Source organism: Carlito syrichta, unplaced genomic scaffold, assembly GCF_000164805.1.
Source record: "Carlito syrichta isolate Samal-C Ts95f unplaced genomic scaffold, Tarsius_syrichta-2.0.1 Scaffold314363, whole genome shotgun sequence".
In the NCBI taxonomy this organism is placed as follows: Eukaryota; Metazoa; Chordata; class Mammalia; order Primates; family Tarsiidae; genus Carlito; species Carlito syrichta.
Window position 1 is genome coordinate 325,715 of NW_007258459.1, and position 72,089 is coordinate 397,803.

General features: G+C 37.8%; 2 pseudogenes; one reads left to right on the top strand and one right to left on the bottom strand.

Annotated features, from left to right (window-relative positions):
* The first annotated feature begins 10,562 nt into the window (after positions 1 to 10,562).
* On the top strand, positions 10,563 to 11,490 carry LOC103274054 (annotated as a pseudogene).
* A 17,826-nt stretch (positions 11,491 to 29,316) lies between these two features.
* Positions 29,317 to 50,532, bottom strand: LOC103274058 (annotated as a pseudogene).
* Positions 50,533 to 72,089: the final 21,557 nt, after the last annotated feature.

Here is a 72,089-nt window from a genome sequence, read left to right on the forward strand (position 1 = left end):
ACAGATAACATTTTGAAGAACCGGAAAGAAAACAGATTTAAAAATATTTATCTGTCTTCTCCTTTCAGTAACAGAGATGGCTATGTTTCATAATAGACTTCTGTAAATCAATTTACTGCAACCTTAACTTACTAGAATCACTGGCATATACAACCACTCCTTTTTTTTTTTGTGGTGAGGGTGGTATGTGCAAGTGGATAGACTAGGGGCTTAATACTGTGATAACAGCTCTGTAACTCTGGGTGTGGCCTATTCAGAAAGCCCATAGTAAACACAATCCCAGGTCCAAAAATGTCTCAGAAAATGTGACTCAAAGGCCTAAATCTATGCTGTCCAATATGGTAGCTGTTAACCACAAGTAGGTATGCATATTAAAATTAAAAATATTCCTTAGCCATATTAACCACATTTCCCATGTTCAATAGCCACATGTGGCTTCATAGCTACTATGTTGGACAGCATAGATAGAGTTCTGTTGGATAGTGCTAGCCTAGAATAACATTTCCTAACCTGTAACCTTGATGAGGGTTTAAATCAAGACCAACCAATGGATTTTGGCTCATATGACAACATGGTCAGTTTGAATTGCCATCCCAAAAGTACAGTGCTTGAAAGAGTGACATCTCTTGTGTACACAGACTTGAGGAGTAGGTGCCCACATATGCCAAATATGGTTCATATGACCTATTAACATCGGTATAAAACTATCAAATACCTAAAACACAACAAGAGTACCACATTTCAAAAATGACACGACTTTCCATGTGGCATTTCTAGATAAGCCATGAAAGAAGTGTTTTCCCCCAGGCACTCCGAGCAAATAAAGTCCTTAATAGCATCCCTAATCCCAGTCTAGGTTTAGTTCAAGACAGACCAGACAGACTTCTTATTAATTAAACTAGAAAATATTCTACAAATTGGTAATACAGATACTACAGATAAAATTGTTTAAATGATCTGTTTTATCTACATGTGAACCTTACTCTCTGAAAATCACTTTTTTTCTTTTTTGTTAAGTAGATAACTGTGCCACTGTTAAAAGCTCCTATCTAGAGTCTACACTCTTCCCCTATAGAATCCAATAATCTAATCAAAGGATTTCCCCCCACTTAGAAATCATTTTTTGATTACTCCAACTCCAACAGGCCTTTCATAAACTAAACAGAACTGCACATAACATATCTAATGCAGCATCTGGCCTAGCCTGAATTTCTAAATGACAAGCACATCAAGCACAACATGCATTTGGAATGAGGCAGAGAATGGGAAATCAGGCCTCTGGTGATCATTAGCAATCATCTTCCCCAGACACTGCTGCCACTTCCTACTCTACCACCTTTACCTTCCAGAGACCTCTTGCTGATGTCATGATTAGCTTGTCAAATCAAATACAGCAGTACACAAGCAATTATAACAACATTTCTCCTTTTGCATTTTTATTCACCAGGACAAAATGAACTCCACTTAGTAGGTAGATTATCCATTATCTACTGTAATTCTAAACCAACTGAGTTACATTACTAAAATGAATTGGCACTGAAAACAGTGGTAGAAATGTTTAGTGATAGAAACGTAAGCAGGGAAATAGGGGTCTCTTTTGTTCTTAATTTCCGGTGAATTCCTAGAGCAGCAATGAGGTCAAAGTGAGCCAGTTTATTTCATTTGTGACCACTGGGTGAGATCTTATCTTATAAGGGCCTTAATGCTTTGCCAGTCATAGTTGTGATGATGATGATTATGATAATAATAATGATAATAAATCATTGGAAACTTTATTTAGATAGTCTCATATACCTAGTGGTTCATAAACAAGGGTTAATTTTGCCCACCTCCCCTCAAGAAATGAGAAAATATTAATGTCTACTAACATTTTTGGTTTTTATAATTGGGGAGGAGGGTGCTACTGGCATCTAGTGGGTAGAGTTCAGGGTGTTGCTAAATATACTTCAAGGCACAAGAAAAAACTCCAAATAACAAAGAATTATCCAGCCCAAAATGTCAATAGAGTCAAGGTTGAAAAACCATGCCTTAAAGCTATGTATAATCACTTACTTGATTATTCACAGACTTAAAATTTTCATGGACATGAGCTACTCAAAAAAGAAAAAAAGAAAGAAAGAAAAAGAAAGAAAGAAAGAAAGAAAGAAAGAAAGAAAGAAAGAAAGAAAGAAAGAAAGAAAAAGAAAAGAGAAAATTCCTTCTGTCCTTTCACAAATTTCAAGCTTAACAAAGTCAATGTTACCATTTAGACGGTGAAGAAGTACATCTATTAATATTAATATTTTTCAAGATACAATGTTTTGGTATTTGTTCAATCTTGTTCAATCCTTATTCATCCAGTCTAATGAGTAACCTAATTTTTAACCTACCATCAGTATTAAAACATTTTTGGATCAAGTTCTCACTGCCAAAAAGACATATTGATTACAAAAAAAAAAAACCCAAAATGTGACCATCTTTAAAGTACTGTCATTTCTGGAAAACCCTTACATCAAAAATTGGTCTAAAATGTTGGAGATAGTTGGTCTTGTTGTTGTTGTTGTTTAAATAAGCACTGTTACTGATCTAATAATAACACCCATAAAATCTTAAATATAATGTTTACAACAGAGATGATATCACAAAGCATAAGTGACATTAAAGTAGCCTAACTGTTACTAATATTCCTTGCCTTTGTGAGAATCCAGTTATACAGTTTAAGAGTTTGGTATCCTTTAAACAGTTATGAGTCAAGGTTATACATTTTTCTTTTTCTCATACACACTACAGGAAAGGAACAGCAAACATACAGCAGTTAACCCCTGATAGTTTATTAGTCACATCCTTGCTTTGTCACCATATTGCCATGTACTGATCAGTCACGGGCATACTTTCACTCCCATAAAAGTTGCCAAGGGCTGGGCTCGGTGGCTCAGCCTATAATCCCGCGCCTTTGGGAGGCTGAGGTGAGTGGATTGCCTGAGCCCGCGGGTTCGAGAACCGCCTGGGCAGGCGAGACCTCATCTCTACAATAAATCAAAAAATCAGCCGGGCATGGTAGCGCATGCCTGTAATTCCAGCTACTAGGAAGGCTGAGGCGGAAGGATCGCCGGAGCCCAGCAGGTCGAGGCTGCGGTGGCCGGGAGCGGCCACTGCACTCCAGTCTGGGCAACAGAGACTCCAACACACACACACACACACACACACACAAAGTTGCCAAGGGCCAGTCCCATACTGAATCACTATAGAACATATTTTTTTTTTAAAAAAGCAACTTAGGTATTCCTTCAACAGATAAACAATTGTGTCAAAAAGTGACAAACTCGATATTCATTTCCCAAGTGTTACACAGTTTAATGCCTGTGTGACATAGCTGAATTTCTACCTGGTACTAACACTGCTTGTCTATAAGAAGCCGAAAGGCCAGCAGATAGAAGTTCCCCTCTTGACCAAACCAGTTACACTGGTAGAATCCAAGATGGTAGACCATTTGACCTCTGAAGAACCCTTAACCTCATTATAATATGCTTTCCATACTAAATGACACACCCCTCAGCAGCCACAACAGGAAGCATGGGACCATAAAAGGAGAGAAAAAGGGTCAGAATTCTGGGAACTCTCTGCCCATTCCCAGAAAAGACATGAATATTCTTCCCATTCATTAAACAAACCTCCCCTCATCTCCAACCTGGAGAGAAGCTGATTTGTGAACTATATTCCTGCTTCTCCATGGTCGTAAAGTTAAGACCTGCCCTATTTGACACCCACTTCTGGTTTTGTTTATTGGCTTCGTGACACTGGGACAGGAAAGAATCCATTTTGGGTGCAAAGCTGACTTTGCACATATAAAGCTTTAGCAGAAACATTATCTATGTGAGATGAACAAAGAAAAGAGGTATTTTTGCAGTAGCCAATAATAAAATAAAAATAAAACTCCCCCAAAATTATTGAAATGAAAACCTATTGTGAGAAATCTAATTTTATGTTCGGTGTCTTCCCTGCCTTTTACTCTACACAGTTTTAAAATATGTTCAACTTGCTCTAATCACACAGTAATGGACACTGCCTTCTAAACAAAAAGCTATTATTACAGCAAAGAAAAAGAATAAATATGTTGCTAACACAACAGACTCTTAGCACAGTTAAGAAAGGGAAAAAGTACATGCAAAATAGCACTTGCTGTTCACCCATAACCTTGCCTATTCTTGGTGTCCTACCCTGAGCTCTACTTGATTCAGCAACCTAAGAGCAGATGAAAATGAGAAATATCTACTCCAGCAGATTAAAATACAAAGCAATAGTAAGTTTTGTGACTACCAGACAACTCCTCATGGTAAAGAGGCATTCACTGTGGATTAAGTTCTCAAATGCTCAATAACTTAAATCACCTACACTTTGTGTATACAACTCTTAAGTGTGTAACTCTATACACAGTCAAGTACAGGAAATAAAAAGCAGCCTTTGTGAAAACTTAATTTTACAGTGTTAATTATTATAAATTTGAGATAAAGACGTAGAAAAGAGAATTAAAAAAAAGAAAAAAAGCAACTCTGAAGTCATATAAATTATTATATATAACGCAAGTGGCCAGGTGCAGTGGCTCATGCCTGTAATCCTAGCACTTTGGGAGGCGGAGGAGAAAGGTTTGCCTGAACTCAGGGGTTCGAGACCAGCCTGAGCAACATGGTGAGACCTAGTCTCTACAATAAATAAAAAAAATTAGGTGGGCATGGGGGCGCATGCCTGTGGTTCCAGCTACTTGGAAGGCTGAGGCCGAAGGATCATCTGAGCCCAGCAGGTCACTCCAGCCTGGGTGACAGAGTGAGACTCTGACTCAAAAAAAAAAAAAGTTAGGGGTCTTTACAGCATGTATACTTTAATTCTTCTGAGTTAGTCACATGATATGATTTTACAGTGGTCCTCTAAGAGACCTTGCACTTCTCCAATGCCCAGGGGAATTACTGTCAAAAATTAGGAATATCCTTTCCATCTGAAATAAGGGAAATAATAACTAGTCTTTTAGTGCTATGTAGCAGGTGTTGTTCTGAGTGCTATACACATATTAATTCATCCGCAGACTATATAAGAGGAAACTGAAGCATAGATCAAGTAACAGCCAGAACCACAGGAAGAGCACATGGTAGAGCCAAGTTTTGGGCTCAAGTAGCATGGATCCAGAGCCCTTACTCACTGGTCTCTTCTGACTCTGGAAGAATCCCTTCTTCTTCATCTTCTCGCTCCTCCTCCCACCCCCCAACAACCATAGTACAGTAAGGATCTTAAGTCAGAGACCTACAGCCATCTTGTGTAAGTTGCACATTTTTGAAGAATTACCTTTCTGGCAGCACATTCAAAGGATTCAAGGACTTAGAACAACATGAAACAATTCAGCAATAATGGCAAGGCAACGACTACTGAAGTGCAGCCTCACCTCACAGTGTCTATAAAAGCATCCATAGTTATTACACCATGCACTTGTTCCTCTTCCTGCACTCTGTCATTGTTTCAGTAGAAACCGCTGACTGCCCTGACCGCTCTCATACACCCAGAGGACAAGGTTTGCACATGTTCTGGTAAACAGCAATCTTTCTTCACACTAGCATGACCTCACACTTCACTTCTCACCTCCTCTCTAAGCAATGTCTTCTGTTCTATGTGCTGCTATAATCACCGTACACATGGCTGAAAACCACTTGCCTAATCCCAGTACTCTACTTGCACAAGAGCAGTGTCTAACAAGCCAGCCAACCTACACTCCCATTTGTGAAGGCTCTGCTATGAATTTCAGGAAATATGTGGCATGTACTAATCACTTTACAGGCACCGACAGTCATTTAACACAGACCTGTCTTCCTTATCATAAATACACTGAGGGCTCAGGGAGGATGAGCAACTTGACCAAGATCTCATGGCTACTTGGGGTTAAAGCCAGGATTCTAACCAGGTCTGCTCTTGAAAGTCCCTACTTGGCCAGGAGCAGTGGCTCATGCCTGTAATCCCAGCATTGTGGGAAGTGGAGATGAGAGGACTGTCTGAGCCCAGAGGTTTGAGACCAGCCTGGACAACTTGGCGAGACCTTGTCTCTATAATAAATCAAAAAATTAGCCAGGTGTGGTGGCACACGCATATGGTTCTAGCTAGTTGGAAGGCTGAGGCAGAAGAATCACTTGAGCCCAACAGGTAAAGGCTGCAGTGGCCATGAGCATGCTACTGCACTCTAGCCTGGGCAACAGAGTGAGACAATGACTCAAAAAATAAAAAATAAAAAAGTCCCTACTTAGTAATAGTTTTCTTTCTCCTTTTTCACCTAAGGAAATTCCATTTATTCTTAAATTTCTCTCTCACTAGTCTGCATTCTCCCTGCAGGCAGGGACCATACTTTGTCCACTTCCATTTCTATTACACTTTCGATGAACAGGCACTCAGAACTTTCTGAACTAATCAAAATAAAGAGGACAGCACTTAGCATCTAATAGGCTCCTTAGTGGTTATGGTAGTAGTGGATGCATCCAAGTTATGGTCACTACAATTCTAAGTCTGATTTAATTTAAGTCAAAAACATTTTGAAACAATAACACTGAGTTCCCAATTCTCTGCCTCTCACCTTTCTCTGTCTCTGCTCCATTCCTTCTTCTCCATCTGTCTCCGTTCCTCTACTCTCTCCATTTCTATCTCTGTACCTCTCACACACTATCACCATCACCACCAGCCTCTGAAGCTACTACACCCACTAACATACCATACACATCATCAACAATCTCATCTGAAATATTCCTGCTATGACTTGGATATGGTTTGTTTGGCTCCATCAAATCTCATGTTGAAATTTGATCCCTAGTGTTGGAGATAGGACCTGGTGGGAGGGGTTGGGCCACTGGACCGGCTCTCTTGTGAATGGCTTGGTGCCATTTTAACAGGAGTGAGCTCTCAATCTTAGTTCCCATGAGAACCAATTGTTGTGTGGTACCTACCACCAACACTAAGACAATTCCTAACAGCATCTGAGATAAAACTAAACCCCTAAAGCACACTAATGCTATTGATATGACAAAGAGCTTACCTCAACTGTACCTCAGGTAGCCTTTGGCACAAGACAACTCTCCTGAATTACCAAGGCTTAAACCTGACATCCAGATCTGAGAAGACAGATGATACCTTCAAACCTATCCCACACCTGTACATTTATATGTCATTTCTGACTCTCCTTCTGTGTATTATTGATATCTTCATGTAATAGTATGGCTCTTGGTACAGCTCTCTTGTGCTCAATATTTTCATGCATCACCTTATGAAATTCTCCCAACAAATGGTGTAGGGACTATTGTCATCTGTATTTGACAGATGAGCAGGCTATGGTACAGGAACTTGCCTAAAGTCACAAAGTTATCAAGTGGAGGAGGCAGGATACAATTCAGACATCCATTCCTAGCATGCCCATTCTCTGAACACAAAGCCTCACTTTCCCCCCCAACACATCTTGTTGTCTGCTTTCGATCAGCCTGGCATTCATTGTTTGGCAGTAAGTTCCTGAGAATTTACCTAATTTCTACCATACTAAGTGATATGCTCTTTACAAAGGTGCTCAATTTAGCAATGCATTTACACTCCCTAATTATTTTTCCACATAAGTGGTTCACAAAGTATGGTCTATTAGCATCATTGGAGAGTGTGCTGGAAATGCATATTCTCAGGCCTTATCCAAGACCTGTTAAATTTGCAAATCTGGGTCTGGGTCCAACTTCCAATAATTTAATAAGCCCTCCAAATAATTCTGATTCTGATGCATGTTCAAGTTTGAGAATCACTATTCTACATATTTACTGAACGTTTAGGGTAATGGTCCCTTTGAAGGATCACTGTCAGAAATTGAATATAGAAAATATGTGGCAAGGCATCTTGCTTCAGTAAACCCGGGGGTACATTTTGTCTACAATTCCTCACTCTGTCATCTGTCCCCACACATAGGCTTTCTGAGAATACACTCCAAATTGCAACTACCTAACAGCTTCTAAAATGAGTGTCTTGCTTGGAAGATTTTAAATGCTAGGAGAGTACGTCTGTTTCAGGATTGGACTTGTATAAGTAAGAAAGTGAGGCAGGGCCACAGGTGACCCATCACTTCACCTGTGAGAGCAAATTAATTACCCTTCAACATAAGTATTGTATTTATGTGCCAAGTATGGTCTATAATGAAGTCTTTACTATGCACCCATATTTCAAGCAAATGTTCACTTAAGTAAACACATTTTAATTACTGTCACTTCATTCATTATTTATTCTCTACCCTACAATACACCTGTCAGCAGAAACAGTTCTTGTTTGACTGACTGTCATCTCTTCCATCTTCCCTGGGTCATCGTGTATAAAACCACTCCCACCAGCTCCACATTGTTTTCCTTAACTAAAGTGAAGCACTGTACACATACACAGGGACTTGGAGACAAGTGTGAGGGCCAGCCAACCCCAACAGCTGTGAAACTTTTCATCTGCTCCTCTAAGAACACTTTTCACACATTCTTACTGTATATCTCTCTGCTGCAATTAGGGTGTTGCAAAGCTATTGTTGATGAAGTGACATTTGTCTAAACACTGTCACTTTGAAGAATGCTCAAGAAGGAAAATGAAAATCAATATAATTGCAAGTTATCAATCTCAAATTTTATTCACTTACTTGTTTTAAATTAGATGAAAATAATTTCAATTTACCTGAGTAAAAATATATGTGTTACATTTTTTAAGGCTTAATTTCAATTTTGTATTTTGAATACTGAAAAGAAGAAAAGTACTGAGTCCAATTTTCCCTAGCTAGAGAACGCTAACTGGTCATGTGCTGCATAACAACATTTCAGGCAAAGAGAAAGCATGTATGTGACAGTGGTCCCTTAAGATTATAATGGAGCAAAAAGTCTTCTATTGTCTAGTATTTACTATACTATACTTTTTTATCATTACTTTACAGTGAACTCCTTCTACTACTAAAAATATATAATAAAAGTTAACTGTAAAAAACCTTAGGCAGATCCTTCAGGAGGTATTTTAGAAAAAAGCATCATTATCCTAGTAGGTGGCAGCTGCATGCATGTTATTTCCTCTAAAAACCTTCCAATGAGACAAGATTAGAGGTAGAAGACAGCAATATTGATAATCCTGACCCTGTGTAGGCCTAGGGTAATGTGTGCATTTATATTTTAGTTTTTAACCAAAATGTTTAAAAATTTTTTAATTTAAAAATAGAAAGAGCACATAGAATAAGGATATAAAGAAAATACATAGCTGTACATAGTTTTTTAAGCTAAGTGTGGCTACAAAAGTGTTAAAAAGTTGATAAAGTAAAAAACTACAATAAGCTAAGATGAATTTATTGAAGAGAGATAATTTCTTTTTCTAAATTCAGTGTAGCCTAAGTGCATAATGTTTATAAAGTCTGCAGTCATGTCCTAGGTCTTCACGTTCACTCACCACTCACTCATTGACTCATCCAGAGCAACTTCCGGTCCCACAAGTTCCATTCATGCTAAGTACCCTGTATAGCTGTACCATCTTTATCTTTTATACTATATTTTGACTGTACCTTTTCTATACAAAATGCCATTATGTTACACTTGCCTACAGGATTCAGTACTGTATCATACTAGTTGAGTTGCAGCCTAGGAGCAATGGGTCATACTATACAGCCTAGGAGGCTCCTTCATCTGGGTTTGTGTAAGGATACTCCATGATGGTCTCACAATGATGAAATCGCCTAAGGACACATTTCTCAGCACATCTCTCCATCACTGAGGGAAACATGGCTGGATCCACAAAACACTTGGGATTGATCTGTTGCCTGATAATTCATTATAATATATATTACATTGTGTGTTTTAAGCCAAAATTTTTAAGCTCTTGGCTGCTGCCTTTCTTAGGTTGGTGTTTTTATTTTTTAAAAAATCTGGATTTTGTTAAGAGATGACTGAGATGTTGGGGCTGCATCGCCAACCTCGAGCAGCATCGGCTTCTCCACCTGAAGAAGAATCTGGGAGTCGGAGACTCAAAATCTTTTTTCCCTCTTCCCCCCTGATTACAAAACACTTGAAATACATAAATTTGTGGAATTTTGCTTGAGGGCAACAAGGCGAACCCATCCCTACTCACTGAAGCTCAGCTTTGATTTTTTTTTTTTTTCCTGAGTTGGAGTCTCACTCTGTTGCCCAGGCTGGAGTGTAGTGGCACTCTCATGGCCACCCCAGTGTCAACCTGCTGGGCTCTGGCTATCCTTTGGTCTCAGTCTTCCAAGTAGCTGGAACTACAGATGTGTACTACTGTACCCGGCTAATTTTATTATTATTATTTATTGTAGAGATGAGGTCTCGCCAAGTTGCCAGGGCTGGTCTCGAACCCATGGGCTCAGGCAATCCACTCACCTCAGTCTCCCAAAGTGCTGGGATTACAGACTGAGCCAGCCAGTCTGACCAGTTTTGATTTTTAACCTCCCTTCCCCATTCTTCTGGAACATACACATTCCCATTCCAAAACTGATTTTGTAAAGACATTTTAAACATAATGATGCAACTTGATGTACACTACAGCAATGTACAGTGAGATTTTTTTGATCTTCAGCTACATTTTTCAGCTTCGTGAGGAACCTCATCATCAAACACAATGACTAACAACGTTACCAACAAGAAAGGTCCTCGCTCCATGAACTCCCATGTATTCATTGGGAATCTTAACACTCTTGCGGTCAAGAAGTCTCATATAGAGGAAATTTTTTCAAAGTACTGCAAAATTGTGGGTTGCTCTGTTCATAAGGGCTTTGCCTTCATTCAATATGTTGAGAGGAATGCCTGGGCCGCTGTAGCAGGAGAGGATGGCAGAATGATTGTTGGTTAGGTTTTACATATTAGTCTGGCTGCAGAGCCAAAAGTGATCCAAGGAAAAGCAGGTGTGAAACGATCTGCAGCGGAGATGTAAGGCTCCTCTTTTGACTTGGACTACGACTTTCAGTGGGATTATTAAGACAGGACGTACAGTTACCAGCACGTGTTCCTCCTCCTCCTATTGCTCAGGCTGTAGTGTCCTCAGAATGCCAGTGTGCATCAGGAAACACCTCACAAAGGGGCAAAAGTGGCTTCAATTCTAAGAGTGGTCAGCGAGGATCTTCTTTCAAGTCTGGAATGGTCTTAATGACCTTCAGGTCATTAAGAAGGAATTGTCTCAGATAAAACAAAAAGTGAATTCTCTACCGGAAAACCTGGAAAAATTGAAAAGGAACAGAGCAAACAAGCAATAGAGATGAAGAATGATAAGACAGAAGAGGAGCAAACTACCATTTCCATGAAGAAAGATGAAACTAAGGTGAAGATGGAGTCTGAGGGGGGTGCAAATGGCTCTGCTGAGGAGGGGACCTACTGGATGATGATGGTAATGAAGATGGGGGGTGACGAGCTGGAGTTGATCAAGGGTGATGAAAAAGAGGCTGAGGAAGGAGAGGATGACAGAGACAGTGCCAGTGGCAAGGTTGACTCTTAAGCACATAGAGGGATTTAGAGATCTTATCCCATTATTTCTTTACGTAGGCGCTTGTCTAAGATCAAAATTTTCACCAGATCCTCTCCCCTAGTATCTTCAGCACATGCTCACTGTTCTCCCCATCTTTGTTCTTCCTGTGTTCATTAATTCATATTGCCCTGCGCCCAGTCCCATTCTCACTTCCTTTGACACTCCTAGCAGTTTTGTTGTCTCACTCCATAATTTTTGCTTTTAATTTTGATACCTCTTTATGACTTAACAATAAAAAGGATGTATGGTTTTTATCAACTGTCTCCAAAATAATCTCTTGTTATACTGGGAGTACAGTTCTTTTCATTCATACGTGAGTTCAGCAGTTGTTTCTATAACTGCAAAGGCATCTGTCTCATGTAGTTGAGTAGCACTTGAGAGCAGCTTTGAGTTAGAAGTCTGTGTGTTATACCCCCACATAAATGTGCTATGTGGAGCAGTTCAACACAAATGCAACAATGTATTTCTGTGAATGAGAGTTGGCATGTCAAATGCATCCTCTAGAAAAATAATCAATGTAATAGTCTTCATTTTCCAAAATTGATACTGTGTGATATTTTTGTGAACAGCCTGATGTTTGGCACCTTTTTTCCTCAAAATAAACAAGTCCTAATTAAACCAGGAATTTGGAGGGAAACAAGATCCGATTACTCTTTGGGAAGAAGGTGGCTCGAAAACAAGGTGTCATTTATGACCATCTCAATATAAAGAATACTTTGATTACCTGATATTTATTATAATTCTATGAGAGGACTTCAGAGAGTTTATGGGGGGGAAGTGTATTATGAGAAAACTAATAATGGATTTCAAAATTTTCCCACCAAAATAAACTTGTACTAACTTATATTAACATGTCTGAACAGAATCTAGTTTGAGGCTGGTCTCAAACTCCTGGGCTCAAGCTATCTTCCTGGAAAATACATCAGTTTGAAAAAAGCCCCATCAGAGCAATATGAAGTCTGCTAAAATTAAAATAAGACTAAACATCAAATGTACTGTAGACAGTGCAGATTACTTTATACTACTGTAGACTTTATAAACATTGTAAATTTAGGCTAAATGAAATTTATTTTAAAAATTATTTCTTCAATACAAAATTAATCTTAGCTTATTATAACATTTTACTTCTACCATTCTTGGATGGAAGAATAGTAAAATCATTGATGCTTTATGAAGAGTTTATGGGGATAATGTACCAATGAAATCAGCGGTATACAAATTGATAACTCATTTTAAGAAGGAGCACGATGATGCAGAAGATGAAGCCTGCAGAGGCAGAACATCCACATCAATTATGCAATGAAACCATTCATTTTGTCCACTCCTTAACTGAAGAGGATGGACAATTAACAGCAGAAACAACAGCCAACACAACAGACATCTCAGTTGGTTCAGCTTACACAATTCTAACTGAAAAATTAAAGTTAGCCGGGCTCGGTGGCTCAGCCTGTAATCCCACGCCTTGGGAGGCTGAGGTGAGTGGATTGCCTGAGTTGGCGGGTTCGAGACCCGCCTGGGCAACTTGGCGAGACCTCATCTCTACAATAATTCAAAAAAATGAGCCGGGCGTGGTAGCGTGCACCTGTAGTTCCAGCTACTTGGAAGGTTGAGGCAGAAGGATCGCTGGAGCCCAGCTGGTCGAGGCTGTGGTGGCCGGGAGTGGCCACTGCACTCCAGTCTGGGCGACAGAGTGAGACTCCGATTCAAAAAAAAAAAAAATTAAGGTTGGGCAAACTTTCTACTCCATGGATACCAAGACCATGGATCAGTTGCAGCCAAGCACAAAGTTTTCAATGAAAATTTTAAACAAGTGGGGTCAAGTTTCTGAACCATTTCTTCAAAGAACTGTAACAGGAAATGGAACATAGCTTTACCTGTATGATCCTGAGTATAAAACATAGTCAAAACAATGGTTATCAGGCCTGGTTTGGCGGCTCTTACCTGTAATCCCAGCACTTTGAAGGCTAAGACAGGAGGATAGCTTGAGCCCAGGAGTTTGAGACCAGCCTGGGCAACATGGCAAGACCTTATCTCTACAGAAAAATAAAAAAATTAGTCAGGCATGATGGTGTGTACCTATAGTCCCAGCTATTTGAGAGGCTGAGGCAGAAGAGTTGCCCGAGTTCAGGTGGTCAAGGCTGTGGTGAGCCATCATCATGCCACGCCAATTCAGGCAACAGAGTGAGACCCTGATCCAAAACAAAACAAACAAACAAAAACAATGGCTAGCAAGAGGTGGAAGTAGTTTAGTTAAAGCAAGAGAGGACTGAAATCAAGAGCAAAGGACAAGGCAACAGTTTTGGGGGATGTTGAAGATATTCTGCTTGTTGACTTTCTGGAGGGTCAAAGAATAATACCTTCTTACTGTGAGAATGTTTTGAGAAAGTTAGCCAAAGTTTTATCAGAAGAATACCCAGAAAGCTTCACCAGAGAATCCTTCTCCACCATGACAATGTTCCTGCTCATTCCTCTCATCAAAGAACAATTTCATGGGAGTTTAGGTGGGAAATCATTAGACATCCACCTTACAGTCTTAATTGGGCTCTTTCTGACTTCTTTTTGTTTCTTAATCTTTTTTTGTGTGTGTGTGTTTTGGAGCCTCACTCTGTTGCCCAGGCCAGAGTGCAGAGGTACGCTCACGGCTACCCCAGTGTCGACCTGCTGGGCTCTGGCGATCCTTCTGCCTCAGCTTTCGGAGAAACCAAAACTGCAGGTGTGCACTACCATGCCTGGCTAATTTTTTGATTTATTGTAGAGATTATGTCTTGCCAAGTTGCCCAAGCTGTTCTCAAAACTGTGGCCTCAGGAAATCCCCTCACCTCAGCCTCCCAAAGTGCTGGGATTACAGGCTTGAGCCACCATGCCCAGCCTTGTTTCTTAATCTTAAAAAATCTAAATCTTCAGTTAATTACATTAAAAAAAAAAAACTATTATGTAAAGTTGACATGGTTAAATTCCCAGGTTCCTAAACAGCTAGCATCATTGCTGACAAAATGTCTTGAACTTGATGGAGCTTATGTTGAGAAATAAAATTTATACATTTTATTTTTATCTTATTTAATTTTTTGGAGACAAGGTCTTGTTCTGCTGCCCAAGCTGGAGTGCAGCAGCACAATCACAGTTCACTTAACCTCAAACTCCTTGGCTCAAGCAATTCTCTCATCCCAGCCTCCTGAGTAGCAGGGACTACAAATGTGTGCCACCATATTTAATTTTTTAAAAGAAAATTATAGTAATGGGGGTCTTACTATATTGCCCAGGCTGGTCTTAAAACTTCTGGCCTCAAGCAGTCCTCTCACCTCAACGCCTCCAAAGTGCTGGGATTACAGGCATGAGCCACCACACCCAGCCTATTTCTATCTTTTATTTCCAGTTTTCCATTATCATTTGAAGTTCCCTTATACTATCCTCAAACTTTCTGCTCTAATTGAAAAAAGAATATCATTTTATAAAGCAAACAGTTGAGGACCAGTTTTTTCCAAGCAACTTCTGAAAATATGACCAAATAAAAACACCCTTTGCCATAGAGTTAAATCTTTTCATTGAAGAATGTGAGCAACACCTCCATAGCAGAAGTCAAAAAGTGGTGGCTTCCTTGCAACAAATGTCATTTGCGCCCATGAATTTTTTGATTTAAATAAATTGCCAGCTTTAGAAATTCAGGAGCTTGTATCTAACCATTACCTAGATTTTTATTACCTTTCTTTAAAATGAAGCAGTGGGCAGCCATGGATTTTTATCCTAGCATGGCAATGACTGCCTGAAGCTGAGTAATAATGCCGCTTATGCCAGGCTTGAATTCCCCAGTTCTCCACTTGACTGATTTCACTCCAGTAAATTCTCTGCCTGGCTCCTGTAGGCCTCTGAGTCTTCCACCTTGCTCTGTGTTCTGCAGTAATTGGAAGAGAGAGTTATCCTGTTCCCAGCTTGGAGTCATCTCAGAAAATGTCTAAAGGAGATGGGACTGAAAGTAAACTTTGGAGAATATACAGGAAAGAAAATGAGTGGTAGAAAGAGAAGAAAAGAGTCTCTGGAGAGGGTTGCAGTGCTAGCAAAACTTCAGGGATGAGAGTGGAGGGAGGAATGTGTAAGGTGGGGCAAAACAGCAAATGGACTGGTTTGACTGGGTCAGAGGTATAAAAATAGGAGTATTAGGTAGAAAGAAAATGGAGAGTTACTGAAGAGAGTCTTGAGTGCTCATCCAAGGAGTTTCTGAAACATTTCCAAGTTACAGTTTTTAACTTTCCGCTGAGAATCAGAACAACCCATTCCACATGCAGTTTCAGCAAAGTTAAATGCCTACTTAAAGCTTGGGTAACATATGTGCCCTACCTCCAGACTTTGCATCCTTTAACTCAAGAAACAACACTTGCAAATTCTATATTCATCCAGCAACAGTGTTACCCCAAATCAAAAGCAATGTCATTCAAAATCAAATTTCGAAAGCAGGGAGAGCATTTTAGCAAGGAAAGGAAAAGGCTAAGGAAGCAGTAGAAAGTCATTGCTAAGGATACAGTTACCTGAGTCATACTGCCTGGGTTTAAATCCTGAACCAAGTATATGGTGCTACAAAGTATAAGCATTGTGGAATTCTGTAGGTTACTTAATATCACTGAGCCTCAATGTTTTCATCTCTAATGGAGGAAATAGTGGTACCCATGTCAGAGGGCTGATATGAGAATTAAGTGAGGTGATACACTTCAATATGCTTAGAATAGCTCCTGACACAAAGTAAGAGGTCGGTGAACATCAGCTGGGCTACTGTCATCACCATCACTACTACTATCATCATCATCATCACTTAAAAAATTGCAAAATCCAGAAGTATGATGGTTGATAGTGGATATATGGTCCTGGCCATAGAAATAGAAGTAAACACATTCAGTGGTTGTATAGGAAGAATACATAGGACTTGGTAACTTCAGAGTAGGGGCGGGGGGAAGAGCTATTGAAAAGTATTCAAAGATTACTGCATGAATCTGAAGCAAGTGATACAATAAAACAGTATGGGAGAAGGTCACAAAGAATCGGGTCTTTGGAAAAGTCACCCTTAAAGGTAACAGCAGCATATTGCAGTGGGACTATCCAGAGCAGCTGAAAAGTCAGAATTAGAATTGAGTAGAAAGGTCTGGGTCAAGGTGCAGATTTGACAACTGGTAATGCTTTGTGAAGTTTAAAATTTCTACAAGGGAATGGGAACAAAAATAGGCCATGTCATCATGATTATTATTTTTAAGTACCACTCACTGGGCACTTTCTATATGCTAAAAACTTTCATAAGTATTTTATACAGACTATCTCATTAAACCTCACCATAACTGCCTCCCCATTTTATAGATAAAGACACTGAGGATTAGAAAGCTGGTACGGATTAAAGGGGGAATCCAGAGCCCTCATTCTTTGCCATTTGCTATACTCCTTATAAAAAAAGGGAAGTAAAATTTAAGCAAAGAAAAAGACACAAGAAATCAAGAGACAAAAGTGAATGAGTCATGCCTCTCAGGAAGAGGAATATAATGGGTTTATGAGCTAGTAGAGAGTTTTCCCAAGACTAATTTGTGCTCTGTACATAGAGAAAGGTGTTTTGAAAAGAAGAGAGAAAGGGGCTAAAAGGCAAAGAGATACCCTTGATCAGTTGAAAACTAGACAAGAAAGTAATTCCCAAGATCAAGTTTCAATGTCAGCTAGAAAGTAGGACAAGTGGCAGATTTTCATTTGTTTAGTTTCACCAATGAAATGAATACCAGAATTTTGATTTGACATTCACTTATAATAAAGTTTTATAATTATCTGTTGTTCTATTCTCCAGCCTGGACACTGCTATGACATTTTTCTTAGAAGGTTGCCAGTGTTTAGATTTCATTCGTGAAAAAACACTAGTTTTAGAGGTATACATCTTGTGGTGCTAAATAAAGTTAACTCCACAACAACTGCTACAACCACCACACTACAGATCATACCCACGGCTAACAAACAGAGCCTACTACCTGTCAGGTATCACACTAATTGGGACCAACACTCCACTTAATATTCAGAATTATTTCCATGTGTTAAGTATTATCATTACCCAGTTCAGTCTACCTCTGATGCCCACTGAATGGCCCTCTCATTGATATCTGGGTAAGAACCTAGGAATTAAAAATATTTATTCCATTAGAAAATAAATAACTTATTTTGTTGTGCTAACCACTGCAACATTATATAGTTTATGCTCACTCTGTGAATATGCTCTGTTACTCTCAAGTAGCGATCTAGAGGAAGCAGCTACATGATGTGGGGGGGAAAGACGTAACCTCCCTTTCTTTCTGGTAAAGTTTACCAGAGAGAGACAGAAAGAAAGAAAAAAAAAGATGATTCTTGTGCTTCAAAATGAGATGGTGCTGAAAAAGAAAATCACTCCTGTGCAGGGTGAAATAATAATTATTGCCAAGGTAAGTTTTGATTAGGAAATAAACAAAAGATAAAATCATAAGCACTAAGTGACAGAAGCTAGATACAAAAGGTTACATATTACATAATTTCATTTATATAAAATATCCAAAATAGATAAATCCATAGAGACAGAACAGAGATTAGTGGTTACCTGTAGCTGAGGTGAAGGGAGATAGGGGAGAAACTGGTTAATGGGTAAGGGCTTTTACTTTAGGAGTTTTGGAACTATACAGAGGTGGTGGTCGCACAGCATTGTGACTATACTAAATCCAACCGAATTTTTCTCCTTAAAATGATTAATTTTCTCTTATGTGAATTAAATCTCAATATATTATTATTAAATTTTAAAAAAGAAAATAGAAAAAGTTGAAATTCTAAGATGCAAAGGGATTTTTTTTTAAACTTTTTCCCCAGAATTTTTAGAGAATCAATATAAAAGAAGAAAATCTTATCCTCCTCATGTTTGAGTTTAATTTTAGGGGGAGGAAGAAAGAAGTTTTATTTTTTATTTTTGATTTTCATTCTCCACAAAATCACATATAGAAATGCACCAGGGCAACAGTAATCTTTCTCCACATTGGTTACAACCACTACAGTGCAAATACATAGAAAATATATCAGACAAATAAGCGAATTCTTCACTGTGAAGAGAGTATTCACTCCACTCAAAAGCGTTCAAAGAATAACTGCAATTGTAATGAAGAAAGGCAACCTTTAAATTAATTTAGAGGCAGTGCTCAGTTTGCCATTTGTGTTAGTTCAGGTTCTTTGGCCAGCAGACAGCGAGTCAGCAATAGACATCGAAGAGATTTACTGGGAGTAAAGAGAAGGAAGTAGAAGTAAGAGGGGAGACCTTCCAGACCATGATGCAGGTCTAACTCCTGTGAAGGAGAGGAAGAGGTGGGAGATTTTGGCAGGATACATCTCAAGTTCCAGGATAGCTCCACGAAAGGATTGGTCAGGCCAATAAAGAGTCCTTTGAGCCAATGTTCCACTAGAGTCTGATATGTTGAAGGCACAAGTCTATACGAATAGCTTATTCACCAGCTGTAGGAAGCTTGGCCTCAGCATGACACAAGGGATGTTGGATCTAGCACTGTTGGATCTAGCACAACAGTAGCTGGGTTCTTCAGCCATTGTGTTTCTACAATATGAGATCTTAGAGACTCATTTATGGTGCCACATCAACATATTTTTTCTAAGTCTCTACTACAGAACTGGCAATATATTAACTCTCTGTCCCTCATAGCCATGAAAAATAGGATGGTGTGGCTCATTCAAACCTGAAAATAATATTCAATTTTATTTTAAGTAATAGTTCCTGTAACTTCTCTCTCCTAAATCTTTGAGGTATGTTGCTAGGAAGGGAGGGGAAATAAAACACATACATATCATTGTCCATATTCTAAGAAAAATTTCAGCCAGCAAAGAAACTAATCAGATGAGAAAGTAAAAACCATGTGTGTAATCCATAAATGACAAGTCAGATCTTGCACATCAAGTGTGATAGTTTATTAATATTAATTGGAAAGTTTACCCAAAAAAATACAGGGTCATTCATGAAGGTGTTAGTTCTTCCCCTAACCATGAAATGAGTTATAAGCCTCATCTGCTAGAGCAGCATGAATATTCTGCAACTTGTATCCAATGGTTCTGTAAAATTGTAATGTTTGTCTGAAATCTAGGGCAATAACAAAACTTGATATGTCAGAAAATATTAATGTTAACATATTACCCAATAAATCCAATTTTGTGGAGGGAGTAAGGTACCTGGAGAGGATCTGTTTGATTTCATTGGACTTAAGAAAATAATAATGGGAAACAAAATCTATATCTAGACATGTTACAAGAAAATGCTTTCAAAATAATGTAATAAAAATAATAACATTCATATATGTATATACACAAATATAATTTTAAAAATAAGAAGAAATAAAAGCTAGAAAGACTATATACAAGAATAAAATTTTATCATACACAGAAGTAGGTACTATGCTTAGCTAAGAGTTTTTTGAAAGCTAATGCTGATGTGTCTATTTTGGACCAGATAATCAGCCCCTTTTAGAATAAAATGCATTTTCTATCAACTTTTTGGTCATGGTAGCAATAATTTGCTAACCAAAAACTAAATAAATGACCTAAAAGTTAAAGTACATCTGAAGGTATTCCACTTATATCCTAGGAGATGTTTTCTCTTGTTGTAGTATCTGGTTTATTAACTTCAAGGGTTTCTGTGCAAAAGTTCTCTCATTGTTTTGTACTGGGGCTTTTCCTCCATAGTTCTAAATGAGTATCCCATTTTCTACCTTTAACCCTCAGTATAAAGAAAGTAGTATCCCCTAACACTGTGTGAAGAAAGACTTGTCCCAAAAGATGAGCTCAATGGAATAGATGCTGGGAATATCAATGCCTATGATATTGGCTGTTTATTTCTCACAAGGACCACCATGGGAGGACCCAGGAAGCTTAACTGCGATTGGACCACAGGTCTTCTGCCTCACACCCTACTTTGGACTAGTTTTGTCTTGGATCTGGAAGATAGAAACACCGATTTCATGGTCAGCAGGCAGTTTAGCAATCACATACAGAATGGAGCAATCAAAAAGGTGAGCAGATGAATATTCCCTTTCAGAGGATAAATTACCTTTTCCTGGAAAATGATTATTGGCTAACAATGAAGTGGTAATTTACTTCCCTCCAGCCTATAATAAACAAAAATACAAAGTAGAATACAATTTTCAACAGCTGTGTAGGTGATTATAATCACCTTTTAGCCTTGAAACCAGTCCCTATCTCATCAACTATGATACATAAATACATTTTTTTTTATTTTCATGGCTACAAAAAGAAATAATTTTCTGTGATTCAGCTTGGCAAGTTGTCTATAGTGCCACCTAATCCCAAGCTTTACAGAGTATGATATTTCTTTCGAAGTAAACCTGTTTCCTAATTCAGAGTACCCTCTTGCCTTCAGGAACTAGTTGGAGGCAGTCAGCTCTATTATGGAAAGAGGAGAAAAGAGGTGCATTATGTAAGTCAGTAATGACTGAGCTGGTTGCTCTACAGGGATGGCAGTACTCTGGGTAGAGAAGTAAATGTTCTTCTAGGTAGAATTACTGGTTTTAGTGGGTCTTTTCGTTATATGAAAGCCAAGCCTAGAGCAGGAGAAGTTGCAACAGAGTATGACATTAGTTGGAATACATGGGACAGGAATTCGGAAGTTGTCTCTAGATGCTACAGCAGGGTAAGGGACAGGAGAAGATAGCACATCATGGGGCCCTGGAGAAGAGAGGAGACGGAAGAAATTCTGGAATAGAAAGCAGGGGATGGAGGACTCTGGCAGCAACCTGGGACCTAAGAGGAAAGAGCTCCAAGAGATGTCCTAGATAAGAGAGTGGCCAAGTTTGGAATCTATCGGAAATGGATTCCTGCTTTGTCATATAATTACCTTCTGTCAACACTATGCCTTCAGAAAAACAATGTTAGAATCACCAGTCTTGGGCTAGTAGTGCTTTGGGACTTGGAGAAATATATAAGAGATATCTGGTGGAAGCAGAGATGTCAGCATGTATACAGAAGCAGGAATCCAGAGCAAGAGATGGCAGAACACAGCAGAACCTCACCAGTGCTGGAAAGCTCAGGAGTAGAGAGCTGGTCACCCTAGAATAAGTAGGACTACTCCATTTTGTTTGGAACACTAGACAGAAGAGCTCAAAAGACCAAAGAACTTAGGGAACACCAGATCTCAGTGAAAATGTTAATCTAAACTCAAAGTCTCTGAAAAACAAAATTGAATTTGTTGCCAATATTTAAAGGTGAGGCAAATTTCATTTTTCTTAAAAAAAAAATCCAGATTTTTTGGTTAAAAAAAAGACAGAAAGAGAGACAACCTAAAAACTCTAGCCTTGAATTCCCTAGTGCTGTATAGCAACTGCTACCTTTACCAAGAGCAAAGATTAAACAGTTCAAAACAAACTCAACATTCCCTATTGCCTACCTCTCACATCAAGTCAGTCTTTTATATGGTTGGCCTGCCCCTGGAGGCACCGATTCTGCAGTCCCTGATAGCACAGAATTTAAAGGGTCTATCCTTGACTTAAGACATTTTCTATATATTTGTAATGGTTATATTCGCCTTGCCTGTAGTGACTGCTCAAAAGACTTTTAGTGAATTCCTTACTTTTGTACTTTGAGATGAAATGTAAGCTAATTTGCCAATATACATGTGACCTCCATATCAGTTTCATGCTCATGAAAGGTAGGTGTGCTGGTTATTCTGCATTTGCCACCAGATCCATTCTCTGCTCTTCTTATCCTGGATCCTGAGAAGTTATTTTCAATATATCTGCCAGATCTATTTATCCTCTGACTTCCGGTTAAGTTTGGTCGATGAGAATCATCTGTAAGAGAATGGAGGCCAAGGGACTGGGGAAGATGGAGTATTTACTTCCTCTCATGGTTCTATAACCGCCATAGGGTCCCTTGGATAAGGTCAGGTCTGCGTGGCTGTGATAATGTGTGATCCCCTTCAGGCTTAGAGATGGTACCAGTTTCCTCTCACTGCTGGTCCCTGGTGCTTTCCAACACTTTTTAGTTCTCTTAACCCCATCTACACCTTATAAATTCAGGTACAAAAGTAGTTGGACAGCAAGACCAGAAGGAAATAAAGAAAAAGATTTCCAATGAGTCTTGAAAAAAATTGGACAGCACAATCTTGCAGATTGGTTTTTACAAGGCTTACTTGCCTTAATCAGACACTTAAACAGTTGAGTGTTTTGGGTCATCTCTTCTCTGGAGCCTTTCATTTCATGTGTAATTAGAAACATGCCAGTCTGTAATGATGGCAACCTTCAAAATGGTCAGTCTGTCACTTCCACGCCCCTGACTCAAGACACAAATGCCTGCCTGATTACTAAGAGTCTTATTTAGGGCTATTGTTTCCCACATCCCTGCCAACTCCTCCTATCTCCTGATCTTTATCATCTTGCATTCTACTTAAAGAAGGGTTTAAAAAGAAAAATGAAAATCTCATAGACACTCACATCAGACTGTATTCATAACCAAGGTAAAATGCTTCTGGTCTTGTCACTCAGTTTTTGTTTCCTTGTCTAAATCTAAGAATAACCTGCAGTCAGTTGCAAAACAGGGAGGAAGTTTTCCAAAGAGCACGGGGGTGGAAGAAGTCAACCATGAAGTAAATTCCACTATGAAGAATCTGGTTGGATTCCATCACGGCCTCCACTTACATTTCCCAACTTTTTTGGTCATGATATTTATTGTTATTAACTTTAGAAATAGCTACTATCTTTGGTAAAACTACTCACACCTGGTAGATAGTGTTCTTTAAAGAGGACACTAATTCTAAAAACTCCTTAGCTTCTCTATTGGCTGAAACTGTAAAAAAATAAGCTTTATTTTCAGAAGTGATTAATTTTATTCACTTTTTAAAAACTGATTACTACAATAAAATGCAGCAGATTTCGGTAGATAACTGTTTTTTTTTCTTTTTTTTTTTTTTTTTTTTTTGAGTTGGAGTCTCACTCTGTCGCCCAGACTGGAGTGCAGTGGCCGCTCCCGGCCACCGCAGCCTCGACCTGTTGGGCTCCGGCGAACCTTCTGCCTCAGTCTTCCAAGTAGCTGGAACTACAGGCACGTGCTACCATGCCCAGCTAATTTTTGATTTATTGTAGAGATGAGGTCTCGCCAAGTTGCCCAGGGCTCAGGCAATCCACTCACCTTGGCCTCCCAAAGTGCTGGGATTACAGGCTGAGCCACCGAGCCCAGCCGATAACTGTTTTCAAATTACTTAAGTTTCAAAGCCTGATGTTGGTTTAGAAAATGCAATGTTTTATCTGTAATAAAGTAGGATTGGCACTGAGAGGTAGATATACTCCAAAAATGAAACAACAGAATTTTAGTTCCTTGAGGGTCGGTAATATCCCCACTGTATGGTCATTGCTTCAAGCACAGTGCCTGGCACATAGGAGATGCTCAATCAACATTTACTGAATGAAAGAAATGCCTTGGTGGCCAATTATCTTGGCAGACTTCAACCATTCCAACACCAAAAGTAGGAAAAATTATCTACTTTTGAGGTGTAGTGATGCTCATGCCCAGAACACAATTCTTATTTGACAGAGATACCCACAATAGCATACAAAGGTTTTGACTGGCTCTCTGCACTCACATATGAAGAATACACTCTAGTTTGCAGAGAGGATAATGGGAGCCAGCAGTACAAGTCTTCAAGTGGTACTTACTTCATTTAAAACTAAAAGACAAAGACATTTTAAACTAGATAGACAAAGACAGAAAAAGAAGCAGTGATATGACCTGTGTGAGAAAGCAGAATTACAGCAACAGAGCTGGGCAAAGGAAAAAGCAATTAGTAGGTTTATCTTCATGTAGCTTCAAGAATAGTGGCTGTTAAAATTACCATGCAAGTTGGTGGTACCTGGATTTCCTTTCAACAAACCTTGAACTATGTAGTACTTAAGCTCCTTCCTGAGAATCATCCAGTGACAGCCAACAGGAATGAATTGCACATCACTGCTGTTGGGGCTCAGAAAAGTAATACCCCAAATGAAGACCTCAGAAGCAGCATCAGAAGTAAAAGACTCTTTCTGACCTCCTGCCCTCCATCCCTGGTCCCTCATTCTTTCCCAAGGCTAGCCATAGAAACTAAAATCCCTCTTTCCCAATGTGGGTCATAGAAACCAGAACCCCTTTTCCCAAAACCAGGCATAAAACCTAAAAATATTACTCTTTCTCCCCTGCTTTTCTGTATGGAAACTAGCCATAAAGAAATTATCTGACTGAACTTGCTTGATTGTAGGCCATAAGACCCCCATCCCAAGAGAGGGTCCTTCCCCACATGCAGAAGGAAGGAGTATAGCATAGAGAGGCCAGAAGAATTCGGACTTGCTGGGTCTCCTTATTCGGTCTACTAGTGTTAGCTCAACCCTTTTTGTCCTATTATACTTCTACATGGCTGTCCATATTTTGTTGAACCTAAGTGGACAGTTTCCCCAATATCATTGTGCCTTCATTCTGAAGGCTTCTGTGTCACATAAAACAATGATCAAATATATTTGTATGCTTTTCTCCTAGTAATCTACCTCTTATCAGAGATATTCAGCAAAACTTCAGAGGGCAAAAAAGGATATTTTTCCCTTAGCCTCTACATTGCTTAGACCACGGTGGTCAACTGTTTCTGAACTTTCTTTGGTAGCAAAACAAATGGAGTGCTGAGAAGAAGAGGGTTAGTAGCACAAAAACTCTTTGGGTAGTAAGGACAATGGATTATGTTTATAGATCTATTTGGTGATATGAGGGGGGACCCCCAAAAACCCCAGAATTTATTCATTAAAAATTGTGTATTTATTCTTACATCTTTACACTTCAGTCGCTTTCAAAGTACTCTCCATTTGATGCAATACACCTATCAAGATGTTTTTTCCACCACTGCTCAAAACAGTCTTTGAACTCATCAATTTTGGTGACTTTTATTTTCACCTCTTCCACATTGGCAAAACATTCCCCTTTGAGATTTTTTTCATCTGGGGAAACAAAAAAGAAATTCATTCAAGGCAAGATCTGGTGAATAGGGAGGGTGGGGCATAGGGGTGATGTTTTTGGTCAAAAACTGCTGAACACTCAGCGCAGAGTGGGCCAGTGCACTTGTATATCACCCCTCATGAAGTGAGCAAACACATTGAAAGAATCTCCAAAAAAAAAAATTATTTGATGCCAAACACAGCCTCTGAGAAGCTAGCTGGTACACTGATGCTAATGGGCTGATAGGTTTCTAGAACACTTACCTAGTGGGGAAAGCCTGTACTACAAGGGTCCTGCCCTCTAAAAAGATAATTTCAGTTTTTTTTGGGGGGGTTCCCCCTTCATAGTGACTCCTTTAAGAAAGAGTTAGAACTAAAAATGTATATGGAATAGCTATGCTATTCAAGAAGAAAAACTGTATGTCACCAAAGTAAATTAAGGTATCTTCTAATACTAATATATCAATTTTAAAAATAATGAACTCTTCAATACAGATTTATTGTGACTATATCAAAGAGGGAGGGGCTCATTAGGTGCTAATTTTTTTAAACACCTATATCTCTCTTTGAAAGAGGAAGGCTTATCTAACTCAATTCCTTTGACAGCATCAAAAAACCCAGTGGTGATAGAACTAAGACAGCCCAGGGAGCAAAAAGACTTATACACATGGTAAGCCATTCAAACAATGAAAAAGATTCAAAATTTCAGATCATAAGCCTAAAAGTGTAAGGGGTATTTATTATCTAACAAACAAAAATGTACATTTTTAAATGTACAGAAAAAAAAAGAGAAAGAGAGAACCTATCGTTTCAGGTCATCAAGTAAATACTAGTGGTTGTTTCAGGATGTGACAGTACTCAAAGCCCGCCTTCTGAACTGCAAGAATAATCCTTCATTCTTTAAAATAAGGTTTAGGCCAGGCTTGGTGGTTCAGCCTGTAATCCCAGCATTTTAGGAGGCTGAGGTGGGTGGATTGCTTGAGCCCGCGAGTTTGAGACCAGCCTGGGCAACTTGGGGAGACCTCATCTCTATAAAAAAGAAAAAAAAGAAAATCGCACCTGTTGTTCCAGCTACTTGGAAGGCTGAGGTGGAAGGATTACCAGAGCCCAGCAGGTTGACGCTGGTGTGGCCATGAGTGTGCCACTGCACTCCAGCCTGGGCAACAGAGTGAGTCCCTGACTCAAACAAATAAAATAAAATAAGGTTTAAAGTCACTTCCTCTGGGTAGGTTTACCTGGATCCAATTAGATGTTCCTTCATAGGACATTTATGGATAGTTCTTTGTTCCTCTCTCTACCAGAGAACTTGCATTATATCGTACTTATATTCATCTCTAATAAGACTGTAGCTCCTACAAGAGCTAGGACCATGTCTGTCTTCTGAATTCCCAGGACCCATAGCAGTGCTTGGTTTATAGGAACGTTGAAGGAACAGTCTTTGGATTTGTTGAATGGGAGGGTTTTTTAAAGTCAGGAACCATGCTTTACCTACCCCATAACAAAAGCAAAATACGTGAGAAATTTTCAGTATTATGGGCCCTATCTCACCAAGGCAGAAGGAAAGAACTCATGTTCCCAGGCTCTCATTCAGCAAGGGCATAGTGAATGGTTCAGAAAGCAGTGGAAGGCAGTAGGGCCATGACAGAAATTCAGTTTCTGAATGACCAGTGAAAGAAGAGCAACAAGGTTTCAGAAGCAGCACCACCAGAGATCCTGTAATACTTTTTTTTTTTCTTTTCAAACTGGCTAGATCAGTGATTCTCAACCAGGGGAGATTTTGTTCCCCACCCCCATCCCACCAAACACCTGCAATGTTTGGAGATAGTTTTGGCTATCACAACTAGAAGGGTGCTGCTGGCATCCAGTGGGCTGAGGTCAGGGATGGTGCTAAACATCGTACAGTACATAGGACAGTCCCTTACAACAATGTTAATTGTGCTGAGGTTGAGAAACCTTGAGCTGACTAATCTTTGTTGCCTGCAACTAAAGATGACTATCTTTGCCTTTCTAAGCCCCAGTTTTCCCATTGGGATCATGGCAACAATAATCAACCACTTCTTAAGTGTTAAGTGGTGAGACTTAGAATAACAAATGTAAAATTTATAGAGTACAGCTTGGCACATAATAACTGCTTAATTATTATTAGATATTTGTAGTAATTATTATCATAACACAAGCTAACATTTATCTGCATATATTATGGATGTATTAGGTACTGTGTTAAATGTCTTAAAAATTGACATTATATATGCCCCAGTGCTCAAAACATGCTTGGTGAAAGAATAAATGTTGATGTATGCCTGTTTATTAAATGATCACATGCATAAGACAAATATAAAGGACGTTAAAAATGTTTATCAGGACACAATACTAAAAAGAGTAAATTAGATTCCTCCTATTCCATTAAGAATACTTTCCTCTACAAAGTTCCTGATCTTAAGAACCAGGCAATCATTCACACAAACTCAAAACTGTTTTATCCTTCTCTTCAGACAAAATACAATCCAACCAGGCATGGCTGAAGCCTATTATGCTGGCCTGGCAGACCACTGGAGCCAACGTGGCTACTAATTCTGCCCTGCTATATGCAGGAAAGTGAAAGAGACACACAGCATTTCAAATAAATCAATTTCCTTTTTTAGCTTCCTTTCTTTATCGTTTGCTTTTACTGTATTTTTTGTGGATCAAGTTATCATTTTCATGTAAAGATCAATCTCAATATGCACTTTCATTTGAAAGTTGTTGTCAGATTTTGTGGAGAAGCCAAATTCTAGAGGATGGGAAAGCACATACTAGACTTCTGTTGTTGTTTCTAGTGGCTCAACCATTTCATGAATTTTTGATAACAGTACCTCAAATTCTTCTTCCCCTTTGTTGGTAACTGTTTAGTTAAGATGTGTTAAAGCCATAATTGTGCACGTTTCCTAATTTAGGTTAAGTGGATACTTTTTTCATAAAATCTGAATCTTGATTACAGTAACCGAAAGAATAAAAAGAATTGGAAATTATTCTTTCCAATGGCAGTGCCCTCATAAATCTGTTGAGTAGCATCTGCTGTATATAAACCCAAATCTACCCTGCTTCTTATCCATTCCCAAGTCTTACTCTCATATCTCCTTCAGTCCACACAAAAAATACCCCAAGCCTGTCAACAAATTCCTCTTTTTTTTTTTGCACATGTTAACTAGAATCTACTTTTGTTTGCTTATAACCAAGGCAATGGTTTTACTAGTAAAGATACTAGATTACGTAAGACACAATGACACTTATGGATCTGTGGCCAGGATATATTTCTGTTCCTCCTCCATTTCATCACTTGTTCACTTGGTGCTTTAGTTGCTAAGTCTGTGAAGGAAAAAACTGAGGAAGCCCACCAATTAGAGGTGCGTAAGATGTCAAGAGGTTGCTATCACAGTTTTCCATCTGTCAGTTTATCCAAAGAGATAAAAAAGTAATTGAATCTTTTGGAATCCCTTGAAATTTATCTACATCAGACACTTATTAAGAAAGACTCATGTAACTTCTAAGTTAAGAAAAATAGCAATGTTTGGATAACAAAGGGAAATATACACACATACAAATGTATGTGTTTATGTGTAAATAAACACATTCTTTTTTTTATAGCACAACTTACGTATTTCAAATGGACAAAAAATTAGTATCATTTACAGTATCTTAAGATAAATTGCCTTTGAATGGGAGCTTCCTTTCCAGTACTTTGAGGGCTACAAGACGTAGCTAGAAATTGACTACTGTGGAAAATGAAGACTACGTCAGTGGTGCAGGGAGGGCACCGTGGCTGGCGGGCCTAGTTGCTGTAACACTGTCCTTCGGGTGGCTGGGGGAGCTTCATGTTCTCCTTGGACAGCATGAGGCGCCCCGCAGCTCCTGCAGGACAACCTTGATGCTGTATGAGTTCCGCCACTTTGCTAGCACTGATATGGCTCTGGGGTCCACCATTCCATTAGAACTATTAACTCCATTCATATTAATTTTTGCAACAAATCTTACAAAGGGGAGTGCATCAGGGTATTTAGGTCCACACTCTATTTTAAGGCTGTATATTCAGTTTTCATAAATTGTCCGAGCCCGTGGTGGCTGCCATCTTGCATCGCTGTCGCTTGAAGGCCGGCACCATTCTCTTTTTTTAAAAAAAAACAAGACCCCTACAATTCTCTTCCCTTTGATGAGTCATTGATCCACAATGGAATGAAGAGTACAAACAACCATTACTGGGACCTGGCTAAAGCCCCTAAGAGTGAAAGTCCTATTTCAGTTCTCTAGTACCATTTATAAACTCCCTACCAGGGACAGCAGTGCCTCATTTTAAAACTAGCTAACAAACTTTCCTCAAGTCTCTTCACTCAGCATTCATCAAGTGACTTTCTGAAAACACAAACAAATTTATATGCATATATATGCACACACACAGGCACATTAATTTTGTAAACATTCATTTCAAGTAAGCTGCCTGGGCAACATTCTAGGTTATAACACTCAAACTTACTAACCATCCTGGACAAGTTGTCAAGTTTTAACACACTTCCTAAATTGAGACTTGAGATGAGAACTGAGGGCAAACTCAGCTTCCAGACATAGACCTGAACATTTAGTTCCAAATAAATTCTATTCTGAGATCCCTCCCATAATACTCCATCCACATTTGCCTACTGGTGTCCACTAGGACAACTAGCTACTTAATATTAACATAATAGGGTACCACAGAAGTCCACTACATGCAAAACCCAATGAGGCAAACAATGGCAGTATTAGAAATGTATGAAAAGGATGAGGTTTGAGGACCTTTAAAGATTGATGATAGAAACTGAGGAAAAAGAGTAAAGGGGAAAGGTCATAAAAACATCGGAAGAAGACCAAAATAAAGGAGATGAAGAGAGACAAGTCGGGAAAAGGAAAGGAATGCTGAAGGTTGAGACTAGAAATAATTGACAGCAGAAAATGAAAGTCAGTAATATGGGCCAAGTGTATCAATGACTTATCAATTTGGTATTTCTTAAGATCTAATGATATAGTACATACTACAGAAAAGTGGGGAAAAATATGACTTTAATATTGATTCAGTTCTATCCCGGCATCTGCCCTCAAAGGAAAGATCAATTCCCATTATCAGGGAATGGACTTTTTGTTTGTTTAATATCATCCCAAATGGCCTTCTAAGAAAATTTAGAAGAGGACTTGTCACAGATTAAGAATGCATATCCTTTAGAAGATGACAGCAAGAACTTATGTGACATAGAGGTTAGAGACACAGGTCTTAAGTCTGGAGTCAGACTCTCTGGGGTTCAAACCCAAGTTCTGCAGCTTAAGAGTTGGGTGATTCCTGGAAGTTCCTTAGTATTTACCTAATCCTCAGTTTTCTTCCCAGCGAAACAGGAGAGCATGTAATTTATTGAACTAAATATGATAGTGCATATTATAAAAATAAATCATAAACCCAAAGTTCTTTTAGTCTGCCTTGACTAAAATTATAATTAAAAGCATTGGCCATTAATTTTAGAGCATTTAGAGAAAAGATTCTAAGCAAAGGAGCTGCTTTGCTTAGAATCTTTTAGTACTATCTTTTAGTACTATTGAAAAATAAGCCCTGGATTAATCATAACCCTCTGTTTAGAGAGAAAGAAGATGTCTAAAGACTATTTAAAGTAAAATCAAATTTAAGACAAATTTATAGTTTTTATGTTCTTGTAAAGTTGAATATTTGCATAATTTAGTTCACCAAAAGTGGCAATGATCTATTGAACAAATTGAAATATTTGCTTTAACTGGTACAACTGTAAATCTGTAACCTTGAACTCTGTCTGTTTATAAGGAGAAATTACTTTTGTTTGAATGTTTGTATTATTATTTTCTTTTTGCACAGGAAGTTGGTTTGACAACTAATCTTATCAATATAACCACAAAGACTGCAGTGATCTAATCATTGGTTACTGAAGTCATATGAAAAGCTGAACATTTTTTTGTTGTGAGTAGTACATCTAAAGTTATACTTCCTTGAGAGAACAAGTTATTTTGCAATTAAATAAGAAAGGGACATTATCATCAGATTACAATGCAAAAATTTCCATTTTTCACAATAATGAAATTAATTTAGAAAAAGTAAATACTCCATTAAATTTCTTTTGGTCTTCTCCTAGATGTATCTTTGAAGGAACATGAGGAATTTTTGCTGTGTTTCAAAACACAAACAGTTTTATATCCTATCTGTTTAAAAGCTTATAGGGCATTATAGATGAAGCTTCTAAATCCAACTTTAAATAATGGGAAAATTGAACAAAAACACCACCTAACAACAAAAATGCCAGCTTAATGTCTAATAATTCTGACAAGAAGTGCACATTAGAAAGAATAGAAGTAAAATATAGAATAATTCAGAATACTAAGAAGATGCTCTTGTTTAACTGAATGCATAGGTAAAAGTAAGCAGGAAAAGTGATGTCACGTTTTAATGTTGCTACTTACTAACTACATTTAGAGAGAGGCAAATAGATGTCATGCATTTCTACCAAAGTTTACCACTGAGAAGATAATAGGAATAGATGAATAGTTACCCGGATGGTATAAGATGGCAGGTAATTTGTGAATAATTGTAAGCCTCTCTGGAGTTCAACAGAGTACCAAAGAAAAGAGCCTACGTCTAAAGAGGAAAAAAGAAGACAGATCAACTAGTTACACTGACATTTTTATTTACAAGACTGACACAAGTTAATTTCATTCACATCAAGTGATTATTAATAAATTATCACAAGGGTTTACTGTGGATAAAATAATTGCAAGAAATTATTTAAAATATTTTAATTGGCAAAAGAAATTTCTAAAATGTTCACAGCACTTTTTTACTTTGAAAAATAATTAGCATAAGCAGGTAACTCCTCATGGGTGACAACTTAAAATGTATACTAGCTACTATTCACAAAATTGTATTTAAAAAGGAGAGTCAAATTTCTATATGCAGGATGAATAGTATATTCTTTATCTAATGTTTAAAAATACAAAAGTGTTAAGGAGTTAAATAATTTCTATGAAAAACTATTAAGTAGGGCAGAGGATTCAAGATCCTAAAATTAATTTATCAAATGTTATTCAAGAGGTTTATATATACAAGCTCACTTTTCATATGCATTATGCTTATTTAGTGACTTCCTCAAAACACACATGCACACACCTCCCACAGTTCAGGATATTTCTTTTTTTCTATGTGGAGCACGAAAATAGGAAATTTAAAGTTATAGTCTTTGCAAAATGCATCTACTTTCCTCTCAACTATTGATTCTAGTACCTTAGGCAGTCAGAAAAACTTAAGTGGTGTGCCAAAGGTCAATGAGAGAGAGACACATTTGACAGGAGATGGGGCAGCATCAACCCCTTTTACCTATATGTGGAGTAAATGCAGGACATATGCCCTGCTCCACCTCCCCTGATGACTGTTCCCTAATCGGGAGGATGGCCCTCGGCCAAGGCCATCTGTGCCAGTCAAAATGCCCTTGAGAAATGCACACCCACATACTCAAGGCAATTATTAAGACAGTAAACATCTTTGTTTCTGCTTCTTTGCAGGTAATGCCATTGAGTCTTGCTTTCTTTCCCACACTGGGGGTATAAAATCTCTCCCCACATCTATTGGGGTGAGAGAAACTTTGTACCGACCAGCCACCATCAATCCCTCCTGTAAGTATTAATAAACCCTGTCTTTACCAGCCTGCCCTCCGGGTGATTTCTTCAGAAGAAGTAAACATTATGCAAGTGCCCTGTCTGATGTGGAGCTACTATAACGCACTATACATCTAAGACAGCATGTTATATATATGCAATAAAGGATTTCTATCTGTACCAGCATAGAACCATCTGACTTCCAAAGTACTGGAGATTATATGATATTGATACTAATATCCTTTACATATTAGAAAAATCTTAAATTAATTCCTAAATCTGATGACTTGGGTCTCACCCAGTCTATTTTGTTTCCTATCAAGAAAGAAAGCTATTCTTATTTCAATTTGGAAACTGCCAAAGAAAACAGCATTCACTGCAGGGGGAAAATAGCACGTTATTTTTCATAACTTCCTCTCTCATGACTAAGAAAATAATCCACTTAATGTGTCTAGAAGGACAATAACCTTACTACTACACTAGAAGAGTACAGACTCCTAGGGAACAAAGCCATTTACAAAAACTGCCAAACATTGTAGGGTTCATGCAGCCACTGCTAATTACTATGTATATTATATTTCTGGACCTACTGAGAATCTATTGGCTGATGTTTGAAGACTGTGTCTTTTTAGCTGAATGTTGTTTATTTCCCACATAACACAAATGATAGAGAGGATGTTGGTCTATTTTGTGATTGGCAAGGTAAAACTTAAAATTGTGCTTTAGATTAGGTCACAAAAAGTGTGCCAGATGGGCATTACAAAAAGGAAAATAATTTCAACAAACCTCACACATTGTACAATTTTAGGCAAAATACAAAAGCTATAAAAGTCCTGCCATAAATATATTTGAGTTGGATACACCTGACAATGCTGAAATCTCCAGTAAAAACAATTCCCAAGAGGTGGGAAAACTGCTGGATGATTTCTTAGAAAAATTAAGTCAGAACCTTTGTTCTAAAAAACATTTTACAAGAGTAACTTTCTATTTATTACAAAGTCTAGTTATTTTCTCTTGCCAGGGGGAAAGCCTTTTTTCACCTGTACGATCTCCATCTTCAGTGTTTTAACCTGGAATTTTTCAAAATAAAACAAGGTGCAGTGAAGTCCCAACTTCTCGGAAGGCTGAGGCAGAAGGATTGTCTGAGCTTACGAGTTCCAGTCCAGCCTGGGCAACATAGTAAGGCTTTGTCTCTAAAATCAATCTGTCAAAGGCAGTGTTTTTTCATTTCCTTAATAAGAATCTTGAGGAGGGGAAAGAAAGGCATGAACTAGCTTGCATTCCTCATAATCCATTAGCAGATACTTTTCTCAAAAGTATATGATAACAAAAAAGATCAGTTTCACACTTAGGTCCCTAAGATATTCACAATCTCCTTCTCTGTACTGTCTGCCAAGATTTAAAATTTATTTTTAAAGCGGCCTCCATTATGAATTTTCCTTCCTCTGTAGCTTCCCTAGTCTCTCCCAAGATAACTGGAAATATACTGAATATTAGTTCATTGTGAGTGTCATTTACTGAGCACAAATGAAGAACTAGGCACTGTGCAAATCTCACTTCATCCTCACAGCTACTACAAGAGGTAGCTATTAGTATTTACATTTTACAGATATACAAACTCTGGCTCACAGAAGCTAAGAATCATAGGGCTCAAGTTTTCTCCTCTAGGAAGGTGCTGAGCTGAGATTCAAACCTAGATCCCTCTCAAACCAGTTGTTGATAATGATAAAAAACAACAACAACAAACAGTCCATATCAACTAAAAGGAGAGGGAGTTCTTTTAGCTACATGCAGCAAAATATTTTCACCAGTCTTTAAGAGATTTAAAATACTTGTCAAAGGGAAACACATTAACTAGAAGGAAAAGTCATCAAAGAGTTAATAAATTCAAAAACTGCAAATGAGTCAAGTGTTGAATAGAGGGTCAGACATGGAATTAGAAGGGTAACTGGAGGGAGAGAAACCCCGAGAAAAGAAAGGCAGAACTATGCAATAAGTCCTGATTTTAACTATAACAATGGAATCGGCTCAAAACGCTGGAGTCATTTGGCCAATAGGGTTAAACGTCTTAGTTAAGAAGTTCCAAGCAAACTCCACTTCTGGTTGCCTGACCCTGGTAAACCACATGTTAGAGTCTCACTAAGTGCATGTTAGGTGAAGTGAATACTGTGTCTTCTGAAATAGAAATGTCTATATTGGTAAAGATACTGCCATGGATTTGAAGATTTGAAAGCTGCAAGCAAGTTGACTACAGAGAACTGTGTGTGTGTGTGCGCGCGTGTGTGTGTCGTAAATTATTCTTGTAAACTGCTTACAAATTAGCTATAAAACTGGTAGCATGTGATTGTATAAAAAACAAGAAAGCAAACAAGCAAAAAATGCATATCAGAAGAAATATAACCTCAGTCACTTCATATTAACTTATCATTCACTCATCCATTTGTTTAAATGTTTATTTAATATCTACCACATGCTAAGCACTGTGCTACTTGTTAGGGGATATATTGGTGAATAAAATAGGTATGGTGCCAGGCATGGTGGTTCAAGCCTATAATCTTAGGCGAGAGGATTGCCTAAGCTCAGGGGTTCAAGACCAGCCTGGGCAACTTGGTGAGACATCATCTCTACAATAAATTAAAAAATAAGCCAGCTACTTGGAAGGCTGATGTGGAAGGAATGCCAGAGTCCAGCAGGTTGAGGCTGCCATGGCCATGAGAGTGCCACTGCACTCCAGTCTGGGTGACAGGGCGAGATTCTGACACGCACACAAAAAAAGGTATGGTTTTAGTAAAGCCTGCAACCTAGTTGGGAAAAATAGACAATATTCAATCACAACACAAATAAATATATACCCACAAATTGTGGAAGAAGATGAAGAACTGGGTGCAGTGAAGACTGGCAAGATAGGTAGATAAATGACTCAGAGATACATTTAGATACAGTGGTTGGGAAAGGCCTCTATAATCCAAACTCTAGAATCTAGATGTAGCTCTGACTTGAGCATGTATCAGAATCACATGGAGAGCTTATTAAAATGGATTGCTGAGCTGCATCCACCAGAGTGTCTGATTCCAGCAGTTCTGAGTCATGCAGAGAGTTTTACATGTCTACTAAGGACCCAAGTGATGCTGATGCCGCTGGGCTAGGAAGTACACTCTGGAGAACCACTATTCTAGAGTACAGTGGGTGAGGGAGAAAGTGTCCTGAGCTGAGGCTGGAAGATTAGTCAGGGAAGCTATATATGTCCTGACAAATGCTCAATGATAATATCATACTCAAAACCTGTCTGGGACTTGAAGTGAGTCTAATAATCAAAACAATTATAATCATCAGTGTTATCTTTCCCAAAGGAAGGACCTCTATTACCCTCTTCTAAGCTAAGAATCTGAAAGAAATTTGATCGAGGAATATAAAGAACCAACTCCAAAAGTAAACAATATTTTTTACAAGTCATTGCTAAATTAACACAGTATCTATCATCCAAAGAACTTGATGCTATCAGAGCATATTTAATAGAGAAGATAAAAGAGATCAAAGGGTGACAGCTGCCTTCAAACACATAGCATTATAAGAATTATGGCAAGGAAGGCAGTTCTGTTAATAGAAAAGGATGTGAGCATACAATTATTGTAAGAGTGATCTAAATTATATGTAAAGAACAGATTCTTGACCTCATGTGGTTTGAAATACTTAGCTGGATTCCAAAGGAGGATAATCTGTATTACTATTTCTAAAATTAGATAGAAAGCCATCAGAATTTTGATGGTTTGGTAGTTCTCAAACTTTAGTCTCCCCTCAAACCATCTGGGAACTTCTTAAAAGTGTAGATTATCAGGGTCATCCTCAGAGTTTTCGAATCAGTTGAAGTGAAATCCAGGAATCTGCATTTTAAGAGGCATTCTCAGACATTCTGATGTTGGTAAACTAAGGACCACTGGTTTGAGAAATGCCTAGTTAAGGTCTGGCTCCCTGTAAATAGAAAACCCAAATGGATAATCTCTTACGCATTTTCATAGAGAGGCAATTGTTACTGAAGGTTTACTATGTGGCATGCACTATGCTGGGCACTTCTTAAATATATCTCCTTTCATAATTAACAATTTTAAAAAATTAACATTTAAGTAATGAGGAAAAGGGGATCCAGCAAAGTAAGATATCTTGTCCAAAGTTGGTCATGTAGCAAACAAGTTATAAAGCCAAAATGTAAATTGTGGGTTTTTGACTCCAATAATAGATCTACTCCAATTATCCTGAGCTCTTGATGGCCAACCTCTGTGAAGTGACAATAATCACTAAATAATTTCCTGGCAACAACAACTTCTTCTAATAGTATGGTGCGACTTGGACCTCCAAAATAAAGAGAAGCAAAGTTTAATGATATCGTGAGACTTTGGGAGATTCTTGGATTCCTGAAAATATTCATGGGTGCTGGACAATCAAGGATATAAATCAATAACAGAATCCCTAACTTCAAGTTTTTTCCATTGATATTCCACTTGACATATCTATCCTTTGTTGATCTCAGAGACAGAATGCTTGGCAGCAAAGGGTAGAGATCAGAGACAAAGGCCTGCAATGTGGGTAAATGCCTCACTTTCCTCATCAATAACACAAGATAATATTAATAATTACCTCAGGGGTTTTCTGTGGTATTTATATAATATTGTTGAATCATTTGCATAGAATCTAGCACATAGATGATATTCAGTAAATGTTATTCCTACTTCTTATTTATTAAATTAATATCTTTAAGAGGCATGTGATACAGTTAGTAAAACAATAAAAAAGAAACATAAAGGGCCAATAAACATGAAAAGATGGCCAAACTATTTAGAATTTTGAAAAAACAAATAAATAAAACAGCAAAAATACCACTGAACTCTCCATAAGATGAAAGAAAAGTTAATTTTCATAATATAAAAATGTTGAAAATATAAATAGATTTTTTAATAAACTATAAATTTATATAAGCCTATAAGTACATATAGAAGTATTTGACACCTCATTAAAAATGTGTTTGAAATGCTGTGATACAAAAGTTCTGTTCTTCTTAGTGCCCCTTAGATAAGTAGAGCAGGGGCCAGTAACTATTTTCTGTAAAGGGACAAAGAGTAAATACTTTTAGGTTAGTCTTAGTCTCTGTTATGACAACTCTAGACTACTGCTATTGTGTGAAAGCAGCCATAGGCAAATCATACATGAATGGGCATGCCTGGGTTATTTTTTTCTTTTTTTGTGTGTGTTGGAGTCTCACTCCATTGCCCAGGCTGGGGTGTAGTAGCATGCTCAAGGCCACCCTAGCTTCGACCCACTGGTCTCCAGTGATCCTTCTGCTTCAGCCTTCCAAGTAGCCGGAACTACAGGTGTGCGCTACTACACCAGGCTAATTTTTGATTTATTATAGAGATGAAGTCTCGCCAAGTTGCCCTGGCTGGTCGCAAACCCATGGGCTCAGGCAGCCCACTGGCCTCAGCCTCCCAAAGTGCTGGGATTACAGGCTGAGCCACTGAGCCCGGCCATGGCTGGATTTAATACAATTTTGTCAGGCTCACATTGAATGTCATATAATTTTCTAGTGTCAAGAGATAGCATTTTTCTTTTGATTTTTTATAAGCACTTAAAAATGTAAAAACAATTCATAGTTTGCAGGTTATACCAAAATAGCAGTTGGCACAATTTGGCTTAGTGGCTGGTTGCAGTTTGTCAACTCCTGCCTTAGAGTGATCTGTACATGTATGCATGGTCATTACAGCTGTAAAAATATGGAAACAACCATCCGTTCATCAATAGGGGAATGACTAAAAAATATTGTAGGTATATCCATAATCTGGAATATTATGCTAGTAAAAAACAATAATTTGCCAGACACTAATATAAAAGATAATCAAGAAACTGTTCTGTGAAGAAGCAAGCTGAGCTTGGACTTGGAGCACCAAAATTTTAGTGCTTGTACTACTGTGGCAGTGTAAAAGGGTAACTTGGGTCACTTTTGGCACCTTATTCTGTGATCTTAGAACACAGTAGTCCCTTTGCTGAGGAGCAATTTGCTGTTCACAAATGTTTTGAATTTGTCTTTCAACACCCAACTGACAAAGACAGAGGTCTGAATGAGAAAAGAGGCAAAGAAAATAGAATAGAAAAAGTTAAAGAATAACAGTTGTTAAGAGCACTTGGGGGACTCCTGGACAGATTCTTGCTGTGTTTTTATAGTGAATGTCACCATTCTCAGTGATCATGAGGCTGATGACAACATCAAGAAAATACAGTGTCAAGTCACATTTCAGAGTGTCCCAGGGCTCTGATCAGCATTAACTTGCCTAACCAGATCAGAGAAGAAAGTGGTCATAGCAAATACCCTGTCTCAGTTCATTACTCAACACCTGTTAAACGTGATTAACAACCCTGGCTAATTATGTGTTAAGAGCATCTCAGGCTGTAATGGATCCCAGAGGTCTGCAAAGTTGACTTCATTTACATGTTTGTCTCCTTTCACAAGGTCTCAGGCAAACATGAGCATTTTATGAACTCCCATGTCATCAACTCAGTTTCAAATACACCAGAGTCTTCCTACAAAGGACAGCAAGTGTCTGAGATGTACATTTGCTTCATAAATAGAGTGGGCAAGGTTTGGATTTTATTGGGCAAAAAATGATCTCTTGTTGAAAGTAATGTTATGAAAGCCTTCTAACCTGAGTGCATTAAACTAATTATTACATCTTGTGATCTCAGCTAAAATACCAAACTGTATTTAGATGGCAGAATGCAGCAAAACTCTTCTCTGTGCTCTTTAAATAAAGCAAAACTGCAAAAATAAGAAATTAAGATGGTTTCAGAGAAGACTCTTTGTTTAGCCATTTTCTGTTTAGAAAATATGTGTTAGCCGGGCTCGGTGGCTCAGCCTGTAATCCCGTGCTTTGGGAGGCTGAGGTGAGTGGATTGCCTGAGCTCGCCGGTTCAAGACCCGCCTGGACAACTTGGCGAGACCTCATCTCTACAATAAAAAAAAAAAATCAGCCTACTCGGAGGGCTGAGGTGGAAGGATTGCCGGAGACCAGCAGGTCGAGACCGCAGTGGGCGGGAGCGGCCACTGCACTCCAGTCTGGGCGACAGAGTGAGACTCTAACTCAAAAAAAAAAAGTGTTAAACATATATATCATATTTATACTTTAAAATACATACACAAACATATATATATATATATATATATCAAATACCATTAGATAACACAGTTATCAAGGTACATTTCTTACTTTCCTTAAATGGTATTGAACCTAAATAATATCGAACTTTTCCTAGAGTTAGTTAATGAAAGGTCAACTAATTAACTCTCCCTCTTTTTTGGCACAAGGGTAAAATTAGAGGCAGAAATTAATTACTTCTTCACTTTTATTTGCTTAAAAAAATAAAATATTGAACAAGAAGTATATCCATTAGCAATTACATGTGATGAAATATTATGCAGCAGTTAAAAGCACTGAAGAAGCTCTGCATGAACTGACATGGAAAGATACCTGTGACATATCAGGTAGAAAAAAAAAAGCAAGTTGCTGAACATTAGGTATCATATAGCACATGAAGATCCAAATTTTGTAAAATAATGCCAAACTCTACATATGTGCATCTTCAGAGCCACGTATGCATGGCAAAATATCTGAAAACATATAGAACTGCAGAGTCTTGCGAGCAAATTGGTTCTGTTTCCTTTAGCCCCAATGGAAAAGACCTGTTCCTACATAGTTTTCACAACTAGATAGGAATTTTCATGGTCCCTCCTCACCCAGCAACAGCTTGGCACAGTGGTTTAGAACATGCACCCTGGAGGCAGCTGTGCCTCAAGTTACATCCACCACTTCCTAGCCATGTCATCTTGGACAATTACTACATTTCCCTGTATCTCTGTTGTTTCCTTGTTTGCAAAACTGTCCCTACCTCATGGAATTGTTGTGAGGGTTAGATGATTTAATGTCTATGTAGCACTTGACTTAGCAAGTCAAGTCACCTCTCTATAATCTTTAGCTTGTCTCAGTTACTACCATTTCTAATTTGCCAAATGCCAAGCAGGGACAAAGTCAGCACTTTCTGTGTTACTCCTTCTCCTCCCACTACCACTTTAAGTCCTAAATGAGATCATTGGTTTTTACATTCCTGAAACTTTTTCGCTCTGTTATGGATTCTGGCGATCCAACATGCCTTTGTTTCTAACTTGAGTTGATTCTCAGTGTGCTCTAAAGCTGAGGGTGGAGGTGGGCTGTCAACTTTCCCTCTTGGCTGACAGTTCCATTAGCATATTTGTGGTCTGTGTTTTCCTCCAATATTCTTTTTGCTAAGAGCTCCTTCTTTCTCTAATTTCTTACTTTTAATTGCCTTTTCATATTGATCTGTAAATTGCTGTCATTTTGGTAAAACCAGGAGCTCCACTATTTACTACCTGGAATCCTAAGCAAGTATTATATCAATTAGGTTCCATTTCCTGATGGGTAATATTATCTACATTTTTTTCCCTCAGCTTTGAAATAAATCTAGCTTTTACCAATTATAGAATTCATGCTCCTTTTAGTAAAACAAAGACAAAAAATAAAAAAAAATAACAAGATAATCCAAACCATCCACAATCCCATTACTAGTACTAAAAGTCTGTTCTATTTCCTTCTAATCCTTATAAATGTATGTTATCTAAATGTCTAAATGTTTAGGGCCAAGTGGTTTAGACAATTCTCAATCTTGTTTTTTTCAAATTTCTTATTCCCTCTTCCCAGACCACTTAAAATGTTGAGTGGTGCCTAAATATTTCATTGTGCCTAAATATGTGTCCACAATCACAAATATAAAGACTTTTTGTTTTTTACCAAAATAAGACATCATGTTTAGCATATTACCTTAACTTGCTTTGTTAACTTTACAATATATGATGTGTAATCATCTACATCACATATACATTCTAATTTTTAATAGTCTCATAATAATAACCCATAGTACAAATATACCAAAGTTCACTCAATTAGTTCCTAGTGATCAAAATTCATTTTGTTCCCTTTTGTTTTGCTACTATGAACAATGCAGCAATAGATAATTATATATATCTATATAATAGATATAGATAATAGATTCATAAAGATGACATTTCTGTGTCAAAGGCTATGTTTATTTTTAATTTAAAATGATAGGGCCAAACTGCTAAGCAGTTTAAAATGGTATGGTCAAACTACTAAGATATATACATACACTACCCCAGCATTCCTCTGCATTCTAACAACACTGTATGACACCTATTTTTAAGTTGTGCCTATATCATAGGTGAACAATCCTATCTCATTTTATTTAGCGATTCTCCGAGATTAACTCTTCCTTTCACTGGCTCAACACTGGTTATTTGGATTGTTATCTCTGTAAAGTGCCTATTCATATCCACTGCCCAGTTTTCATGTGGTTTGCATTGAAACACTTTTATGGAGGGTCTTGGTATTTAAGTAGTTTAACTATTGGTCTGTTGTGTGTTACAAACACAGTTTCACCTGATTCTGTTTGCATTGCATTTGCATTTCCTTACTGTCAAATACAAACACTGAAAGTCTGTTTAGAGAAATATGTGCTTTAATACATCTTTGTTTCCAACTTGCCTTACATCTCGGCACCCATGTTTTATTACCATCATTTCTTTTTCTGGCCTTCCTTCTGAAGTTCTTTCTCTTCTCTATCTTCTGCTCACCAGTTATCACAATTACCTCCATAAAGAACTAAGATTTCTCCCCCTTCTCAGCCTTTTTTTCAAAGAGAGAATAAAGCTTTGACAGAAGACAGTTTTGATGAGATGGCTAGAAAAACTGCTTTTCTTCATTGGCATTTTGGAAATATTGCTCAGTGGTTTGGGACCCATTTATTTCTACTACCTCCATCTATCTTTGCTTTATGGTTTGACTTCTGCTGCTTTCCCTCCACATTCTGTTTTGCTCCACTTCAACTGTTTAGCTGCCAGGTTTGGTCTGGTTTCACTGATTTACTGCATCTAACCTCATTCACTCTCTGGATTCTGAACCCCATCCTCGAAAAGACGCTTCCAGCTCACAAGCTGACTTGTTTATTGATTGAGTGAAGTTTGGTTCAATCGATAAACATTTTAGCATAAGTGGGTTCAATTCCAGTAGCACAGATGTTTTCAGATCATTTCAGATAGCGAGACCCAGAAATTTTAATTATTTTTCCAAACTGCTAAATACTGACATATTAAAATTTCATCTCATGAACTAGAAACATTTTTACTAGCAGAAAATCATGATGCTAATATATGCAGTTATGCTATGAAGTATTATTTATTTTATATTAGGTATTCTACTTAATACTATAGAGGTATTATGATATTTATTACTATATGAAGTATTATTATAATAAAATCCCAGGTACCATCCAGAATAATATCAATTTTTTTTTACTTATTTGAGAGCTAGCACCAAATATGTAAGAAAATATTAAGGTGGAAAACTTGAAACAGGACATTCTGCTAAATTATTTTTCCCTTGAGAATTGAGGAAATACAGTTTTTGTTCCAGATGAGTATGAAAAATCCCAGTGGAAGTAGAGATCCAAGTTCAGAGGCTGTTAGAAAACTTCATCAGTGAGGTGCTATCAGTCTGCAGCAAGGTAGTGGAGGTGGAAGTAAGAGATTCGAGATCCATTTGAAAGGATGAACAGGATTTCCATTAAAGAGGTCTTAGGCAGCATGAGGACATATTTTGACATCTTAAAAGCCTGTGCGTTTAAAAATTTCTGACCAATTGTCAGTTTTGTCCATCAAAACCTCAGTATGGTTATCCTGGCATATATGTGACAGATCTTTGTTTTTTTTTTAGTCAGAGTCTCACTCTGTCACCCAGGCTAGAGTGCAGTGGCATGCTCACAGCCACCCCAGCATCGATCTGCTGCACTCAGGCAATCCTTCACCTCAGCCTTCCAAGTAACCGGAACTACAGGTGCGCGCTACCACACCCAGATAATTTCTTGATATATTGTGGAGATGAGGTCTCACCAAGTTGCCCAGACTGGTCTCAAACCCTGGGCTCAGGCAGTCATCTCGCCTTGGCCTCCCAAAGTGCTGGGATTATAGGCTTAAGCCACCGTGCCTGGCCTTGACAGATCTTTTGATTTGACGATCCAAATAGTACTCCGGTGTTCAAATACTTGCCTTATCACACACCCAAATATAAGTAATATGGAAATATTCCAGAGATGCACATGCTGAACTGTAACATAGAAGGAGAGAACAGCCAATAGGTTTATTAACTCTGAGCAGTTCTACAAAATAATCAATTCCATAGCCAGCCTTACAATGCTTGGGATCAAGTAGCATTGAGACAAATGTCTGTGTGTCCCCAGAGCATATTCTTTAAAGCTTTTCCTTTCGTAGCTAGTCTACGGTTTTCAAAGTTCTTCTCATACCTTATCAGATTTTACATATCTAAAAAGAATCAATATTTGATTGTTCTTTACAACATTCTATTTTTTTGTTGTTATTGCTGTTGTTGAAGGACAATCAATTCTGATTTGCATAAATTCAAGGGCAACTTAAAAAGACAGTTGCAGTAACTAAGATTGAAGCTGGCATATCTTTCCCAAGTGAGGTGTTAGACATAAAAATGGCTTTCATTTCATAATGATGAAAAAAAGACTTAAGTCTCTGGGATATACCACTCTTCTCCCCTAATCCTTTCCACAAATAGCAGCCTAGGTGATCTTTCTATAATGCAAATCTTATCATGTAACTCAAAATATTAAAAATTTTCCCATGGTTTCCCATCATTCTAAGGATAAGATCAAAATTCTCAACTTGGTTTCTAACTCTGGTAGACCCTGCTCTCTTCTTAATACAAATATTTTATATTGCTCTTTACTCTCCAGAAATGAAATATACTGTTAATATACTCTACCCACACTCATAACTTTAAAATTGTTATAATACCTTAACTTAATACAAAAGAGAAATAATAGACTGGAATAGAAAATGATAATAGAAGCTCTCATTCCCTTAGACGCACCCTAGGGAACATGCAGCCTCAATTGCTACCCGCAGGCATCCCATGACCAAACAGCCCAATGTGAAGCAAGCACTGCAGATGATGGAATACAGAGACAGAACTCAGGCCTTTGGTGACTTCATTGAACCGTTGAATTAACCAATTCTGAAGCCCACATTACATTCAAATTTTTCAATGATCCAAACCAATAAATTTCTTTTACAGCTAAACTTTCTGCACTGGGTTTTTTGATTATGACATAAAACGCTATAGTCAATACACCCAGCCAGAAAGAGCCTGAGGAAGAGTGCCAAGTCTCTTTCATCAGCCTGTCTAAAGCGTGCTTATATAATTATCAGTAGAAAATATGAAAATTAGTGGGTTTTTTTCTGATTGATATAAATGAAATATCATGGACTTCATAGAGATGATGTGTCATGAGTACAGCCTAAACTAGAGAACATGTTTTCCCTTAATAATTCTTAAAGGTTAAGATGTACATTTCCCGACTTCTTATGTGCTTTAACTTAATGTGTAACATAGTTTCAGGGATTTAAAGCAAACAATTCTCAAAAATTATTCAAGTTGGTCATCCCACTTTCCCCTACTAGTCCTGGTGCAGCTAAGTAACACAGCTGGTCATTAGCACATCTGAAACTACCACACTAATGTGGCCTTTCATGGGAAAGGAAAAGAAACTAAAAGCCCCTAGTTAACTTCTTATCTGCAAATATTATTTCTAGTTTTTAAGTGTAATTTTCCTAATACCATAATAAAATAATTTCCCCTACCTTTTGCCTTGTTCTTTCCAAAAAGTAAAACAGCTTCAAAAATAAACTGACAGTGTAGCAATTTATGTTGTACTTTTCCCTGATTTTACACTAGATTATGATTGTATTACAATAACTATAGTGGTGGCAGCAAACACTTATATGGAATCATTTGTGTAGCAGGCTTCTATTCCAAGCACCTTGAAAACATTAAATCCTTTAACCTTGTAATAATCATGCAAATGTGATTACTAATTTTATCACCATTTTACTGATGAGAACACTGAGGCTCAGAGGTTAAGACACTTGCCCAAAGTTACACACAGCTGTTAGCCAAGATTTGAATGGAGGGTCAGTGCTTTTAACCACTAGGCAACACCCCCTCTCAATACAGAGCATACTGGAAAAGACTAGCTGATATTGGAAACATATTTTGAGATTATTAGAAAACGAACTTACATACATCTGAACGCTTTTCATACAGGGAGATAAATACTGCTTTTCAAAGAGAACAAAAGTAAACAAAAAAGTATTTCTTAAAGAGTTTGCAAAGCTAAAGTTAGAAATGCATATCCACACTGTCCTATTTGGCCATCTTTAAACTTCTACGTCCTAAAGCTCTGTTTCCCAATCAGTCACAATCTCCTGTGCTCTGATGTATGCACACAAACACTCACATGTGTGTTTGCATGCGTGCGTTCGCGCGCACACACACACATCAAATACATGGAAGAAAAATAAAATAAAATTGGTCCTCTTCTCTTTGTTTTTGATCAAATGCAGCAACCGAGTCAGCAGGAGATAAACATCTTGATGCTAACTTCAGGTACAAGTGCTTTGAAGAAGAACATAGAAGAGTAACTTTTTTATGTATCATTCTGAAGGGGAAAAAATGCTGTAAAAACCAACCCCCCTGGTGGAGTGTCATTTCTAGCAATGAGGTTTGTTTTCTGCATCCATAGTGCATCTAAATGATCAAACCAAAAACAACTTATCCACAGGCTCTGAAGTTTTCATCAGCAATCACCTTTTGCATTCATAAATAAATCAAAAAAAAGATTTTAATTCTATCTTCCCTTTAACTCCTAACATCATAGCAAATACTTTTGTAATAGGTATGAGGTAAATTAGGAGACTTTCTCCGATATAGGTAAGCAAGTAAAAACTTTATCTGAACCTGGCTATCTGTGCAGTGGAAACACATGAGTAAAGTCAGGATGGTTGCAATACATCCCTAGCAGGGGGCAACTGCAGCTATCTGAAGCAGTCTCCTTCAAGAGGGATGGGGAATGTTATCCTGAAGCTGAAGTGAATCCAGAGCTGAGTACTGAGATGGAAATAGCCACCAATCTCAGTTATGAACAGCAGTTGGCCCTAACAGAGAAGCAACTATTTTGTTTAATTCCTTATAAAGAAAAAAAAAACCCAGAAAGTGGTTAAAGCATTGCCAAGAACAGTGCCAAAGATGATCTTTCTCTTCGGTGTTCGATTTGAGGATATTTTTGAAACTCAAAAAATGGAATTTATAAAAAATTGTGTATTTATTCTTACATGTTTAAACTTCAATCACCTTCAAAGTACTCTCTGATGCAATACACCTATCAAGATGCTTTTTGCACTGCTCAGTTTTTGAACTCATCAATTTTGATAAACTTTAGCTCTTCTGCTGATTTTTGTTTCATTTCCTCCACATCGGCAAAACCTTTCCCTTTAAGGACTTTTTTAATATGAGGAAGAAAAAAAAAAGTCACTTGGAGGGAGACTGGGTGAATAGGATGCGTGGGGCATAGGGGTCATGCCGTTTTTGGTCAAAAACTGCTGAACATTCAATGCGGTGTAGGTGGGTATGTTGTCATGGTGGAAGAACCAGTCATCTGTTTGCCACAATTTGGGATGTCTCTTCTGCAAATCATGATGCAACCTTCTCAGAACTTTCAGATTAAAACTTTGGTGGACTGCTTGATCTGGAGAAACAAATTCTGAGTGTACTACAATGGGCTTGCCCTCTAAAAGATAATTCCATTTTTTGGGGGGTCCCCTGTATAATTGATTCAACACCATGGTGCGCTCCCATTCTGGGCCTCTGTCATTCAAAGGTTAAAACACAGTCCGAGAGGCCAACAGGCAAGCATCCTTTTTCCCCTTACTGAAAAATAGTTCTCAGAACTATGATGTATTCCTTCACTTTTAAAAAATTAAGTCTAGTTTATAAAGCAAGAAACTTCTCAAAGAGGTCACAGATTTATCATGATGTTAAAAGTCATAAAAATTATAGTTACAGACTAAGTAGTTAAGTTGAAATTACATACCACCCAATTAATTTTATAATCAATAGAGATTAGAGGAAATGAGGAAGTAAATGATAGGATCCTGGCTTAAATCAAATCAATACATATTTATTGATATATATTACATATAAGATGTCATGAAGAAAAAAAGACAGGGTGGAGCCATGTTCTGTGTCTTCAAGCAGCTTGCTACCTGGCTGGAGAATTAATGTGTAATGTACAGAAAATTTTCTGTACAGAAATAACAATGCAAGGGGTATCATAAAGGCCTCACCCAAGTAATGGTCAGTAGAACCATGTAGAAAAGCATGCTAGTGTTTACTGCAATGGTTAGGAGCATGAGCTTCAGAGACAAACATCCTAGGTTTAAATCCCAACACTACCACTTTCATACTCCTTGACCTTGTACCAGTTACAAGTCTTCCAGTGGGCATAAAATAGGACCCAACTCATATGATGGTTGTAAATATAAGTGGGTTAATATTTGTCAAGTGCTTACAGATAAATCCTGGCACACAACAATTACCATGCACTTACTAAATAAGTAAAATGCAATTAAAAAAAGAGAAAGATCTCTGTCATTCTAAAATCTCCAGATGTCCTGGTAGTATTTAAATGGCGAAGGAAGACATCATACTCATTTTCCCTTTCCCACTGATTCTTTCTCTATTACTAGACATATTCTAAGGTCTCACTATTCTAAAAATGAAAAATAATACCAGCCTGCGCCAGGTGGTGAGACCTTGTCTCTACAATAAATCAAAAAATTATCCAGGCATGGTGGCACACACCTGCAGTCCCAGTTAGTTGGAAAGCCAAGACAGAAGGATTGCCTGAGCCCAGGAGGTAGAAGCTGTGGTAGCCATGATCATGCCACTGCCCTCCAGCTTGAGCAACAGAGTAAGACAACGATACAAATAAATACTCCTCCACTTTGTTAACTCCTTGTAAACATTTCATCTCACCTTCTCTTCATTGGTAAAGTTTTTTTTTTTTTGTTTTGTTTTGAGTTGGAGTCTCACTCTTGTCACCCAGACTGAAGTGCAATGGCACGCTCCCGGGCACTGCAGCCTCGACCTGCTGGGCTCCAGCGATCCTTCTGCCTCAGCCTTCCAAGTAGCCGGAACTACAGGCACGGGCTACCACACCCGGTTATTTTTTTTATTTATTGTAGAGATGAGGTCTCGCCAAGTTGCCCAGGAGGGTCTTGAACCCGCGGGCTCAGGCAATTCACTCACCTTGGCCTCCCAAAGCACGGGATTACAGGCTGAGCCACCGAGCCCGGCCTATTGGTAAAGTTTTTAAGATTCTTCTACATGTGCTTCTGCTTATCACCTGTTCACAATCGTTCATTCTCCTACCACTCAAAACCTGACTCCAGCCCCTACCATTCTACAGAAAGTACTCCAATAATCCAATACCTAAATTCAGCTTCCGTTTTTCATCAGTAAGTTGAACATTAAAAATTATTCACCATTCAATCATAACAATGTTCTCCTTTCTAGGCTCTGTCACTGTCATCACAATACTAACTTCCAGAAATAAGAGAATTTTCTCTTAAGTCCATGTCTTATTTTCCCTCTTTCCTCCTGGTCTTGACCAAACTCCACATTTGAGATCTCCAAAACCTATCTTGTCATTGCCTGTTTACCTCTAGCTCAATATTTCTTCTCCCAATTGAGCCAGTCCTTTTGGTGACTTCTCCATCTTCTCAATCATTTAGTCTGCAAATATCACTAGGATACTCTCTCTCTCTCTCTCTCTCTCTCTCTCTCTCTCCCTTTTCCATTTGAGCCAATAATTGGCCAAGTCCTATTGGCTTTTAGCAAGTTTATATTCAAGGCCTTTTTTCTATTCCTGATGGAGTCTGGTCTGGACTTTTTTTCCCCTAACTTATCAAAAATTTATTTCAAAATCTCTAAATGTTCACAGGTAGGTCTTATAAAAGGCAATAAAACTAGCATAGCCCCAAATGGGCTCTCAAAGTCCAATACTTCTAAGTTTCAAATCTCAGCTTCTGTCAATTAATTGCAATTGCAATAATATTTTTTAATGTCTCTGGGCTTCAGTTTCCTCATCTGATTTATTAAGGAAGATAGCATCTACTTCACAGAGCTATTGAGTTACTTGTAAAGAAATCCAGTAAATGATGGCCATTCCAATTATTACCTGGAATAAGGGCAACAGGACCAGTTTTCCTGTCAACTAGGATCAAAAACTTAACAAGGCCTCCAATCTTTCTTTCTACATCCCCTACTGAACCATAAGGGTAACCTTGATTCATGTTCTGCATGGTAACTACATCAGAACATGTTCTGAGTCTCCATCCAGATTGTTGACTCTTGGAAAACATTAACAAATTGCTTGTTCATCCTTTTCTCCATGGATACTGACCACCAAATTCTGCAATAAGCATTGACAAAAAACCTGAGAAGTAGTTAAAGTGGAAACTTGGCAGCATAAAGGAAGGACAGAGAAGAAAGTGAAAGGGTGAATGCAATGGACAGGCTTCATCTCAGCTAAAATCAAAATGAGCCAATGATACCCCACTGTGCTGGGGTGACTGTTGAGTAATTTCCTTGGGACACACATGCCATCACTGAGATCATATCTTCTCCTAGGACAGTTACAATTTCCCCATGGGAGGAAGGAGGCAGATCCTAGAGTCATTCATCTTGTCACACTGCAACCCAAAGAAAATGCCCAATATGAAAGAAATTCTTTTGTAACAAAGGAAAAGAGTGAAATAATTGGATATGCCTGACAACTCTTGGTTATCCTACTTTCCCCAAAGCTGTTAACAGTTGAAATATAACATTTACCTACTGTAGTTGAAAACATCTCTATAGAATGCAAAACTTCATGCTACTAAAGAGATGACAGCACTGAGATCCAGTGATGATGTCTCTTAGGAAACTTAGCAGGCTATTACTCTGAGTATGTGACACAACTTTATTTCCTGCCAACATTGGAGACATAACATTCATAAAAATTCTGGTCTTGTTTATGAAAAATAAACCAGAAGGCATCAGTTAAAATTCTTATAAATACCCTCTTTAAAGTGATTTTAAAAGCTTTCACCAATTTCTTCCACTCATCATTATAAAAGAAATCAGAAAGAAAAAAAGTCCTAAAAGTGGATATGCTCTGATCAATATTTGAGCAGATGAGAGAATATAAAATTATATAGGAAGAGAGTCCTAGAAAGGAGAAGTAGCTGAACATGCAGATGAAATTCAAAGAAACATAAGCAGGAAAGAGGCAGGGAGTCAGAAGAAATTCCATGAATAGGTGCAACTACTTCAGGCCCACGAGGGATGGAAAACAAAGGAAGTGAAAGGCCACCTGGCCTTTCCAGACATTCCTAGCAGAGGACATGCAACCCCTGGCAAGAATGTGTCTAGGCAGCAGGTCTAACATGGCCCTACCCCACTGACATGCATCAATTACATGGTGATGGATGATGTTGTGATAATGTCCTCCAGGGTGGTAGAGAGGGCAAGACAGAACTTACAAGCCAGATGTGGTTGGGATGAGTGCAGGAATGTAAAGAAGAGAGGATGAAAAGGTTACCATCTGTTGAAAACCCTTATATGTAATTTTATATACACTAGCTGGCTGAACACAGTAACAACTCTCTAAGGGAAATATCATTATACTCATTGTATGGGTGTGAAAGTATAGGTACTAAGAGGCTACTACCAAGGAGGTAGATGAAGTTACTACTGAGCAAGCATTTCCATCCTTTCCTGAAGCCCCATGGGAAAAGCATACCTCCCTGCCTTTGTTATTGGACTTGGTCATATGAGTCACATTCAATGTGCACAGAAGACAATACACCAGCCCTAAGCCTTTGCCTTTAGAAATTTCTGCTTTCTCTTCTTAGAGATTCTGACTGCCTTGAGAACACACTCCAGGCAACCATGAAGCTACCATCCTGGCACCAAAATGAGACATGTGAGCAGAACCACCTACAGACTTGCAGTATGAAAAAGAGGTTCCCAGCTGTTGCACAGAGTTTAAGGATACAGTGAGATTCTTGCATACCACTGATGAATAGACTAACTGTTTTACTGAAGTGTCTAAAAATGATTTTTTTTATTACCTGCAACTTACTAGCACTTGGCACCATGGCTGAAACACAGCAGCCACTTTTTTTGTTGTTGTTTAAAACATACCTTGGCTTTCTTCGCCCTCAGAAACAAATAACTAAAGAAGTTTAATATAGAAACCTACTTCTGACTTCCACCTCACAAATTCCAAATATAGTATCCTTCTTATTTGATGTGTCTTACTTCAGAGTAAATTTGATTCTTACACAGCCTATCCCATTTTGCTCTGATTTTTTGTGACTTAAAAGCTAAATTGTTTTTTTTCTGCCATAAACTGTCTTCTTGCACTGTTACAAATTACGTTAGGGAAAAAAAAAATACTGCATTTTATTCTTTTGTATTATTATCTCTCCAATCAGGATACTTCACTCTTCACCATATTTTTGCAAATCTCATTTGGTAATTTTTATGTTTCTGTTTTCTGCACTTATCTCCATCAAATTTAGATAATAGTCACCAACTCTTTGATGACTCTAAGCTGTTACTGAACATTGGGAGATTACATCTGTAAAAGGTTTTGATGTACTCTACTAATCAACAATCTATTTCTATCACTTCCAGAAGGTTTTATCCTTTGAGATTAAGTCAATAGTTTCAAGGGCAGCAAGTTTTAGGACAGTGATAATTTTCAACTACTCTAAAGCTAGATTGCTCCTTTTCCCCAGTCCTGGTTTTCCTGATATTTTTTTCTTATTTAACTTCATGATTAAAAAATAAATGACTATTAACTGCATTCTACCCCTTTTCTTCCGACATTCTTGCTTTATAATTTCCTTTTATGATATTGGCCTAATGACTTAGTATTAACTTTCTGGAAAAACTGGTTGACAATCAACAATTTTATAGGAGGGTATAGGCTCTCCCAACTTTAAAACCACTGCTGGTTCACTCTTGCCTGTGAAATCCATTTGGAACTCTTAGTGTGGCACGTTCTTGCTGACCTCATTTTTTTGCCAACAGCCCCCTCCAAACCACTTCCCCATCTGCTACATACATTTTCTTTTCTTTCTTTCTTTTTTTTTTTTTTTTTGAGTTGGAGTCTCACTCCATTGCACAGGCGAGGGTGCAGTGGCACATTCACGGCCACCCCAGTGTCGACCTGCTGGGCTCAAGCAATCCTTCCACTTCAGACTTCTGAGCAGCTGGAACCACAGGCACAGGCCAACATGCCCAGCAAATTTTTTGATTTACTGTAGAGATGAAGTCTTGCCAAGTGGCCCAGGCTGTTCTCAATGCCCTCACCACAGCTTCCCAAAGTGCAGGGATTACAGGCTTGAGCTACCATGCCCGGCCGCACATTTTCTTAAAAGGAAACTGGCACTTATTCTTTCAGTAATATTTCAATATATATTTTAATTAGTATTTCATATAATTATTTATTATTTTACTGGTGAAGGAGGGAGGCTCAACGAGTTAAAAATCTTGCCTGAGGTCATACACCCTAAGTGACAGAACTATCCTACCAAAGTTATAACTCCTTGTTTTCTAAGCACCCCATTGACACCCCACACCTTGGCTTACATTGTTCCTTCTGCCAAGAAATGCTGCTCAGACTCACCTTTCTGGTGAGGATTTACTCTCTAACATTCAGTTCAGAATCTTCTTTTGGTGCTGTTTCATGGCCACCCTGAAACAAAATTACTGTTGCCCCTAAGTGTATTCATGGCCTTTTGCCTACTATCATTAGGGGAAACAGAAAAATATGCTGTTTACACCTCTGTTCACTCCATTGACACATCGATTCTTGAAGATAGAGTCTTCATTTTTTAATCCTCAGCTGAGTATGGTGCCTGGCACATTGTAGGTACCCAATAAATGAGTGTTGAACCTAATCTAAATAGCTCTTACAACTACTGAAGAAAAGGAAAGAGCCGTGTGGGGAAAATGTGTATGTATCCATATTGGTCTTCCATAATATATTGATGGTATAATGACAAAAACTGAGTGCGTAGTAAAATAGTGGTCAAATATATATCTTTATAGCATTTGTATCTTAATGTAGAAACTTTTAAAAAGCTTTTGTGGATAGGTTATTAGTACTTCAGAAGCAAGGGACTACAGGAGTGCAGGCCACTTTACAAATAAAAATAATTCTAATTTTTACAGTTAAACAATTGAGAAGGATCATTGGATCCTTCATATGTGTTTTTTGAGAAACAATAACGCCTGGCTCATATAGCACACACAGGTCTACTGGGGGTAGCATTTGTAATAGTAATAAAATTAATAATAGTAATAAAATTAACATGTTGTCAAACTACCTTTCTTGGATTATATTGCCTATTAATAGCACATTACCTATACTTGTTTATATTTGATGACAGTTTTTATTGCTTATTTTTATTTTTTTGAGTTGTGGTCACGATCTGTCACCCAGGCTGGAATGCAGTGGCATGATCATGGCTCACCACAGCCTCGATCTACTGGGCTCAGGCAATCCTCCTACCTCAGCATCCCAAATAGCTGAGACTATGGGCATACACCACCATACCAGGCTAACATTTTGATTTTTTGTAAAGACCAGATTTTGCAATGTTTTTTGCCCAGGTTGGTCTTGAACTCCTGGGCTCTAACAATCTGCCTACCTCAGCCTCCCAAAGTTCTGGGATCATAGGCATGAGCCACCACACCTGACTTAATGATGGCTTTTAAAAACACATTTTTGTGTTTGGTTTTTAACTATATGGTTATGAGACATCAAAACACTTGCTAGAAGAATTGTCAACTAATTGATTATCTTTTTTTTTTTACTGTGATAAAAACATTCACATAAGATATACCTTCAATAAAATGTTAAGTACACAAGACAGTTTTGTTAACTATATGCACAATATCATACAGATCGCTATAACTTCTTCATCTTGCATAACTGAAACTTCTATTCTCCCTTCCTGCAGTCCTAGCAAACACCACTCTACTTTCTGTTTCTATGCATTTTACTGTTTTTTATCTTACTCTCATGCAAGTGGATCATGCACTTCTGTGACTAATTTCACTTAGCATAAAGTCTTCCGGGTTTATCCATGTTATCTCATATAGCAAAATCTTCTTGTTTTATTTAAGGGTGAATAATATTCATAAATATATCTCATATTTTATCTACCCATCTGTGGATAGGCATTTACATTATTTCTATATTTTAACTATTATGAATAATGCTGCAATAAACATGAGAGTTCTAATATCCTTTGAGAGCCTGATTTCAATTCTTTTAAATACCCAGAAGTGAGATTGTTGGATCATATGGTAATTCTATTTTAATTTTTAAGGAACTGCCATATTGTTTTCCAAAGTGGCTACATCATTTTATATTCCTACCAACAGTGTACAAGGGTTCCAATTTATTAATATCCTTATCAGCACTTGTTATCTTCTTTGTTTGTTTGATAATATATATCCTGATGGGTGTAAGGTGTCATCTCAATGTGGTTTTTGATTTACAGTTTCCTGATGATTAGTAATGTTGAGCATAATTTCACATACTTGCTGGCTATTTGCACGTCTTCTTTGGTAAAATGTCTATTTGATTTATTTGCTCATTTTTTAATTTAGTTATTTGAGCAGATAGGTTTGTTGGGTTTTTTTTTTTTTTTGCTATTTAGTTGTAGCAATTCCTTATATATTTTAGATATTAATCTCTTATTGGATATGTAGTTTATAAAGGTTTTCTCCTATTCTATGGGGTGCCTTTTCTCTCAGTTGATTACTTCCTTTGCTGTGCAGAAGCATTTTAGTTTGATGCAGTCTATTTTTGTTTTTGGTGCTCATGTTTTTGCTATCATATTCAAGAAATCATTGCCTAGACCAATGTCATGAGAATTTCTCTTTATTTTCTTCTGAGAGTTTTACAGATTCAGGTCTTACATGTAAATCAACATACCATTTGAGTTTATTTTTGTGTATGGTATAATATTCGAAATTGGACACTTGTCTTATACCATATTCAACCAATCACTCTAGCGACAGCTGGTGGTCACTGTATGCCTCATCTATACCCTCCATTTCTCTCTACATTTTTGCATCTCCCTTTGGAAATCTTTTGCAGTTGCAGCCCACTGTCCACCTCTCAGCCTTTAGAAAATAAATATTTTCTTTTTCCAAATCTCTATTGACAGTAAAACCTCAAAATAAATTAACTCAATATGCTTGTAGTCACTTTTAAAGAATAGCCAAGTTAAATACACAATGGGAATCGAAAGTACTCAGGACTATGTCTTTCTCTTTCCAACATATTTTCTTCCCCGCTTCCTCCTTCATCCTGTGAGATGAGGAATGGTGGGGGTGCATATGGGATATATTCAAGGTTTACATCAATCTCACACAGCAGGTTGAGAATGATCATGCTATCCTAGTCCCCCACCAGGACCTCTGGAGTAATAATGTCGCATTTCCCTGCCACTGAAAATGCTGCCTGATGTACATTATCTTGTCTCTATTTCAGGTTTTAATAGCAAATTCAAACTGTCTTTCAAACCATTTTCTTTAAAGCCTTGACAGACTTGTACTAGTGTTACTTTAGATAAATGCTTGCTTCATCCCAAAGATATCAGAAAGGATAATTTCTCTTCAATTTACAGCTGCATTTTGCTTGTTAATTATTTTGAAACATTTTACAGTATATTGCTCAATCCCATTACATAAAATTCTCTCTTAAATTTTTTACCTACTCCTGCCCACCCCCAATCATAATTTGTACTCTTCTGGGTGTCAAATTTCAAATAACATCTTGCTCACTACAACATTATAGTTAAACTAAAAGGAAGAGGTATCATGTGTTACAATGTTTTTCTCATCTGTAACATATATCAGAGATTTTCTTTTTTCAGTTTATTTTACATTGCCTCCAAGCAAATAAATCTAGGGTTAAAATACAAAATATCCTCCATAGGCTATGCAATGAAAAAGGTAACTTACACAGTGCATGACTCTGTTGTCCTAACTGAACAGAATCAATGTCATAGAAGGAAAGCAGTAATGTATCACAGGGCCACCCCTTATCAAACAGTTGGCAGCAAAGATGACTGTGTGCTGGGCCAATGGCAAGCCATCAGTACACACATGCTCTCCTTTGTGATTTGATTTGTGCTGAAGCATAGGCTATCCAGTTCATACCAACCTTCGGCCAAAGCCCTGTGGGAAGTTGCTGCAAACCATAACTTACAGTCCTTTAAATACATTCATAATGGATAAAATATGCAAATGGAGTCACCAACAATTCTAGAGAGAATACTTCTAAATGACTGAGTGTTTCAGAGTTGATTTTTAAATGAAAAATTCAGATATGATGACAAGGCAGTTTTTCACAACTCTCTTGATGTGGTTGAGGAGTTGATGTAGGATTGGGGAATTATATACTTCATGATGTAATAAAAAATGATTTTTTTAACCAACAATTTGATTTATGAAGAACGGTGCACACGTTTGCTGAAATATCAAAGCAAATGTTTCATTTACATTGGTGAGGAGGCTAGCAGGCTAATACCCCCGGGATGCATGAAAGTTTAGGCCTTCTTTGGTTTCTTTTCAAAGTAGATATAAATACCAGATTGAGTTACTTTTATTCAACAATTGTTCACAAGTATATGTTGTGTGCTCACTATATGTCAGGCACTGTCCTAGGTACTAGGGACACAGCAGTGAACAGAACAGACCAAAGGCCCTGCCCATGAAGTCTGCGTTCTAACCAATGTATGTTGTTCATCTTCATAGATCTGAGCCAAAAGATGTAAATGTTCACATACAAAGTATTTCATATTGAAATTTTCTCATTTCAAATTTTATTTATTTCCTTAGAGAGGAATGGATTTTTAAAAGTAAGTCATCATCAGAAAATGCTTAATATCTGGGGAAAGTATTATTGTTCTGAAATTCTATCAACTACTCATCTACTTCAAAAATTGCTGTGAATAAAACTGCAAAGACTATTGGAAAAGTAAATATATATATATATCTCCAAGCAGAAATAAAATAAAGTATAGAATCTAACATATAACATATACTTCCTATTTTGTGCTTTTCTACTTGATTTTATTTTTTATGATATCAGTTTCTGCCCTAAGTTCGCAGGAGAGACCCAATAAAAACCAAAGTTCATTCCAGTTTTCTTGAAATTTTGCAAAGTGGCAAACAAACTTAGAAGATGCTATACCTTAAAAATTCCCGAAGTGATGTTCTTGATCAATAGTTGGCATAAATAAATCTCAGACATGCGGGCAAGATTGTTGGAGCCAGGTAAGGGCTTTTCTTAATATGGATACTGATGTCATTTAGACAGAGAAAAGGGAGGCAGTTTTGCAATAAAAGGGAAGTGATTATACAATACATTCAAACCATAAATAAACACTCCATTAAGTTATAAAATTATCTTTATATATTCTTAGGAAGCCTTCCTGTCAGCCACTTAACCTGGAGGAAAAAAGTAGAGCTCTATTAATCATTCATTCAACCAAAACTTACTGAATCTCTGCTTTGTGTCCACTATGCCACATCATCATCACTATGGTGCACTGAGGATTTTCTCTGTCCAGACACTGTGCTCAGGGGTTACATCAATAAGCAATCACCAATACATCAATTACATCAATGAGCAATCAATCCAGCAATGAGCGACCCTATAAGCTGGGTGTTCCTTTTAACCTCATTTTAGAGATTAGGTAAATGATAGTGGGGTGATATTACCTGCCAGAGGTCACTTAGCAACCAAATAATCAGACACTAAATGAGCTGCTGTTCCAACTAAGCCCATGGTCTTCACTACTACATTTTATTATTTACAAATCAGTTGGTTAATACATGAATTTATTTGCATTATTAGTCTAGAATTTTTGTGCCAAAGAGAACTTTAAACATTATCTGAAGAATGAATAAACTTCAGAAGTTAGCCTATTTCCCATGATCAGATGGCTAGTTAGAGGTAGAGATGAAACAGAATAGGATTGATTGAAGATGAAACTAAAACAGGAATGATTCTACAGTCCATATATAATTGTGAATAAATTGTAATCATAATGATAACAACAGCTAATATTTGTGAAGTCCTTAGGTATCCTTAAAAATTCTAAGCACTGTAAGTGCACAAACTAATTTCTACGACTCTTATGAGATGGGTCCTAACATCCCCATATCATAAGCATACAACTGTGACAAAGAAAAGCATCTTTGCTAAGTGGCCGAGCAAGATTTTGAATCCAGATCTGCACAGCTCTAATGACTTGCTCTTAAAAGTTGCACTCTTTTGCTTCTTAGTAGCAATACCCAATTTTCTCACTGTATCAAACTTAAAAAAGAAAATTTTTTCTTTTTTTCTAGGACACCTTTCTGACTACTCCAGTAGAAATTTTATATCCTCATTTTCACTTATTTTTTTCTTTTTTTTTTACCAGTCAGATGCAGTAGTGAGAAGTGGGGAGAAAGTAGAACAAGGAGTTCATTCTGTAACTGACTGTGAACAATCAATTGAGATAACTCGCTACCTTTGGACCAGACTATATCTTCATTTTCTCAAACCTAAGCCATGCTTTAAGACTTTGACTTGGTCAGGCTGACTCTGTGAATATATACTCCTCCCCCTGTTCCCCAACAGATCACTGCTTCAAAGATCAGGGATTGTGTATTTAATTCTATCTGTTTTTCCCAGCACCTATTATCACAATGCAGTGACTGTAGTAGACAGTCAGCAGAAACTTACAGAACTGAACACCATATATGTTCATTTACATATAGATGTAGCAGGTAGCAGGCATCTTACTAAGATACTAATTCATATTTATGTTACTAAATCTAATAGATGGCTGTCTCATCCAAAATAATCAATATTTAAATTCAGGGAAGATCCAGATCTATATTCTACAAATATTTAGTTAATAGGTGTCTGGTTGACTCAATTTAAAGTATTCCCTACCCCATGCTCCAAAACCATGACTTATCATTTGAATTAATAAGTATCTACATACAAGTTCAGCAACAGCTGCCTAGAATGATGTATTATGGTATTAATTTTTTTTTTTGTTGGAGTCTCACTCTATAACCCAGGCTAGAGTGCAGTGGCATGCTCACAGTCACCCCAGTGTCAACCTGCTGGGCTCAGGCGATCCTTCCACCTCAACCTTCCAAGTAGCAGGAACTCCAGGTGTGCGCTACCATGCCCGGCTAATTTTTTTTTTTATTGTAGAGATGAGGTCTTACCAAGTTGCCCAGGCTGGTCTCGAACCCCAGGGCTCAGGCAATCCTCTTGCCTTGGCCTCCCAAAGTGTTGGGATTACAGGCTTAAGCCACCATACGTGACTGGTATTAATTTTTTATATAGAGATACAATATTATTATATAAGCTCACTATATATTGCCAGTCGAAATAACAACTCTATAATTCAAATGTAAAAGGAACAATTTCTTGTTTAATCATCAACCTTCTAAGGTAATAAGAAAATAAAAACACTCTTGCTGATCACCAACTAACCACATTGTTGGGTTGACCCAAGCCTCTGCAGTCCCTTTTAGAAAATAATGAATGATGTGTATGGTGCTCAGAACACCAAAACTGCCAATACTACCTTCTAATACACTGCACAATCTATTTCCATCAGCCCAGTTGTATGTTTACCAACAATGTGTACAGTATATCCAGTCCCAAAACGGTCGTGCTTGTGAGTGTATTTACATGATTTAAGCATAAAATAAACTGATGAAATATTCTGAAGAAAATAGAGCTGTTGCTTCTATTACTTCTTTGGAAAGATGAGATAAATCCAAGTCGTGAGAGTAATTGGCTTTATATTAGATGTAGAAGAGACATCTTTGCGAGACGAGAAAAAAAGATGGCAAAATTCCAGAAGATCTGTGCCCTATATTACTTTGTAGGCATCCAAGTTTTTGTCCCACGTTAAGGAAACCATAGCAATGCATTGTGGGTATTATATGAGAAACTGGATGTAGAACTCCAATTAGCAAAGTCATATTCAAGGATCCAACAAAGAGCTGGCAAACAGATGCACATTTTAATGTCCTAAGAGAAAAGATTTAAATAGTATTTTCTTTCTAAAGCAACATTTGTTGCTTTAAACAAGTGTTTCAATCAAGTGAGTAAAAGGGCTTTTGCTGTACTATGTGCAATCCTTGGATGGCTAGAGACAAGATACTCTAGCTACCCAAGCCATTCACTTCAGAACTCTGCTTTGAGTTTTGGGTATTGATTGTAAGGACTACAGGTGATGAGGAATGACAAGCTGAGTCACATGGTCCTATTACTCTGGGCATATTTTCCTTCTGATATTCTTAATCACCAGAGCCAACTGAGCAGCCCAGTAAAATGGCAAACAGCACTCACTGCTTTCTGGGTATCATGTGTCTCCTGATCGTTGGGTGTCAAGAATCCCTCTTTTCTAAATTCTCAGGCTGCTCAAGGGCAGAAAGTTCTCCCATTCAAATTCCAGACAAGCAATTGGTATCCTCCCAGCCATCAGTTCCCAAGACTAGATTTTCTCCCAATCAGGGGGAAATTGGGCTTGCTACACTTCCAGGACATGTTATTCTGAATGTCCTGCTTCTTGTCTCTATGTGGAAGATGGCATATAAATGAAATCATTTACACACTGCCATTCTATTTTAGGCATGTCAGATGAAGCACATATCAAATAATAGCATTATAAATCATAATAATAGAGGCCATATATTGGATTAATACTATGTATCAAGTCCCATGCCTAGAACTTTGCCTGCATTCTCATTTAATTCTCTCAGCCACTCTCTGAAGAAAGTATGATTATCACCCCATCAAGAGGAAGCTCAGCATAAAAAAATCTGCCTATAGTCATAAGGAATGGGAACTCATTTATGCCAAATTTCCAATCAAAACTATATAGCCCAAAAAGTCTCCAGAGATAACAGAACAAATAAATAAAATGTATATAGATCTCTTGTTTTTACTGTGCCTGTCTTACTGTTTTTGCAATATTCAATGGGGCAACAAGTCTCTAGAATTTGTTGTTTCGGGATATTTTCATTAAAGCAGGCTCTCTCACACAAACGCTATCCTGGCATGACTCTCCAGTTGCTCAGCTTGGTGGAACGCAATCCAACTACAAATAACAAAGGGCAATACACAATATTTAAAATTCAAGATGCTTTGGGTTTTACATTGAGTATGATTTTGACATGCTAGTGAATTACAACCCAGCAAGAGCAATGTGTCATGAGTTTCTTAAAAGTAACAGCCAGTTTAAAGGAGTCATCCTTTCTTGGAAATACGCAAGCTCGCCCCTTTAGTGTTTGCTGTTGTTCTCAGAACTCACTGTTGTACCTCTTACAAAGTCCAATAAGGCAGAAAGAGATAATATTATTGTCTTTACCTGATATGTCACATAGAAAACAAACATTAAAAAATAAGGAAAAGGCAATTTTATGCAGAAAGTAGCTAACTCTGAATATGCCACCAACATCTGATGAGTCAGAGATGAGTTCTAGCTTTATCCTCTTCATACTCCTTCTTGACTGTGCTACCAATAAGTTTGACCAAGTCACTTGCCTACTAATAAAATGTCAATGCAAGGAGTTATTTAGAAAAATGTACAAAATACTAAAAATGTCTAGCAATAAATATAGGCATTATTCTTAAAAGTATGTTCTTGGGACAAGAGGAGTCTCTACTCATTTAACAATGAAGAAACTCACTGAATCATTTAAAAAGTAGGCTGGAAAAAATAATAAAATCTTTAAAAACAATTTATCATCTCAAACTTCTCCTTAAGCAACCTTTTTTTGTTTGTTTTGTTTGTTTTTTGTTTTGGTTTACCTTAGAGCATAATAGGCACAAGAATAAAATCATTTTACTCATAGAGACACACTTTAAAAAATAGTCACATATAAACTGGTTAATAAATTAGGTTGTCATCTTATAAAAGTCATTGTAAATCTTAGACTAATAAACCCTTGAAGAGTTAATATCTGATGTATGTGTACAAAATAGAGTACAATTTTTAAAAATATTTTGTAAAATCCACACAATTGCCTTTAAAATCTTGACTTTCTGACCCATCCTTCTGAAAGTTGACCTCTCCAAGTACCATTATTCTGTCTATCATTTTAGGTCATCTTCCCTCCCAGTCACTCTGAAAGGGAAGTTATTTTCTTTTTTGAAAAGAGATCTGATCTGCTCATAATGCCTAATTGCTTTACTACACAGGATCAAAAGAATGTCTGGTGGTGGAGAGTTTGTCTTTTAAAGATAGTAAGCTCCTACTCCATTGTCTTAAAAATATTTTTGCCCTCTAATTCATGAGATATATCATACAATATACTAGAAAGTAACTGCCCCCAAAGCCTGATTCCACTAGATTAGAAAGTGGATAAATGAACAGCACAATTTTTTTTTATGTGGCTCTACAACCTCACTACAGATACAGCTTAGTTATCTTGGCCCTACCTGGTGACAGCCCTCTAGAAAAGTTGTTATCAAATACTAATGAACCTAAATATCACTTGGAAAACCTAGTAAAACAGTTTCCTGGGCCACAGTTCCAAAGATTCTGACTCACTAGGTTTAGGGTGGACCCATGAATTTGCACTTCTAATAAGCTCACAGATGATGTCAAATGCTAGCTTGAGGACCACACCTGAGAATCACTCTAGAGCACTACGATTCCAAAGCACATAGAGAAACTTGTATCAAAGACAGTATCTAAAATTCTGTTCTTGGATTATAGTAGTCTCTAGCTTTAAGAAGCAATTACAAGACATTTCTTACCAAAGGTCTTCAAAGAAGCCACACTGTTACAATAGCAGGCTATTTACTTTTAGAAAAAGAAAAAAAAAAAAACCCGAAACCTAAATAATGGCTCTGCACTTGGAACTGAGAGCAGGCTGACTCTGGTTTGCAAAGGCCTATCTCATTCCTGATCCTTTATCATTTGAGAGAGATGTGAGCAGTCTATGTCAAAAAAATGCACATTGCACATTCCCAGGAAGCCACTCACAAGGCCAACTGTAATTTTATTTAAGCCTGTCTAAGCTTGCTTTTCTTATTTTTTTTCCCCTGTAGGCACTCAAAATTTCTTTATTTACCAGGAAGAATTAGAAGACAAAGACACAGATGTGATTTCATCAAACTAGCAAACTTTAAAGAAAAACAAATAAATCAAGCATTTCTGTTTATAACAAGACTCCCTTTTACCCCTCTACTCATCCTCCTATCCAAAGTAAAAATGTAAGACTATAAGAGCCACTCTTTCAAACCTAATCAAATAAAAATCACCCAAAAGCCACACTGTGGATAACATATCCGTGCCTTTTATGTGCAAATCCATATTACGGTGGTTGGAAAACCAAATACCCAAGGAAAAAACAGACCTGCTTCTTACTGAAAGCCAGCCGTTGGAAACTGAAATACCAACAGCACAAGTAGTAGTGTAATTTCATGAACCAAGCCAGGAGTGAGGTAAGAGAGAGTAGCTGGGACACTAGAGGATTTGAGAGTCCTGCCATTATCCAAAGAGAACTGTTAATTAGCTCCAGACCAAAGATCAATTATGATAACACTAAGTGAGTCACCACTAAAATTGTTTCTTTTTTGTTTCCTTTACTTTTTTGAGTCAGGGGTCTTGCTCTGTTGCCCTAAGCTGTAGTTCAGTGTCACCATCACACTCACCATAGGCTCCAACTCACCACAGCTCAGGTGATCCTCCCACCTCTGCCTCTTGTGTAGCTGAGACTGCAGGCATGTGCCACCACACCTGGCTACTTTTTATTTATTTATTTTTTTTTTTTTGTAGAAATAAGGTCTGGCTAGGTTGGTCTTAAACTTCTGGGCTCAAGCAAACCTCTCACCTTGGCCTCCCAAAATACTGGAGCCACCATGCCTGGATCTTGTTCCTATTTCTTGATGTGTCCAGTGACTTTAAGTTGAAATACAGATGCTATGTATGAAAAATTATAGAGACTCTGGATGATGGTATATATCACTAAAAAAGGTCTATCCTAGTCTCTGGTAGGCAGTCTGAAATGGGACAGGTTATATGTATACAATTCAGGATTGAGTTGACTCAAAGTTGGTTGGTATTTTGAAAGATTTGGTCTGCCTCTGGTTTGTCCACAATCCTTGGGTGTAGACTGAAGGCCTGTGGTGTTGACTAGTGGTCCCCATCCTTCATGGATGTAGAATTTCACCTATTTTATTCTCAGCACTGGGAAACTATCAAAAACTTCCATGATGGCTCATACCTGTAATCCCGGTGCTTTGAGAGACCAAGATATGAGGATCGTTTGAGGCCAGGAGTTCAGACTAGCCTGAGTAACATAGTGAAATCCCATCTCTACAAAAAAAGTTAGCCAAGTATGATGGCTCATGCCCGTAGTCCCAGCTACGGAGACTGAGGTGGGAGGGTCACTTGAGCCCAGGAATGAGAGGTTACAGTGAGGTTTCAATGAGTTGTGACCATGCTATTGCACTCCAATCTAGGCAACAGAGTGAGATACTGTCACCAAAAAAAAAAAAAAAAAAACCCTAAAAAAGGCCAATATCCCAGTATTCTTTCTGAGATCTTGGTCCCCCCTGAATTCTGGTCACCTTGGCAACCCAAAACTTCAGGGTTGTCCTTGTAGTCTTGTGAGATTACCAAAAATTATTGTGACTTTAAGGTATGATCTTCATCTGGTTTCTCAGTGTTCATCCAAGCCAAAACCTGGCAAGTTCTCTAAAGGGAAAAGCAGTTTGTGGACTGTTGGTTCACCACTCTATAGTTCTCTCCTTTCTAATTGTCTTGATTTTCTTGGCAGTTCTTTGATGTCTTCAAATTAGGTATGTTTGAGATTGTGTTTACATGTAGTATTTTATTGTTTTCACAGAAACATTAGTTTATCATAAGCCACTCCAACTTAGCCCAAAGTAGAAGGTTGATTAATTATAGTAATATAATTACTCCTGCCCAAAGAATGTTTTTATTTTGAAATTCAGGGTTCAAATTCAAACTTAAACACTTAATCCATATAAGCCATATAGGAATTACTTTGGTAAGAATTGACTTCAAATGTGATAATATACAAATCCCATTTCAAACAAGATATCAACTAATTCTTTTGGTTCAGTGATTTTCTTTAGGACAGATATGTCAAGCAATCTTTGTAATCTGTCAGCAGTCCTAAAAGAAATTTCAAATAACCATAAATCAGTGTTATAGTTTAGAGTACTTGAGACACCCTAGATAAATATTTGATGATAGATGGACACTAGACAGAGGAATGGTTTCATCTAATATAGTAATAAAAAATGACAAGACACCCACCCTTACGTTTATCAGGGAGCAATATGAGAACACTGCTGATACAATATCACTCTCACAGTTGCCAGAAACAGGCCCAGCCTGAAGCAAAGAGTTGAAGATTTAATGGGAACACCATCTGACTTAAGCTTTATGCATAATATAGTGTTCTCACTGAAAATGTGCATAGGAAGGATAGTAAAATAACCAAATTATTTCCCTTGCAATGTGTGTCAACTTCTCATATTTCTGAAAATGCATCTGCAGATGTTGTACGAGAGCAATAACAAATTCTCTTCACCAAAAATCTTGAAGTTTATTTCAGATTATTGCCATGTTAGGACATCTAGTCTATGGAGTAAGGTGCTCTTCACCACATAGGTAGCCTGAGAACATAGTAGAGGCCTTGGGAAGGGACTGTTCATGGTAGAGCTGACCTAAATTCTTCTGGGATGGTAACTGACTATATGGTGGGTCCCTGTTGAGAGACTTGAGTCTCTTCCTTATCATATTTATATTCCACAAGTATAATTACTAAAAGCAAATACCCAAGAATTCCAATAATGGGGGTATGGAGAGACACGAAACATGACACATATCCTAACCGATGGCTTGATTTTCACAATTATTGAGTTTTAAGATTGATTCACAAAAATCACAAAAAACTCAGGCCTACAAATAAACAAAAAGTGACCTTAGTCTGTGCACAGTATCAAAAGGTATCAACTAATGGCAGGAAAAAAAAAAAAAGGATGAGCACTTCCCACATATGGTAGGCACTATGCCAAGGATATTATATGAAATCTGTTCAACTTCACAATAACCCTTTAAAGCAAATACTGTCATAATCCTCATTTCTATGGATGAAGAAAATGAAGCACAGAGTGGTTTAGTAAATTAGCCAAGGTAGTAAGAGGTAGAGACAACCTAAACTTGGTCTTTGGATGTGACACCAATAGCCTTTAACCACATCACTTTATTGGTCTCTTGGACTGCATTGATCACTTTAATGTCTAGTTGCATATTCCCCATACTTTAATAATGTGAATATGGATTGTGGACATGTGCCTTTCCTAGCTGCTTTTAAATTCTGAGCTTAATATAAAATTAATGACATCCTGGGAGCTATGATTCTTCCTCAGTACATCTCACTAAGAACATGGTTTATGAAATCTTTATGTCTAGTTGAAAATGTGTTTACTAAGTCCTGCCAGAAAGCTCATTTTATAGGGATAGTACACACAGGTCATATAAATCGTTACAGGCCTAAGAAGACTTCATTCCAACAAGTTCTTTTCCTCCAAGTAACTCAGTAGATTTGGAAAATGAAGCGCCTGCATTATTCCCTTTCATAAGTTACTTTTGTATTCCTTTTCACAACACAAAAAGAGTGGGAAAATTCTAGGCCTCTGGAGTTTGCCTTCTTCAATGCTGCTAACTACACATTAGTGTTTAGACCAAATATCTCTGAGAAGGAACAAACTTACTTTGATTGCCTAGGAACTTTATGCTACAAATCTGCATCTCAGTGAACATTTTACTAAGCACAGAAGAAAGAGAATTGGTGCCCTAGTCTGTATGCAATATCCTACTCCTGCCTTTTTTGCCCAATAGCTGTGCAACTGTGAGCAAGTCACACTGTCAGCCTAAGTTTTGTCCTCAACAAAGTGAAGATGACAATCTACCTCAGGATGTTCTTATAAAGGTGGCATGGGTGAAAGCACTTCAAAAACTATTCAAACATGAGATCACATACTTACGTATATACACTATACAATCATGCGTCACTTAGCAGAAATACATCCTGGGAAATACACCACAAGGCAATTTTTCATTATGCAAATATCATAGAGTGCACTTACAAAAACCCAGATGGTATCACCTACTACACACCTAGGATATATAACATAGCCTATTGCTCCTGGGTTACAAATCTGTACTGCATATCACTGCACTGAATGCTATGGGCAATTGTAACACAATGGCAAGCATTTATGTATCTAAATATAGAAAAGATACATTAAAAATATGCTATAAAAGATAGAAATGGTACACCTGCATAGGGTACTTACCATGAATGAAACTTGCAAGACTGGAAGTTGCTCTGGTGAGTCGGTGAGTGAGTGGTGAGTGAATGTGAAGGCCTAGGACATGACTGTACACTGTTGTAGACTTTATAAACACTGTATACTTAGGCTACATGTTTATTTAAAAATAAAGTAATTGCACTATGACTCTTTGATGGCTATGACCTCACTAAGGTGGATAGGAAATCTTCAACTCAATTATAATCTTACGGGATCACTGTTGTACATGCATTTTCATAATGATGGGAAAGGCAAAGTAGTCCAGGAAGAGAGAGAGGGAGGAAAAGAGAAGCTGCAGGTGGGCTACAGAAGTAGGTCCCAGAGAATCCACCTAATGCCAGCACTACATATGTGTGAGATTTGGGGGTGAAATAGCAAAGACTATGACTCACTCATTAATAGAAAATCATTACATATATATATATATGTGTGTATATATATATATATATACACACACACACACACATATATATACATATATATATATACATATATATATATATAAAACTAGCCAGGCACAGTGGCTCAAGTCTGTAATCCTAGTACTTTGGGAGGCCGAGGCAAGAGGATTGCCTGAGGTCAGGGGTTTGAGATCAGCTTGGGCAACTTGATGAGACCCTCGTCTCTATAATATATCAAAAAATAAGCTGGGCATGGTAGCACACGACTGTAGTTCCAGCTACTTGGAGGGTTGAGGTGGAAGGATCACCTGACCCCAGCAGGTCAGGGCTGCGGTGGCCGTAAGCATGTCACTGCACTCCAGCCTGGGCAAAAGAGTGAGACTCTGACTCAAAAAATTAAAAATTAAAAAAAAAATTTTGACATTTTAAAAAATAAAAAAAAAACTGTGTTCCGGCACCATAAACCAAAAACACCAACTAAAACACCTGCTAACAAGCAGGAACCTGCTTCTTAACAAGCCAGTGAAGGTATACCTCCAATTACTGATTTGGTACCAGGGGCTTTGAGCAATTTATTAACAGTCAAGTCCATGGGGAGAGTAAATAGTAGAGCCCAGGTTCAAATATGGGTCTGACTCCGGCAATTGTGCTCCTTGACCGCTGTGCTATGTTGCCTCTCTTTATACCATAGCAGGATGCAAGCCAGAATATCTGTGAGACTTCTATTTCTGTATACTAAAATATCATTGTGCTTATGGAGACATAATACATGGAAAAAGAAGTCAGGTATGCTATACACTCAAATGCTAACAGCAGCTATTTCTGTGTAAAGAAATTACAGACGACTTTCTTAGTAACTTCAAATATTATTTGACTTTTATCATCAGAAAGAGAAGGGGTCAAAAATTAAAATGCATCTTTTATTCTTCCTCCTAAAAACAATTCTGTTACTTCAAAATGATTCAGAAAAATATGTGCAAAAATAGAAATGAGGGTGTCAGAGGCAGAGCTCATTAGGGTTAAATATTATGAACTTGACTTTTAATGTAAATACCTATGGGCTATCAGAAAGTAGCTGAGAATATTTGTCTCAACGTACTCTAGCGAGAAGCTGGACTTGAGGTTCAAGATTGCAAGGAAGGGAGGCACCCCCAGGAAGCTGGGGCAGAAGGTCACTGCTATGGCTTTTTACAGGCTGTGCAATCCCCACCCCAAGTTTTCACAGGGAACCCTGATGAGAATCATTAGTACAAGATCCACTGTGCAGGTAAGATTAAGAAGTTACACCTCAAATATGTTGGAATGGAGAAAAGGCTAAGAATCACTGATATGGAAAAATATAATCAATAGAAAGCTATGCAAATCAATAAGACTACAGAGCAAGGATGTAAAAGGAAAGCAGAGAGCTCAAGATAGAACACGGGAGAACTCCATATTTGGAGATTAGAAAGAAGATAAGGACATGAGGGGGAGGGGAATAGAAGTGAGATGGAGCATGTAGATATGTGGGGGAGGGACTAATAAGACCATCTAACGGAAATGTCTATCAATTCTTATAACGGAAGAACGCTTCAAGCTGTAAAACTCTACTACTTTAAATAAATTTTATGAAATATGTAAATCTTTACTTGGATTCTTAGAAAAAATGAAGAAGGCCAGTTTCCATTTAGTAAGATGAGAAATACCATAACTTTTTATTTTTATTTTTCATTTTTTGAGTTGGAGTCTCACTCTGTCTCCCAGGATGGAGTGCAGTGGCACACTCACGGCCATCCCAGTGTCAATCTGCTGGGCTCCAACCATTCTTCCCCTTCAGCCTTCCAAGTAGCCGGAGCTATAGGCACACACTACAATATCCAGCTAATTTATTTATTTATTTATTGTAGAGATGAGGTCTCGCAAAGTTTCCTGGGCTGACCTTAAACCCTCGGACTCAGGCAATCCACTCACCTCAGCCTTCCAAAGTGCTAGGATAACAGGCTAAGCCACCAAGTCCAGCCATAATCTTTAATATTATTGTGAAGAGACCAGATGGGCTATTATTTTTCAGATAGGCTATTTAAATGAGATATATAAATAGCAGATAAAACTTCCAAATTAAATGCATTCAATAGTATGAGTTAGAATAAATATTTTTGATTTGTATAATGGAAGCTTGTTTTTAGTTCTTAGGCTAACTAAGAAAGCAATTACAACATCGAAATACTTTGAATTAACGCTGGCAAAATGACAATTTATTATCACATTAATTTGGACTAATAATTAGCATCCTATAATATTTCCTGAGCACTACACTAAGTGATTCATATGCTTTACTTAATTTAAGTCTCAGAAAAACCTTATAAAGTGGTTAGAAGTAGCCCATCTAACAGATGTAAAAGCGTAGGCCCAGGGAGGTTTTACTGTGTGTCCAAGATGACTAAGATAGTGGAAATTAAGCAGTAACACTAGTGATTACTAAAGAAGGATTCAACATGTATCATCCTTACAGTCAAAAGACATTAGAGGCTGGGCGCAGTGGCTCATGCCTATAATCCCAGCACTTTGGGAGGCCAAGGTGAGAAGATTGTCTGAGCTCACAGGTTCGAGACCAGCCTGGGCAACTTGGTGAGACCTCATCTCTACAATAAATCAAAAAATTAACCAGGCGTAGTGGTGCATGCCTGTAGTTCCAGCTACTTGGAAGGCTGAGGCGGAAGGATCACCTGAGCCCAGCAGGTTGAGGCTGTGGTGGCCATGAGCATGCCATTGCACTCCAGCCTGGGCGACAGAGTGAGACTCCAATTAAAAAAAAAAAAGAAAAAGACATTAGAATTTGTATGAGACTAATAGAATGTGGCCAAATAAAGGTATTTAAATGACCAGTTTAATGAATTCAAAACAATGATTAGTAATTAACACATCAATCTTCTGAATGTCAATGGATAGTTCTAAAGTGCTGCAGCTTGCTTGAAAAGTTCCTTCTCTTGAGTTGATTAAATATTCTCTCCAAAATCTGTTTACA